Raw genomic sequence first — 58,872 nt, 5'->3', positions numbered from 1 at the left:
GCACAGCGCTCACATGTTCACAGACAAAGAAACACACACCATATTTCCTATCACAGATTGATCACTTGCTTGCTCCCTAACTCTCACTCACACACACACTGATTTCTTGCACACATGGGCCAGAATTTTGAGTAACAATCAGTTTTGCACCTAATGTACCTAACACAAAAACCCTTGGCTTGTGGTGATTAATTGTCCTTCGATGTGGTATGTATTTTTTTTTCGAGCTGTACGAATGTTCTAATAAGCAAGTGTGTGCATTAATTAGAGAAACTAAACTAGACCAGCTCCACATCTGAACCTGGGCTGTCAGTACTGCTGTAGTGTGTGAGTTAATTAGAGAAACTAAACTAGACCAGCTCCACATCTGAACCTGGGCTGTCAGTACTGCTGTAGTGTGTCCCAAATGGCACCCTATTCCCTGTATAGTGTGTTTCCATTGACCAGAGCCCTATGAGTGAATCAAATCAAATCAAATCAAATTTATTTATATAGCCCTTCTTACATCAGCTGATATCTCAAAGTGCTGTACAGAAACCCAGCCTAAAACCCCAAACAGCAAGCAATGCAGGTGTAGAAGCACGGTGGCTAGGAAAAACTCCCTAGAAAGGCCCAAACCTAGGAAGAAACCTAGAGAGGAACCAGGCTATGAGGGGTGGCCAGCCCTCCTCTGGCTGTGCCGGGTGGAGATTATAACTGCACATGGCCTAGATGTTCAAATGTTCATAAATGACCAGCATGGTCAAATAATAATAATCATAGTAGTTGTCGAGGGTGCAACAAGTCAGTAACACAAGAGTAAGTGTCAGTTGGATTTTTCATAGCCGATCTTTGAGAGTATCTCTACCACTCCTGCTGTCTCTAGAGAGTTGAAAACAGCAGGTCTGGGACAGGTAGCACGTCCGGTGAATAGGTCAGGGTTCCAGCAGGTCTGGGACAGCAGGTCTGGGACAGGTAGCACGTCAGGTGAACAGGTCAGGGTTCCATAGCTGCAGGCAGAACAGTTGGAACTGGAGCAGCAGCACGGCCAGGTGAACTGGGGACAGCAAGGAGTCATCAAGCCAGGTAGTTCTGAGGCATGGTCCTAGGGCTCAGGTCCTCAGAGAGAGAGAAAGAAAGAAAGAGAGAAAGAAAGAGAAAATTAGAGAGAGCATATTTAAATTCACACAGGACACCGGAAAAGACAAGAGAAATACTCCAGATGTGACAGACTGACCCTAGCCCCCCGACACATAAACTACTGCAGCATAAATACTGGAGGCTGAGACAGGAGGGGTCAGGAGACACTGTGGACCCATCCGATGAAACCCCCGGACAGGGCCAAACAGGTAGGATAAAACCCCACCCACTTTGCCAAAGCACAGCCTCCACACCACTGTATAAGGTCCCAATTTCCAATGTGTTATGTTGTGTCGACTATCTAAAAGCACAACTCATTAAAGTCCCGTAGATCAGTTCATTATTCCCTTTTTGTTTACAAAGCTCTACTACACAAGCTTCCAACTTACCTAACTCCGCTGTTAAAATATAAAAACATAAGACACAAAACCTATTCACAAGGATGGTTAACTCTTGAGGTTCCTCGGGTCTCCACCGAACTAGATAAATCCACTTTTAGTTTTAAACCACCTCATTACTGGAACCATCTACAAAATACATTATAATTTTATGTTCTGTTGCCGCTCAGGCAGTTAAAAATATTGATTGGGGACCTTCTTATTGAGGAATGTAACAGTTTTTCTTGAAAATTTGTGTTGTGCTGTATTTTACATTTGATTTTGATGTCTATGAAATTGTATATCTTGGGCTCCCTTGTGAAAGAGACCCTGGTCTCAATGATGACTCCCTGCTTAAATATTGGTAAAAAAGATAAATATAATAATCCAATGGAAAAACTATTTTTTGTTTAGTTTTCACCCAAATGTCTATCACTGTGCTTCAACCATTGTAAAGCACAGTAAAATTCAACAGGATTACAATGTCAGATATTTTGTTTAATTATACAACAGATTGATGTGTTATCAGTGTTCTTCATCTATTAGCAGAACCAAATGACTTGGATTACAGTTGAGATTACATTCAAAATTCAAAAGGCACTCGCACATCTGAGCTATCTTTTTTGCAGGTGCATGGGTTGAATAAATGAGAAAAAAGTTAGAAACACTGGTCTTGCTAGTATCACTGCTCTTTAATAAGCTTTACGTATCGGCCTCATGGGCTTCGCCAGAGCTTTTGAGACATTAAAAGTACTTGGTACAAGTTACAAATGTCGTTCGAGATTCTGCACATATTATTACAGCAATTGTGAAGATCTCCACTGACCTATTTTGAACATGTTAGATTTACACTGGGGGAAAAAAGTATTTGATCCCCTGCTGATTTTGTACGTTTGCCCACTTACAAAAAAATGATCAGTCTATAATTTTAATGGTAGGTTTATTTGAACAGTGAGAGACAGAATAACAAAAAAAATCCAGAAAAACACATGTCAAAAATGTTATAAAATTATTTGCATTTTAATGAGGGAAATAAGTATTTGACCCCTCTGTAAAACATGACTTAGTACTTGGTGGCAAAACCCTTGTTGGCAATCACAGAGGTCAGATGTTTCTTGTAGTTGGCCGTCAGGTTTGCACACATCTCAGGAGGGATTTTGTCCCACTCCTCTTTGCAGATCTTCTCCAAGTCATTAAGGTTTTGAGGCTGACGTTTGCCAACTCAAACCTTCAGCTCCATCCACAGATTTTCAATGGGATTAAGGTCTGGAGGCTGGCTAGGCCACTCCAGGACCTTAATGTGCTTCTTCTTTAGCCACTCCTTTGTTGCCTTGGCCGTGTGTTTTGGGTCATTGTCATGCTGGAATACCCATCCACAACCCATTTTCAATGCCCTGGCTGTGGGAAGGAGGTTCTCACCCAAGATTTGACGGTACATGGCCCCGTCCATCGTCCCTTTGATGCGGTGAAGTTGTCCTCTCCCCTTAGCAGAAAAACACCCCCAAAGCATAATGTTTCCACCTCCATGTTTTGACGGTGGAGATGGTGTTCTTGGGGTCATAGGCAGCATTCCTCCTCCTCCAAACACGGCGAGTTGAGTTGATGTCAAAGAGCTCCATTTTGGTCTCATCTGACCACAACACTTTCACCAGTTGTCCTCTGAGTCATTCAGATGTTCATTGGCAGACTTCAGACGGGCCTGTATATGTATTCTTGAGCAGGGGGACCTTGCGGGCGCTGCAGGATTTCAGTCCTTCACTGCATAGTGTGTTATCAATTGTTTTCTTGGTGACTATGGTCCCAGCTGCCTTGAGATCATTGACAAGATCCTCCCGTGTAGTTCTGGGCTGATTCCTCACCGTTCTCATGATCATTGCAACTCCACGAGGTGAGATCTTGCATGGAGCCCCAGGCCGAGAGATATTGACAGTTCTTTTGTGTTTCTTCCATTTGCGAATAATCGCACCAAATGTTGTCACCTTGTCACCAAGCTGCTTGGCGATGGTCTTGTAGCCCATTCCAGCCTTGTGTAGGTCTACAATCTTGTCCCTGACATCCTTGGAGAGCTCTTTGGTCTTGGCCATGGTGGAGAGTTTTTAATCTGATTGATTCATTGCTTCTGTGGACAGGTGTCTTTTTTACAGGTAACAAGCTGTGGTTAGGAGCACTCCCTTTAAGAGTGTGCTCCTAATCTCAGCTCGTTACCTGTATAAAAGACACCTGGGAGCCAGAAATCGTTCTGATTGAGAGGGGGTCAAATACTTATTTCCCTCATTAAAATGCAAATCAATTTATAAAATCTTTGACATGCGTTTTTCTGGATTTTTTTGTTGTTATTCTGTCTCTCACTGTTCAAATAAACCTACCATTAAAATTATAGACGGATCCTTTCTTTGTCAGTGGGCAAACGTACAAAATCAGCAGGGGATCAAATACTTTTTCCCCCACTGTATATGATTACTTAACAATACATTTACAGTCCAAGTAACCTCACAATGTGGACATATATGTGCTACTAATTTTAAGGTTGAATGTTACATTAGTTTGTAAGATAGCTTTAGGCTACCTACTGTATTACTAAAGCAGTATGTGGGGTGGCAGCGTAGCCTAGTGGTTAGACTAGTGGTTGGACTAGTAACCGAAAGGTTGCAAGATCGAATCCCTGAGCTGACAAGGTACAAATCTGTTGTTCTTCCCCTGAACAAGGCCTTTCTGAGGCCGTCATTGAAAATAAGAATTTGTTCTTAACTGACTTGCCTAGTTAAATAAATATTGAATTGTGTTTGGTTGACAACACAACCAAATGTCAACATTTAATGGAGATGTATCTACTGCTTGGATAGTTCCATCTCGTCTTTAACTGAGTTGGAGACGTGAATCCATCATATCATTTGTTAACTTGTTGATAAGTTAATAGGCTATTTATTTATTTCAAAAGTGATATTGATATATGCCATTTAGCAGATGCTTTTAAAGTGGATATCTCTCTCAACAATCATTCTCATGATAGCACATTGGTAGTGGTCAGTGACAAATATCATAGCTTAGCAGGGCTTGGTTAAAACCCTGGATGGGAGACCAAAAGCTACTATAGTTGTAGATAGATCAAGTCTCCAGGAGGAGGTGTTGCCCATCTTTTGCTGATCGTGGAAGATCTGACGTTGTTTTAAATGTACAAATTCAACATATTTTACTCAAGGTTCGTCTATGTTGAAATGTGGTTACCATGATGACATCCTGTGGCTGAAATTTCTCCCTCAAAACAAAAGTTTAGACTTTTTTCAAATCCAATGTATTTTCCACATAGATTGCACTTCACAATATGTTGACAAATTACGTTGAAACAATGGTAATTCAACCAGTTTATGCCGTTTACAGTTTAGCCAAGTAACTATGACAGCAATGCTCTCTCTATGGGCTGGCTGGCCAGCTAGGTAGCTAACTAGCAAATGTAGCAACACACAATAATACCAAAGTCAATATCAGCATGTGAAGTAGCCTAGATAGCTGTAAAATCAATTTACCATTAATTTAGGAGTCTACAATCTCACCATGTTCAACCTGCAGAATGATGTGTCTCGCAGAGTGGAGTCTGACATTCGCAATGGCCCCATGCAATGCACCCTGGACTGAAGAGGCAGACAAATTGAAGAAATGTGGTGGCCCCTCTGTTAAATTACACATTTCCCGAGGTCGGAATATAACCAAAATATGATCAATGTCTCATTCGAGAGAAGACAACCTCCAACGTTATGACATTGTCCAGTATTGAAAACTGACATTGATAGATGTTTTTGCGATCTAAAAGTCATATTCCTAGTAACTTCCAGTGTAGTGAGAGCGGCTTTTCACAATGATACGTCATACCTGCCGAATTTCTACCTGCTTGAATAGCAATAGCTCAGATGCACATGAAAACATGAAATGAACCTGGGAATCGATAGAAAATCACTCAGAGATATACAAAAACAATATAACACTCAAAACGGGTAAATATGTCCTTTAAAATCCACAAAAAATCCAAGTAAACTGCCACTTCCGGTCCTGGAGGTCTGAAGTTTGTGCAGGCTTTTGTTCCAGCCCAACAGTTACACACTTGATTAAACTAATCATGATCTAAATAGAAAACAAAGTTTAGTTGACTAGTTTAATCAGGTGTGTTAGTGCTATGCTTGGAGAACAGACTATACACATCGTATACAGCTCTCCAGGCCCAGCGTTGCCATGCCAATCCCTGAATTAGGCCAATAGTAATTATAATGGCAAACTACGGCAGTTTCTCAAATGGCACCCTATTCCCCATATAGTGCACTACTTTTGACCATTTTGTTAAAAGACACTAACCATGCTGCCCCTGGCCATCACAGGCTTATCCATATGATGAATGTCATCAGAGTGTGACGGTTACAGCAGGCAGGCAGGTGGCACAAGGTCTGTGTCTGACACTATACAATATATAGTCTCATTCATTTATCCTTCACTCAACAATCTGCCTTTACACAGCCAAGATCACACACTGTACTCTGCCACATACTTTACATGCATGTCATTCATAGCTACATTGAGCTCCAAAAGTATTGGGACAGTGACAAATGTGTTGTTATTTTGGCTCTGTATTCAAGCAATTTGGATTTGAAATGAAACAATGACTATGACGTTAAAGTGCAGACTGTCAGCTTTAATTTGAGAGAATTTTCATCCATATCAGGTGAACCATTTTGAAATTACAACACTTTTTGTACATAGTTCCACCATTTTAGGGGACCAAAAGTACTGGGACAAATTCACTTGTGTATTAAAGTATTAAAAAGTTAAATCTTTGGTCCCATATTCCTAGCACGCAATGACTACATTAAGCTTTTGACTGTACAAAGTTGTGACTGTACAAACTTTTTCTATAAATGTACTGTTTGTGTTGGTTGTGTTTCAGGTTATTTTGTGCCCAAGAGAAATGAATGGTAAATTGTGTCATTGTGTCCCCATGCATATTGTGTCATTGCTGTGACTGGTTCAGGCCGTTAACGTGTGTGTGTGTGTGTGTGTGTGTGTGTGTGTGTGTGTGTGTGTGTGTGTGTGTGTGTGTGTGTGTGTGTGTGTGTGTGTGTGTGTGTGTGTCAGCGTGTGTGTGTGTGTGTGTCAGCGTGTGTGTCAGCGTGTGTGTGTGCGTCAGCGTGCAGGACACCAGTGAGCTGTGCGATGACTACACGTGAATACGTCTGTAACCATGGTGATGCATGGCGCCCACCGCGTTTGGAAGAAGAGAGAAAGAGAAGGGCGGTTGTTGTGTTTTCCTAAGTGTCTGGGCAGATGAGGAGAGGACGGGCGCTCCTGAGAACGAAGGATAAACAGACATACGAATGGATGACAAAAACAACAGGAGGACACTGCCCATTAAGCGTTTGACATCAGGCAACGTCTTTTGGCAGTCTTTTTTTGCCTTGATTTCAACGTCCACGTACGTTGACTTTTGGTGTGGTCCTGAACAAATCTGAACCAATCATAGATGTCTACAGATGTCCGGATCGGCCTATATTTGACCCAAACATAGACGTTCAGATTTTGTCCGATCTTAGACGTATATAAGTCCGGACCGAACCAAATCTTAACAAGTTAAAGACATCTATTTTTCACAAGTTTGGACAGTACAGTAGAGCACAGCAGAGTACAGTATATTACAGTACAGTAAAGAAAAGTAGAGTATAGTAGAGTACAATACAATACAGTCGAGCACGCTAGAGTACAGCAAAGAAAAGTAATGTATAGTGTACTGTATTGTACCCTACTTTACTCTACTGAATTAAACTCTAATATACTGTACTGTACTCTACTGAATTAAACTGTACTGTACTCTACTGTACTCTACTCTAATGAATTAAACTGTACTGTCTCTACTGAATTAAACTCTAATATACTGTACTGTACTCTACTGAATTAAACTATACTGTACTGTACTCTACTGTACTCTACTCTAATGAATTAAACTGTACTGTACTCTATTGAATTAAACTCTAATATACTGTACTGTACTCTACTGAATTAAACTATACTGTACTGTACTCTACTGTACTCTACTCTAATGAATTCAACTGTACCATACTGTAATGTACTGTACTTTACCAAATAAAACTCTACTGTCCTGTACCGTACCATACCTTACCGTATTGTACTGTATTTGTATTTGTATTTATTATGGATCCCCATTAGCTGCTGCACTGGAATCCAGCAAAATGAAGGCAGTTAATACAATTTTAACAACATTACAATACATTGACAGATTTCACAACACACTGTGTGCCCTCAGGCCGCTACTCCACCACTACCACATATTTACAGTACAAAATCCATTTGTACGTGTGTGTATAGTGCGTATGTTATCATGTGTGTGCCTACTGTATGTTTGTGTTGGTTCACAGTCCCCGCTGTTCCATAAAGTGTATTTTTATCTGTTTTTTTAAATCTAATTTTACTGCTTGCATCAATTACTTGATGTGGAATAGAGTTCCATGTAGTCATGGCTCTATCTAGTATTGTCTGCCTCCCCATAGTCTGTTCTGGACTTGGGGATTGGGAAGAGACCTCTGGTGGCATGTCTTGTGGGGTATGCATGGATGTCCGAGCTGTGTGCCAGTAGTTCAAACAGACAGCTCGGTGCATTCAACATGTCATTACCTCTCATAAATACAATTAGTGATGAAGTCAATCTTCCTCCACTTTGAGCAAGGAGAGATAGACATGCATATTATTAATGTTAGCTCTCTGTGTACATCCAAGGGTCAGCCATGCTGCCCTGTTCTGCTGCAATTTCCTAAGTCCCTTTTTGTGGCACCTGACCACATGACTGAACAGCAGTCCAGGTGTGACAAAACCAGGGCCTGTAGGACCTGCCTTGTTGATAGTGTTGTTAAGAAGGTAGAGTGCTTTATTATAGATAGACTTCTCCCCACCTTAGCTACTACTGTATCAATTCTCTCTGCTACCGCACGGCAAGCGGTACCGGAGCGGCAAGTCTAGGTCCAAGAGGCTTCCAAACAGTTTCTACCCCCAAGCCATAAGACTCCTGCATATAATAGCTACCCAGACTATTTGCATTGCCCCCCACACCTTTACGCTCCTGCTACTCTCTATTATTATCTATGCATAGTCACTTCAACTCTACCTACATGTACATATTACCTTAATTACCTCCACTAACCACTGCCCCTGCACATTGACATTGTACCGGTACATAGTACAGCCTCGCTATTGTATAGCCTCGCTATTGTTATTTTACTGCTGCTCTTTAATTATTTGTCACTTCTACTTCTTATTTTTTACTTATCTATTTTTTTACTTAACACCTTTTTTCTTAAAACTGCATTGTTGGTTAAGGGCTTGTAAGTAAGCATTTCACTGTAAGTCTACAACTGTTGTGTTCGGCGCATGTGAAATAACATTTGATTTGGCTTACAGTCATCCAGTGCATTCAACTAAGGTAGAATAACAACAAAATGCCACATTCATAGCAACAACATAAAAATCTGTAACCATTACTCAGAATGTTATTGTAGTTGAAGTCATCTGTTGGTTTATTCTTTATGTTGGACTACTTATAACATCATTGCTGCCAGTTTTAAAGCTTTTGAAAAAGCTAACATAAGTGCACGTGATATTTGGTTGCAATTTTAAGTTGACTCCTCTTTCCTATTAAGAGACGTGAACAATTATTATTGTATATGATGCTTACTTAATTTAGAATGTCTAGCAGTTGAAATTAGGCCATAGAATCAATGACTGAAAAAAAGTATTTTCAATGTCTGTAAATTATATATTTTCAATGTATTTTTAACTTTCATTCATCACCTAAAATGTCCGTATAAGAAGTATTTTCAACGTTCATATAAGACGTATTTCTGACATCCAGAAAAGAGGTCTTCTAACCTGAAATGCACGTGATTTCAACATCATTTTGCTTACTGGGTGCATGTTTATGTTGACTGGCACAGCCATGGAAAAGTAGGAAAAGTCTCTCTGGTGTCCACCCAAAGTCACAGCATAATGGTGTAAGTTATGAACTCACAGTGTTTCATATAGGCCTACTTTGTATTTATAAATGAGGGCCATGCTTGCTTAAAAGATAAACAACATGCTCAACTCCACATTAAATCAACTTAAACCGGGACCTGAATCCTCGTATATAATCCAAAGAACAAAAATAGGACAGCACTCCGGTGAATAAACTTAAATGAAAAATCAAATAAAAACAACCAGGCTCTCAGGATGGAAGTGTGCAGACTTTGAGAGGAACTGTCCAGCACAGACAACACCAGCCACATACAGGACATGCAGAAGGAGCTACAGTACATGAGCTAAGGCAGGAATTTCTCAGCTGCAACCATCCACTCTAAAAGAGACCCACAAAAATCCAGGACCAAGCCAACAGCTGAATCATTACCCACCAACCAACCAACCCAACCAACTAACCAACCAACCAATGCACCAACCCAGTTGACCCCCTTCATCCCCATCTCACAGGAGAGGTGGCCACATCACTGAGTGATAGAGAGGGCCTCCACCATCTTCCCCCTTCAAAGATTGTAATATCTACCCTACACCAGAGGAGAGATTTCCACCCCGCCACCATCCAGAGGGTAAATGTCAGCCTCTCTCGGGACTGTGTGCTATGGCCCAACATACACCTGGCCCACCATCCCATCTTCAGCCTGGACTTGTCTTTATGATAATGTACACATGTACAAAGAGACAGTTTCCACCTTTGCCAGGGCATTAAAAGATGTTGCTCTGTGTGGCCAGTCCGCCTCACCCCACAGGAGCTGTAGACCAGCCACCAACTCCCCTAGACAATTCAGACACTCCTTTAGACATGTATCTGGTGGCGCTTCACAGAGACTGGAGAACAGCCAGCAGACACTGCCCCCCACACCACTTTCCACCACTTATCTCTCAGGAACAGTATGCAGATACACTGAGCTATGCCCAAGCTATACGCAGTAAAAGAGACCCCACACAGAGTTCGGAGTATCGCCTTCCCTCCACACCACCCTCTTCAATTCCCTCTAAAACCTCCCTCCCATGCTACCAGACCAGGCCCATCACAGCACAGCTCTACCAGAGCCGGCCCACCTCAGCACAGCTCTACCAGACCCGGCCCACCTCAGCACAGCTCTACCAGAGCTGGCCCACCTCAGCACAGCTCTACCAGAGCCGGCCCATCACAGCTCTACTAGACCGGGCCCACCTCAACTCAGCCCAGCTCTACCCTAGGGTCTGGCAAAACACTGTCAATGGGAGTGCACCACATGATGCAGTCCACACCATGTATCATACTCATCATCAACCTACATATAATGAGAGTTTTGAGCTTTGCCAGCCACACTGCCCTCCACACCAACCTCATCAATTTCCGCCACAACCTCCCTCCCAGGCTAGTTTTGGTTACCCTCCCTACTCCCATCCCCAGGACAGGTCTAGGACATCTGGGTGCACTGAGCTCTGCAAACACTGCTCTCCCAGTTCTTGAGGGAGGTCTGTCAAATGCTCATTCTGCTCAGGGACCAGGGACCTTGACAAAGTCTCAGCTCTATCAACAAATAGCTGCAGATGACCCTATGGCTGTTAGCTCTTATGGGAATGAGCTTAATACCCCCTCTGACTTTAAATCTCATAGGGGACTTGGACTAATGCACCTAAATGTGCAAAGTATGATTGAAAAAATTGACACAATTTACATTTTGACTGATATTCTGGAAACATGATTATATGGAAACATGGTTAAATGGTTTTGTCTCTTATTATAATGTATTTAGATGTGACAGATTACAGAAAAGGGAAGGAGTGGCCATATATGTACAATTTAATTTCATGGCGTCCCAATCTTTAAATATGTATGTTCCTAAGAAATTTGAGCTCTTGATTGTAGATGTGTTCATAAACCAGAATAAATATGTATTTGTTGCTGGGATTTATCGCCTCCATTGCTGCCATGGTGGATGCTATTGGTGCTATATCTGAGTGTTTAACACCTTTTCTGTCCTCGGCATTGGTCATTTTACGGGATTTTAATCTGGATTGGCTATCCCTGGCCTCAGATCAATTTAAGAGTATATGCATTGATTTTAATCTTTCTCAATTGATGTCAAAACCCACACAGCTAAATGTGAAAAAACCTGTTAACTCTCCATTGATTGATTTAATTACTAATAACCCCCATAAATATGTGTCTAGTGGAGTATCTGCACATGATCTCAGTGACCGTTATCCCATAGTATGTATTAGTGATACGAAACAGCAAAATACTAATCCTTGTTTAATTAAGAAGATACATTTTTTTCTGCTCAAGGATTTTTACATGACATGCTCTACTCTGATTTAGCCACTGTCTCCTGTATTCCTGAACCTGAGTTGGCTCTAGAAAATGTATCCTCCATATTTATTCCTCTGGCAGAAAAACCTTCCCCTTTTAAACAATTCAGAGTCAAAGATAGATCGAACCCTTGTGTTTCTTCAGAGTTATCTGAGCTCATTCAGATGAGAAATCAGGCCTGGGCCAATGCAAGGAAAACTGACTCTGTAGTGGACTGGCAATCTTTCAAAGAATTGAGAAACAGATGTACTTTCTCAATTAAGAAAGCTAAATCAAGCTACTTTTTTAACCATCTCTGACTCTGCTGGTGATCATTCAAAATATTGGAAAACAGTAAAAGCCCTGAAGCGTACAACTTCCTCTTCTTCCCTGCCTAAGCAAGTTCTGTCTGACTCTGGCATCATAACTGAGATGAACGGGATAAGTGATGCTTTTAATCATCCTTTTATTTCGGCAGGCTTTTTATTTGAGAGAAACCGTGGTGTAGTTGACCCTGGTCACTAAATCGACTGCTCTTCCCTTTACCAGCCAACTCGACGGTTAACCTGTCAACTTCTGGTGAATCTTTGTTTTCATTTCAACAATTTACTATCTGTGATGTTCTAACCCCTTTTTTGGGTAGGCACTTTTGGGTAGGCACTATAAACTTCCATTCGATTTTTAAAACCGGTACAGGTTACTTACAGACGAGTCCCGTGACACTTGTAGATCAAGAGAACACCATTGTATTAGTGACAATCTCCCCTTTCCACAGTGGGGTACCACTAGTTTGTAGCTCAAACGGTTCGGACGCTACCAAACAGAAGTTGGCACATCGAAGGTACCAACTTCAGATGAGTCTCCTGACACGAGTCTCCTGCCGTTTCCATAGAATGGTCATGATAGTTTTTAGGTCAAACCGTTCAGGTGCTACAGACTTTTTAGTGAGAAGACCGATTTTGGCTCACCTCTCTAGCTCTGCCACATTTCACCGCAGATGTGGAAGTGTGACACTGGCGGATGCAGTCGATTTGAGAACCATCCAATACAAAAAAACGGATATCTCTAGCTTTAACTGACTGATTTTGATAGGGGATTTTTTCGTTATGTAATTTAGATTGACACACCAGTGTGTCAATCACCAGTGTGTCAATCGACTTTAGGGTGTTAAAAGGCATATTTATGAGTTAGTTAAAAAGCTGACAATAAAAATATGCTTCTTCTATAGAAATAGGTAATGCCTCTCACTAAATAGTAGAAAGCAGATTATTCAGTCAATGTTCCTATCGGGTGCTAGACTATGGCGGCATCATCTATATGAACGCAGCTGCCACTTCATTAAAGCCGTTAGATGCAGTATATCATAGCGCAGTGCGGTTTATTACGGGCAACAATTTTATGTACTCATCACTGCATTCTATACCAGAAATATTGCTTGGCCTTACGGAGGTTGATGTCACAATCTCAGAGATGGCTAACTCTGGAAATTCATTTGGTCTCTACTGAGTTCAGTAAATCAGCTTTTCTTGCACCTTATTTTGTGGAAAAATCTTCAAAATATTCTTAAAGTTGATGTTCTCGTGCCTCTAGGGCAATTCAGAAAGGTGATTGAGGACCTTATTACAGATGGATGTGATTTTCTGGTGCCTCGAGGGCAATTCAGAAAGGTGATTGTGGACCTTATTTTTGATGAATGTGATGTTTTGGTGCCTCCAGGGCAATACAGAAAGGTGATTGATGACCTTATTACAGATGAATGTGATTTTCTGATTCCTCCAGGGCTATTCAGAAAGGTGACTGTGGACCTTATCTTTGATGAATGTGATGTTTTGGTGCCTCCAGGGTTATTCAGAAAGGTGATTGTGAACCTTATTACTGATTAATATAATGTTCTGATGCCTCTAGGGCAATTCAGAAAGGTGATTGAGGACCTTATTACTGATGAATGTGATGTTTTGGTGACTCTAGGGCAATTCAGAAAGGTGATTGAGACCTTATTTTTAAGGAATGTGATGTTTTCCTGCCTCCAGGGCAATTCAGAAAGCTGATTGAGGACCTTATTACGAGGGTGTGATGTTTTGGTGCCTCTAGGGCAATTCAGAAAGGTGATTGAGGACCTCATTACTGATTAATGTGATGTTCTGATGCCTCCAGGGCAATTCAGAAAGATGATTGAGGACCTCATTACTGATTAATGTGATGTTCTGGTGCCTATAGGGTTATTCAGAAAGGTGATTTAGGACCTTATTACTGATTAATGTAATTTTCTGATTCCTCCAGGGTTATTCAGAAAGGTGATTTTGGACCTTATTACTGATGAATGTGATGTTTTGGTCCCTCTACGGCAATTCAAAAAGGTGATTGTGGACCTTATTTTTGATGAATGTGATGTTCTGGTGCCTGCAGGACAATTCAGAAAGGTGATTGAGGACCTCATTACTGATTAATGTGACTTTCTGGTGCCTCTAGGGCAATAAGGGAAGGTGATTGTGGACTTTATTTTTGATGAATGTGATGTTTTGGTGCCTCCAGGGCAATTCAGAAAGGTGATTGAGGACCTCATTACTGACTCATGTGATGTTCTGGTGCCTCCAGGGCAATTCAGAAAGGTGATTGAGGACCAGATTGCTGATGAATGTAATTTTCTGATTCCTCCAGGGCAATTCAGAAAGGTGATGAGGACCTTTTTACTGATTAATGTGATGTTCTGGTGCCTCTACGGCAATTCAGAAGGTGATTGAGACCTTATTTTTGAGGAATGTGATGTTTTCTTGCCTCTGGGGTTATTCAAAAAGGTGATTGTGGACCTTATTTTTGATGAATGTGATGTTCTGATGCCTCTGGGGTTATTCAGAAAGGGGATAGAGGACCTTATTACTGATTAATGTGATGTTCTGGTGCCTCAAGGGCAATTCAGAAAGGTGATTGAGTACCTTATTACTGATTAATGTGATGTTCTGATGCCTATAGGGTTATTCAGAAAGGTGATTGAGGACCAGATTACTGATGAATGTAATTTTCTGATTCCTCCAGGTGAATGTGATGTTTTGGTGCCTCTAGGGCAATTCAGAAAGGTGATTGAGGACCTTATTACTGGTGAATGTGATGTTTTGGTGCCTCTAGGGCAATTCAGAAAGGTGATTGAGGACCTTATTACTGATGAATGTGATGTTTTGGTGCCTCCAGGGCAATTCAGAAAGGTGATTGAGGACCAGATTACTGGTGAAATTTTTTTATGACCATGTTTTTCTTTCTGCTTTCATTTTCTGTTATTCATGTAAATTGGTAAAAGAGACCTTGGTCTCAGTATGACTCCCTGATAAACTAAAGGTTAAATAAAATAAAAATACACAAACACAAAATAAAGATACATTAGTATGTCATAACCTAAATGTAAGGAGGGTATTTTCAGCCTACATATTTATTGAAACTTGCTGGGCAAGGGTGCCCAAGCGCTCTGTCCAATGTCTCTCTGGAGAAGTCATTTATCCCTATCTCTTCCCCTATGTTGCTCCTTCACCAATTCAATGCCCATATAACGTAAGGCACTTAGGTCATGATTATGGCTATTGAAATGCCTGGCAACAGGTAATTCTTCATTGTTTTGTGAATGGAGCTCTTATGCTCACAAATCAATGCTTGTTTGGATATTAATGGAGGACTTATTCAATGTTGCACTCAGACATGCAAAGTCATTGGATGGTGCAGTGATGCCAGAAAACATCCAATAATTCAATAAAACCAGAACAAATCGGCATAAAAGTGAAAATGCCAAAACTAACCACTTCTAATGTCTGCTGGTCTATGCGTGTGTCAAGACACTCTCCCAGTGTAGTGTGTGCTCTTGCAAGTGTGAGTGCACATGTTCTTACAAGTGTGTATGTCTTCTCTCGCGGGTGTGTGTGTGTGTGTTCTTGCAAGTGCATGTGTGTGTGTGTGTGTGTGTGTGTGTGTGTGTGTGTGTGTGTGTGTGTGTGTGTGTGTGTGTGTGTGTGTGTGTGTGTGTGTGTGTGTGTGTGTGTGTGTGTGTGTAGCAAATATATCAGTGCATGCCACAGTTATGAGCACACAATGTCTGATTCAGACCTCTGAATCACTGCACAAACAGAACACAGCAATGTAATCACTCCAAGCAGAGAGCAGAAGAGGGAGAGAGAGAGAAAGGGAGAGATAGACAGAGAGAGAGAGAGAGAGAGAGAGAGAGAGAGAGAGATTGGGCCAGCCTGTCAGTCAAAGTCCTGGCAGCAGCAACCAGCAGCCCACTCCACTAGTGACCACATACCTGCATTCTTCCCTTCTGACCATACATAGAATCAGCCCCTATCACAGACTGCCAAGCTGAGACGAGCTATAAATATTGATTTTAGATGCTTTGGCAAGTCCAAACTGTGAGGTAAACCCTGAAACTATGAACAGTTCGGGGTTTTTTTATAAATAAAAGGAAAGAAAGTATTACTGTAGTCTTTTTCTAGTCTGTGTGCTGTGCTGGCTGTGATGTGATGTGACTTACAGTACCATTCATTATATAGCGAGTGGACTGAATGACTTCACTCATTAACGTTAGACCATTGCTAAACCACACCTCTGACATATGAGACTGATGTGGCTGTCACTCAGCCTGTCATACAGACTTTCATTAATCAAAGGCTCTTACCCAGAGAGACCAACCGACCAACAACAGACATGAATTGCGGTATAGTACTCAGAATAATAATTGATTCAAGTAACTAACTAACTAACTAATACAGTCAGACATGACTGTTTGGCTGTCTTATCCCATCTGCATACAACACATTGATGCTGATGACTCATTAATCTATGGTATCTGTTCCTAATAAATACATTTATTGAATAACAAAATAATAATTGTTCAGAGACAGGGACATCCCTTGAGTCCATCTAAACTCTCTCCAGAGATGTTTTCTGTTTCCCAGTCAATCAGACTCTATATTACAGTGCATACCCTAAAATAAAACTGTGATGTGATGATTTCATCCAATGACAAATCAGAAGAATAGCCCAATGTGATTAAACCATTTTGGCCACAGTTCCCTCACAGATTGCCATAATTACTCTTACAAATCCTATGTAGGACTATGCGTCCCAAATTGCACTCTATTCCCTATTTAGTGTACTTTTGACTAGAGCTCTATGGGGTGATTTCACACCAGGACTGCCCGAAAATATTTTGGGTATCTCAAATTGTTCTGCCAATTCTCACATAGGATCTTCATTGGGAGGAAGGATGTTGACCTGCTTTTTACATTTGTATCACAACATTTTGGGGGGAAAATCATGATGACAGTGGCCATCTTAGGCCCTTTTTATACCTATAGATGCCTCCTGTAAGACCTATCTTGGTGTCATTATCCTCCTTATAGTGTGCTCTAACATATGGAGTATGTCTAGATTCTAAAATACAATTTAGTTTGTTTGGAAAGCAAATGCCTACTGATGGTAAGAGAAGACTAATCCATCTGTAGAAGCTACCAAATGTTTTTTCAACTCTCAATTTTGAGGGGACAGCACTGTTTTTCAAAGTAGCCTAGCTTGAGGTAAGCTATTGGTGCAAGAGCATCGGCCAATCAACGGTGAGTAGCCTATGCATATTCATGCTATCTTTCTCAGTGGGTGTCAGTGCCACTCGAAAGCTTATTTAGTAGCCTATACTGTAGCCTATTATATTTCCTCCTAATATTGTACAATCTGTGTCTCTTTTCATTGGCCTGGGCTATTAGTTGCATTCACGATGAGGTCATTTTTATTGATCTCAGTTTTTCAATGTCTGAGTAGCTACTCATTTCGGTCAATTGTGTGGTATTAAAAAATATTCTGCTAATGACTCCAGCAGGGGTTGGAACTGGTTCAGGGAACAAAACAGAAAACTGGGAAAGAACAACATTTTAAAAGATCAGAAACGGATCCTGGAACGAAAGTGATCCATACTGTTCCGAAAAATAACCGTTATTTTAAAAGCCTGGGAACTGGTTTGTAATGTTTTTTTTAATGTTTCAGGCATTTTTTTCAAGAACCACAACAAAACGCAACAAGCGCCTCGGCAAAGCACTCTGTCTGTTATTCAGAAATGTAATCCAGTGTCTGCACGCAAGCTGAAAATCTTTGCCTGTGCTTGTGCGTGTTTAGGTTACCTGCCCCTCCCTCCTCTGAAGCATAGGAACTAGTTTGATTCAGAAGATAAGGAGAGAGATGTTTTATTAGCTAGAAAATAATGGATTCACTTTTTCAATGCCTATTTATTCACTACAAAAAGGTAAGAAATGTTTTTAATTCTGGTGCCGCTCTACATACACAAGCTTGTTTGCTAGCTAGCTCAAGGTTGTTAGCTAGTTAGCTCAAAGGACAGTTGATGCAGATAATACATGTCATAACAAGATGCCCAGCAGTTCAAGCCCTCTCCTCAACCCTCTCTCACTCTCTCCCCACCCAAAAACTCTCAGTCGCGTCTTGTGCCATTGGCTACACTTGTCTGTCCATCACGCATGTAAACAATTAGCTTTCCTGCTATCTCCGCACTGACTGGTGAAGTCATTTAATGAGCTAAATGTAAACAACAGTTGATTTCACAGGTTGAAAAAGGAACAGAAAGGAACGATATAAACCAGTAATATTTCGGGGTTGGAACCAGTTCAGAATTTTTTTTTGCTGGTCGGAACAGTGGAACCAATTGAAAAAAAGTGTTTCTGTTCAGAACGTAACGATTGGAAAATAATTTTGGTTCCAACCCCTGGTCTCTAGTCATGTGAATAACGGAGAATTGCATGAAATATGTTTATGAAAGGCCCCCCAAAAATGTGGGTGTGCAAATCCTGAGGTACGGTGTGTGTTCTGTTGGTTTGGCTGGGATTTGTGGAGTAGGACAATGCCTATCTATGCACACATGCACAAGCACACGTACACACACGCATGCATGTGCATACACACGCAAGCGTTAACAGCTCTGTGAGATAGGACTGAGCCCGTAGTTGCCTTATCTGTGGAAGGCCCAGGCTTCAGTCATGACCTCAGTGCACTGGGGTGGAAAAGGTCTCTGGTATTCTACCTCCATCATTGTTTTAATTGTGACATCACAATGTGTGTGATACGCTTTCACACAATCAGCACTGGAGTTCCCATTACTGGGAACTCATCAATCTTCTACACACAGTGAGAGATGATGGGAATCACACGCATACCAATGCACGAAGACACACGCAGACACACACATACCTACATGAAGACATACAGCCATACAAACATACACACACAAACACAGACACATACATATCTTCTGTATCATGGTCTTCGTGAAGCGTATACTAAATACTACGAGAGTCTATAAATATCAGTGCTGCCCAATGAGAAGAGTTGTCGTGGAGAGGTTGTGGTATCTGTGGATTCAGAGCGAGAGAGAGGTCATGATTAAGTGACACTCATCCTTCATGCATGACAGATTTGGTGGTCAGGTCTGGAGAAGACCCTACAATAACTGACAACATCATTAAGGGACAATTATCCTTCTAAAAAGATTAGAAAAACATAAGATTGGCTAGCTACCTCACTGGGGCCAAGCTCCCTGACAAAAATGTAATTAATTATATGTTTTATGTTATATTTCACATGTATCCTAAAAAATGTTTCAAAAAATATATTTGTGTATTTTTTTCCGTATGGGAATTCTCTCTGTCCTATTACATCACCTTTACCCCCTCCTATCTCTCTTTCTCTATTCCTGCTCCTCTTCCCGCTCATTCTCTTTTTCTACAATATCATTCTCCTCTCTGGTGTCATCAGACCGGAGAATCTTTTTTTAGGTGCCTTTTGGCAAACTCCAAGCGGGCTGTCATGTGCCTTTTACTGAGGAGTGACTTCCATCTGGCCACTCTACCATAATGGCCTGATTGGTGGAGTGCTGCAGAGATGGTTGTCCTTCTGGAAGGATCTCCCATCTCCACAGAGGAACTCTAGAGCTCGGTCAGAGTGACTATAAGGTTCTTGGTCAGCTCCCTGACCAAAGCCCTTCTCACTCGATTGCTCAGTTTGGACAGGCGGCCAGCTCTAGAAAGAGTCTTGGTGGATCCAAACTTCTTCCATTTAAGAATGATGGAGGCCTTTGTGTTCCTGGGGACCTTAAATTCCGCAGAAATGTCTTGGTACCCTTCGCCAGATCTGTGCCTCAACACAATCCTGTCTCGGAGCTTTACGGACAACTCCTTCAACCTCATGCCTTCGTTTTTGCCCTGACATGCACTGTCAACATTCCCTCAAAAATCCAAGATGGCGTAGCAGTCAGCCGTCTTTGTCTTCGTCTTGTCGTGTCCCGTGTATAAATCTTTTAATCTTTTTTCTTCGCATATATTTTATATTTTTCTTAACCCCAACTTCAACATACTCTCCTGCAACCTGCCTCACCCAATGTGGTATGGATCTGCTATTTTCTTTACTTTAGAACCGGAACCCCCAACAGAAGCTAGCCAGCTAACAAGCTACTAGTCAGCTAGCCACTACCAGTGGTCATCAGCTAACCTTTAGCCCGGACAACTCCTGCCAGTCTGCACAGCGCAATTCAACCCAGAGCTTATCGGACTTCTTTTTCTCCATATCCCGGATTCCTACCGCAAGCTCTGAACCTCTTCACCTGGATCATCGCAGCTAGCTAGCTGCTTTCCAATTGGCTTCTCCTGGCTAACGGCTCTGTCCTGAAGCAAGCACCAATTAGCCTGGAGCTAGCCGATGCTAGGCCCATTTCCCGGCTAGCTGAAGAGGTCCATCAGCCACTCCTTGGGCTACAATACCTATTTTGCCAATTGACCTGGACCTCTTTTATTGCCAATACGGAGCCCTGCCGATCCATCACGACTGGACTACCAACGTAATCCGCCCGAGGGTTTTTTTAAACAGGCTCCTCCGTCGTGATGTCCCCTGAATGCCCATCTGCTAACCTGCTAGCCGCGGCCCGCTACCTGTCTAGAGTGTTAGCTGAAGAGGTCCATCAGCCAATTTACTACACGGACCCCCGAGGATCCATCACGACTGGTCTGCCGACATAACCGCACAAGGTGGCTACAACAGACTTCTTCCGTGGCGACGTCCCTCTATGGCCCATCTGCTAGCCTGCTAGCCCCGGCCCGCTAGCTGTCTGAATCGCCATGTCTCCAGCCCGCCCAGCTACTCACTGGACCCTATGATCACTCGGCTACGCATGCCTCTCCCTAATGTCAATATGCCTTGTCCATTGCTGTTTTGGTTAGTGATTGTCTTATTTCACTGGCTAATCTAACAATGTAATGATATCATAAGGTGAATCCACCAATTTGTAAGTCGCTCTGGATAAGAGCGTCTGCTAAATGACTTAAATGTAAAAATGTAAATGTTATTCACTGCACATACAGTATGTGTGTGTGTGGATGCCTGAGGTCCATAGCATACTATTAGTGATTCTGTATTTTAGTCTCTTACAGTATGCATAATAAATTCTGTTGAAGTGCTTGACTTTTGACTCAACCTTCGTGCATGACTTAGCAGAAAGAGCTCTCTTTGTAGCAATATCATGAAACTATTAACTCATAACTGTATAATTGTCCAGTTGTAACCTTGTTCCACAGTCTCATTTGCTCGCTGTGACCTCATCTGAAGAACTGTCGCAGGTGCAATATCTGATTGGTGTGTGGTGACCTTGCCCACCTCACATAGCGTCTCATTGGCCGGAGGTGAGTTAGTTCAACAACCACCATGTCCCATTAGTCAACGATGACATCGGCACAAACATGACATCCCGGCTTTTCCTTGGCCTTCAAGCATCACTTCCTTCATATGGAGCATTTCAAAGTACTAGTACTTACTCCAACACTTCTAATGCTGTTGCTACAGCTAATACTAATAATGAATGGTGTCTGTTTAAACCTTTATTTATCTGTGAATGTGTCACTGTGTCCTGTTAGTGTCAGTAGTGTACACAGGTGCTGTTTGACACAGGCTGGGGTCTGTGTTGTCTGTCTGGCTCATACTTATGATATCACCTGTTGGAGAGAAGGTCGTAAATTATCTAACAATTATCACAATAATATTCCACTCGTATAGGTCACATACTGTAAGTAGAATCATAAAACACACACACACAAACACACTGAAACCAGAGCTCCATGGGATGTCATTTCAGTGATGCATGCAGGTTTACGTTCCCCTCCATGTGTTCTTCCCATGCAGTCCTTCTTTATTCATCCCTCATTCTATCCCTGACCCCCTTTCCTATTTCTCTCACTCCCATTTCTGTGTTTGTTTGGTCTGAGTAGTACAGACCTGTCCTGTTCATGATGATTACACAGACACAGCCATATAGACAAAAAATACATTTTAAATATTTTTTTTAGGATATATGTGAAATATAAAAACTTGGCCAAATAATGTATGTAAAAAAAAAAGTATATAATATGTTTTAAATACATTCAAACATATATAAATGATTTTTTTTAAGTGTATATATATATATATATATATCACAGGAGGTTGGTGGCACCTTAATTGGGAAGGATGGGCTCGTGGTAATGGTTGGAGCGGAAGAGATGGAATGGCATTAAATACATCAAACACATGGTTTGATGCCATTCCATTCAGCTGTTCCAGCCATTATTATGAGCTGTCTTCCCCTCAGCAGCCTCCACTGATATAAATGTATGTCAAATGTACATCACAATATACACTCAACGGGACAGTTTATTAGCTACACCCATCTAGTATCGGGTCGAATCCCCCTTTGCCTCCAGAACAGCCTGATCAGGGACAGCCTCATCAGGGATTGTACAAGGTGTTGGAAACTTTCCACAAGGATGTTGGTCAATGCTGACTGGATGGCATCAGGCAGATGCTGCAGTTTGGATGCCGGCACATTCATGCTGCGAACAGCCCGTTCCATCTCATCCCAAAATGATCTCATGGATAGAGGTATGGGGACTGAGCAGGCCACTCAAGTAAAATTAAATCACTGTCATGTTCCAGGCAATGTTTTTCCACTCCTCAATTGTCCAGTGTTGGTGATCACGTGCCCAATGAAGCCACTTCTTGTTATTTTTAACTGATAGGAGTGGAACCCGGGGTGGTCGTCTGATGCAATAGCCCATCCCTGACAATGATCAACGAGTTGTACGTTCCGCAATGCCGTTAACACCACTGTTGTACTGCGCCGTTATTCGTCTGTTTGTGGCCCGCCTGTTAGGACTGCCGTTTTTACAGCTGTTTGAAACTGGTGGACCAAAACAAAAGTTATTTCGGTTTTACTTTCGTTTTGGTCCACCAGTTTCAAACAGCTGTAAAAACGGCAGTCCTTCGGTTTTGGTCCACCAGTTTCAAACAGCTGTAAAAACTGCAGTCCTAACAGGCGGGCCACAAACAGACGAATAACGGCGCAGTTATAACGCCACATACAAAAGTAGGTGGACACCCCTTCAAATGAGTGGATTCTGCTATTTCAACCACAACCGTTGCTGACAGGTATATCAAATCGAGCACACAGCTTCACCATCTGGCTGTCTGACAGACGATTCTGGGTTTGGTGCGCTACCTGTTTGGTGGAGGAGGAATAATGGTCTGGGGCAGTTTTTCATTGTTCAGGCTAGGCCCCTTAGCTCCAGTGAAGGGAAATATTAACGCTACAACATACAATGACATCCTATACGACTCTAGCCTTTCCAGAAGAGTGGATGTTGTTATAGCAGCAAAGGGGGGACCAACTCCATATTAATGCCCATGATATTGGAATGAAATGTTCGATGAGCAGGTGTCCACATACTTTTTGTCATGTAGTGTTTATTTCACAGCAATTTAAATGGTACAATGATTCCCTATACTACAATGAACAAAAATATAAACGGAGCATGTAAAGTGTTGGTCTCATGTTTCATGAGCTGAAAAACAATTACCCACAGAAAGCTTATTTTTCTCGAATGTTGTGCTGAAATGTGTTTATATCCCTGTTAGTGAGCATTTGTCCTTTGTCAAGATAATCCATCCATCTGACAGGTGTGACATATCAAGAAGCTGATTAAACAGCATAACCATTACACAGGTGCATCTTGTGCTAGGGACAATAAAAGGTCAATTTAAAATGTGCAGCTTTGTCACACAATGCCACAGATGTCTCAAGTTTTGAGGGAGCATGCAATTGGCATGCTGACTGCAGGAATATCCACCAGAATGTCCATTTCTCTACCTTAAGCCGCCTCCAAGGTCTTTTTAGAGTATTTGGCAGCATGTCCAACCGGCCTCAGCGGCTGAAGCTACTAACCTGGAAGCTAAGCTCTCTCACTTCTCCCAGTCTTTTGGGAGGGAGGGTGGACAATGAGCCTGTCGTAGCGGATGTATGCAATGTACCCATGCTCTCTGGCAGCATTCATGGCCAGGATAAGTTTTTCCCATCTCTGGCGCACAGCTTCCGAGTAGTTAAGGAAGATGTTGGTTCCTCTTAAGTTCTTGGCTCTCTCCAGAGCAGCCATCTTGTCCTTAAACCTTAAAAACTTGACTACTATCAGTCTGGGTCTGTCACCTTGGCTGGTTACAGGTTTTCTAGACCTGTGGGGGCACGCTCCACCCATTTTCCTATGATCCATCTGCAGCTTTTCAGTGATCATTTTTCCTCCTTTCTCCTCTGACTCGGCCCAGTTCTCATGTGAAGACTCTGGTATGCCACCGACAACAATGTTATTCCTCCTGGATTGTCCCTATAGATAGTCTGTTTTCCAGTCATTGTTAATAATGATTCACAGACAGTGAAGTCGCATGGACTTACAGTTTGTGGTCATATCATCTCCAATCCAAAGTTAAATCTAGAATTGGCTTCCTATTTCGCAACAAAGCATCCTTCACTCATGCTGCCAAACATACCCTCGTAAAACTGACCATCCTACCAATCCTCGACTTCGGCTATGTCATTTACAAAATAGCCTCCAATACCCTACTCAACAAGCTGGATGCAGTCTATCACAATGCCATCCGTTTTGTCACCAAAGCCCCATATACTACCCACCACTGCGACCTGTACGCTCTCATTGGCTGGCCTTCGCTTCATAATCGTCGCCAAACACATTGGCTCCTGGTCATCTACAAGACCCTGCTAGGTAAAGTCCCCCCTTATCTCCGCTCACTGGTCACCATAGCAGCACCCACCTGTAGCACGCGCTCCAGCAGGTATATCTCTCTGGTCACCCCTAAAGCCAACTCCTCCTTTGGTCGTCTCTCCTTCCAGTTCTCTGCTGCCAATGACTGGAACGAACTACAAAAATCTCTGAAACTGGAAACACTTATCTCCCTCACTAGCTTTAAGCACCAGCTGTCAGAGCAGCTCCCAGATCACTGCACCTGTACATAGCCCATCTATAATTTAGCCCAAACTACTACCTCTTCCCCTGCTGTATTTATTTATTTTATTTATTTTGCTCCTTTGCACCATATTATTTATATTTTAACTTTTAACTTTCTTCAAATAACAAATCTACCAATCCAGTGTTTTACTTGCTATACTGTATTTACTCTGCCACCATGGCCTTTTTTTTGCCTTTACCTCCCTTATCTCACATCATTTGCTCACATTGTATATAGTCTTATTTTTTCTACTGTATCATTGATTGTATGTTGTTTTACTCCATGTGTAACTCTGTGTTTTTGTATGTTGTCGAACTGCTTTGCTTTATCTTGGCCAGGTCGCAATTGTAAATGAGAACTTGTTCTCAACTTGCCTACCTGGTTAAATAAAGGTGAAATAAAAATAAAAAATATAAAAAATATTGCTGCAAGTCTCTTTGAGGACATCCACCTCTCCTTGAGAGAACTGAAAATTGTTCTTAAGGTCCTGGACCTCTCTGGTCAGACCTCTCTGGTCAGATTTTGTTAGTTGAGTTTTGTATTTGTATTTAAGGATCCCCATTAGCTGCTACCAAGGCAACAGTTACTTTTCCTGGGGTCCAGCAACATTAAGTCAGGTACAATTTAAAATAGTACATGATATTATATTTCATAACACTTTACCCAATACATTTAGTGTCTTCCCCCAGGCCAATACTCCACTATCACATATGTGACCGACCGACTTGATTCCATCCACCTGACAGGTGTGGCATATCAAGAAGCTGATTAAACAGCATGATAATTACACAGGTGTACCTTGTGCTGGGAACAAAAGGCCACTCTAAAATGTACAGTTTCGTCACACAATGCCACAGATGTCTCAAGTTTTGAGGCAGCGTGCAATCGGCATGCAGACTGCGGGAATGTCCACCAGAGCTGTTGCCAGAGAATTGAATGTTCATTTCTCTACCATAAGTCACCTCCAACGTTGTTTTAGATAATTTCGCAGTACGTCCAACCGGCCTCACAACTACAGACCACGTGTAACTATGCCAGCACAGGACCTCCACATCCGGCTTCTTCAGCTGTGGGATCGTCTAAGACCAGCCACCTGGACAGCTGATGAAACAGTATTTCTGTCTGTAATAAAGGCCTTTGTGGGGGAAAAATCCTTCTGATTGGCTTGGGCTGGCTCCCCTGTGGGTGAATGAGAACATATACAGTAGGTGTTTCTGCAGCATATGGGATATGCTCTGTTTGTCATTACTTCATGCCCTTGTACCTTCCTCATTATTATTTGTGATTGTTCAACATGGAATTGTAACAGATGTGATTAAATGGTGTCTACAAAGATTCTTCCTGTATGGTAATTGATTGCATGTCAGCATCACTACAGCCTGCAGCGTGTTTCTTTAATTTTCAACCTTTATGTTGCTTTTGTCACTAAGCATGTAAAGAACAGAATTTGATTCAATCACATGAAGGACAAAACACTTAGTGTACAGAAAAGGATTAGACTATACATGTACATCAGGGTAAACAATATGCCAAGCGACATGCCAAGCAGTCAAATCCACTTGGTATTCAGTCCACAACTAGTGTCTTACTCATTAAGGGCCGGCTTCCAGGACACAGATTAAGCCTCTAAAATTGCCATAGTAGAAATCACCCACAATAACCCATGTGTAGCCTACAATATTTATTCAATTTTATTCACATTTAATAGACAATCAACAAAATTTTATTTGAATATTGAATATTACAGAATATTGAATATTACAGACAAAACAAATTGTAGGCTTTAACATGGGATGCAACATTACAGTAACAACTAGATAAATACATGAGCTATATTGTCGCAACTAGGATATTTCATTTATTTATGTTAGAAATTTGGATCACATAGGCCTATGTAATTAGATTGCAAGGATGTAAGGATAAAGATGTATTTAATATCTAAATAGTCATCCACCCAAAACAGTAAACATTCATTGATAATAACCAATGGTAGGTGGCAACATCAACCATTTCTCAGCATGTAGTGTCACACCCTGATCTGTTTCACCTGTCCTTGTCTCCATCCCCCTCCAGGTGTCGTCCATCTTCCTCATTATCCCCTGTGTATTCATACCTGTGCTCTCTGTTTGTCTGTTGCCAGTTCGTCTTGTTTGTCAAGTCAACCAGCGTTTTTTGTATGAGCTCCTGCTTTTCCCCAGTCTCTCTTTTCTCGTCCTCCTGGTTTTGACTCTTGCCTGTCCTGACCCTGAGCCCGCCCGCCCGCCTGACCACTCTGCCTGAGCCTGCCTGCCATCCTGTACCTTTGCCCCTGTTGCTGTAATAAACATTGTTACTTCAACACGGTCTGCATCTGGATCTTACCTTTATCCTGATAGTAGTGCCTTCTGCTTCAAAAAAACTGAACGTTGTCTCCCACAATGCTTTGGTTCCAACTTCAAGTTGCAGTTGGTGAGGAGCAACTGCAGAAATTTCCAGTCAACTGCAGTTGAAAGTTCATGACCTTTGATCACGTGGTTGTTGTAAAGGTCATGCAGTCGACATGTAGTCGCAAGTCTGACAATTGTTATACCCATAATGCAATAAAAACATGAGCTGGCGCACACCCAGAGAAAATGGTTTTATGTAGAGGTGCTGACTAACGACAAATAAACTATAAGCTATGAAAATAGAGTCGCACACTCCATATATAACTCCCAGTAATTGATTAGATAAATTACCCAATCAACCCAATCAATTACTGGGAGTTTATATATGGAGTGTGCGACTCTCGTTATTTTTTATACCAAAAATGCAACATGCCAAAAGTGATCTGCTCGAATGCGCCCAATGTTACTAAGAAAAGACGATAAGTTATTTACCTGCCTGACCATACTGAGGGCCAAAATGATGATAGTCTGGAGGAGGAAAGTCTAATCATTGTGGAAGAAATTAAAAAGAGAAGGAGAGATTCAACACTCATCAGTCAGAAGATGCACCTGACCTTTTCTCTGTGAAGGAAGGAGATTGTCAATATGGCTCCAATGGTATCTTAGGTCCAGGACCGATGGCCCGTCCTATTTTGTCCAGATGAGGTAAATTTAGTCGATTTTTTAAATTCTTTGATAGTTGCTGCAGACTGAGCATGTGTTTTTCATAGCTCGGTCGTAGGCTTAACTGTACTTTCATTGTCAGATAGGCTAGACAAAATGTTCACAATCTGGTGGTACTACTTTAACCGTGTGTGTTTTTCTCTGTCTAATGTTGTACATTCAAAGCCTATCAAGTAAGTAGGCAGTATGAGCTTTTAGCAAAGGCCTTTGATTTGTTTTCTTTTTGTTGCCATCAACAGATCTATGATGTGTTTAGGTGCATCACCAACGTGGACCTGCTGGAGACATTCAGAGCATCTTTTAACCAGCACTCGCCTCAATTCCTCAAAATGTACCGAGCCAGAAGGGGAGCTTCTGGAAGACGACCTAGACAAGCTCGATCAACAGGTAACCTCTTAATGACATTTAGATTAATTCATATTAACGCATGACTGTCCTTGCTTAGAACCTAGTCAAACCTTGCCATCTTGGAACACAGGTTTATCAGAGCCTGGTGAAAACCATACACAACCCTTTTTATAGGACAGGAAAGTCTTCCTGACATAATGTAAAAAAAGAAATCTACTGATCCATTTCACCTCCCATTGACGCTAGCTACCTACCTCTGTTTAGTTCTGGACTCAGTCGGACAATTTAAATGTGAGGGTGACGTATGTTAGCTCAAGGGAGCACCACAACATGTTTAATCTTTCAGCTATTAGCACTATCGGCATTTAAAGATGCACTACGCAGAAATCACTCCGCTATTTCTTGGTTGCTAAAATTATAATAGTATGCCTAATTTCAGTTTGTGACAAAACCTCACTGTACCATCTAAACTGCTCTGAAATATATATATATTTTCCATAACTGAAAATATTTTATTTTCAGTTGTTTGATCCTGGTCCCAAAAGTAAAAGCTACACTTAAGCAGGGGAAGCATAGAAATAGCACACATAGAACATTTCTACCGCTTCTTAGATTTGTATTCAATGAGAATGACAAATCACATTTATATGTGCATTATGTTGGGTCGCCCAAAAATTTACAAATTGCTTTAAGGTATCATAAATGCCACAAAGTACTCACAAATATGTAAAGTAAATCCTTTTGTTTTCTTGTATGTATTGTTTTTCAGAACTCCAACACTGTGGCACACCGGAAGACAACAGTCCTGGAAGGTCCCCTTGTTTGTTTGCGAAAATCGAGCAAGGCTACTGAAGACGTGTATGGAGTATGTTTCATGAAAGCACCTCTGCAGATTTGAAAAAGAACTACGATACAAAGTACAATTCATTAGTTGGGAGGTATAGATTTTAACCCTAAACCCTAATCCCTAATCCTAACCCCTAACCCCAACCCCTAATCCTAACCCTAAAATCCAGCAAGGCTACTGAAGACGTGTGTGGAGTAAGTTTAAAGAAAGCACCTGTCCAGAGTTGAAACAGAACTTCAATATAAAGTACAATTCATTAGTTGGGAGGTATAGATTTTTGACTCATCATGTATGTTTCACACCCTTTGTCTTTGTTTAACCAGGACACTACTCCAGACCTCTGCATCACGGTTGACAACTCCATGGTGTCCCCCTCCCAGAGTGCAAAGAACCTTGGCATGACCCTGGACAACACCCTATCGTTCTCGGCAAACATCAAAGTAGTGACTCACTCCTTCAGGTTCATGCTCTACAACACCTGTAGAGTACGACCCTACCTCATACAGGAAGCAACACAGGTCCTAATCCAGGCGCTTGTCATCTTTCGTCTGGATTTATGCAACTCGCTGTTGGCTGGGCTCCCTGTTTGTGCCATGAAACTCCTGCAACTTACCCAGAACCTAGATAGACCCTTTTTGTTTCCTAAGAGTGTACGTCCGATATAGAAAGTGCCAGTCTGTAAAGAGTTGTCTCCCACACTGTGCTATCATAGAAACCATGAGGCAGATAGTTCTGGTATCTCATATAGTATTTTATGTTTGAATGTAACTATGTATTTTTTACTATTAGTATTTATTAGCATCTACAATTAGCTGCTGCTGAGGCAGCGGCAACTCTTCCTAGGGTCTAAACAGGAAACAACACAACAAATAACATGCATAATATACATAAACATACATACATATGACAACATTTACATTACAATTTAGCCATTCAAAGCGACCCACAGCTACGACCCACAGCTAGTGCATTCTTCTTAAGATAGCCAGGCGAGACTACAAAATATCACAATCATATCCCAAACACTATACAGTGCAATCGGAAAGTATTCAGACCAATTTACTTTTTCCACATTTTGTTACGTACAGCCTTATTCTAAAATTGATCAAATAATTTTTTCCCCCCATCAATCTACACAAAATACCCCATAATGACAAAGCAAAAACAGGTTTTTAGAAATGTTTGCAAATGTATTAATAATAAAAAACATAAATACCTCATTTGCATAAGTATTCAGACCCTTTGCTATGGGACTCGAAATTGAGCTCAGGTGCATCCTGCTTCCATTGATCATCCTTGAGATGTTCTTACAACTTCTTTGGAGTCCAACTGAGGAAGTGGGGGAGAAGGGCCTTGGTCGGGGAGGTGACCAAGAACCTGATGGTTACTGACAGAGCTCCAGAGTTCCTCTGTGGAGATAGGAGAACCTTCCAGAAGGACAACTATCTCTGCAGCACTCCACCAATCAGACCTTTATGGTAGAGTGGCCAGACGGAAGCCACTCCTCAGTAAAAGGCACATGACAGCCCGCTTGGAGTTTGCCAAAAGGGACTCTCAGACCATGATAAACAAGATTCTCTGGTCTGATGAAACCCAGGTGTAATTATTTGGCCTGAATGCTAAGCGTCACGTCTGGAGGAAACCTGGCACCATCCCTATGGTGAAGCATAGTGGTGGCAGCATGCTGTGGGGATGTTTTTCAATGGCAGGGAATGGGAGACTAGTCAGGATCGAGTGAAAGATGAACGGAGTAAAGTACAAAGAGATCCTTGATGAAAACCTGCTCAAGAGCGCTCAGGACCTCAGACTGGAGTGAAGGTTCACCTTCCAACAGGACAATGAGCCTAAGTACACAGCCAAAACAACGCAGGAGTGGCTTTGGGAAAAGTCTCTGAATGTCCTTGAGTGGCCCAGCCAGAGCTCGGACTTGAACCCGATCGAACATCTCTGGAGAGACCTAAAATGAGTTGTGCAGCAACGCTTCCCATCCAACCTGACAGAGCTTGAGAGGATGTGCAGAGAAGAATGGAAGAAACTCCACAAATACAGGTGTGCCAAGCTTTTAGCTTCATACTCAAGAAGACTGGAAGCTGTAAACGCTGCCAAAGGTGCTTCAGCAAAGTACTGAGTAAAGGGTCTGAAGACTTACCTAAATGTAATACTTCAGTTTTAATTTTTTTAATCAAATTTCTAAAAACCAGTTTTTGCTTTGTGATTATGGGTTATTGTGCGTAGATTGATGAGAATAAAAACAATTTAATCCATTTGACTGTCCGACGGACGAATCTGGATTTGGCATATACCAGGAGAACGCTACCTGCCCCAATGCATAGAGCCAACTGTAAAGTTTTGTGGAGGAGGAATAATGGTCTGGGGCTGTTTTTCATAGTTCGGGCTAGGCCCCTTAGTTCAAGTGAAGGGAAATGTTATTGCTACAGCATACAAGGACATTCTAGATGGTTCTGTGCTTCCAACTTAATGGCAACAGTTTGGCGAAGGCCCTTTCCTGTTTCAGTATGACAATGCCCACGTGCACAAAGCGAGGTCCATACAGAAATGGTTTGTCGAGGTCGGTGTGGAAAAACTTGACTGGCCTGGACAGAGCCCTTACCTCAACCCCATAGAACACCTTTGGGATGAATTGGAACGCTGACTGCGAGCCAGGCCTAAATCACCCAGCATCAGTGCTTGACTTCACTAATGCATTTGCGGCTGATTGGAAGAAAGTCCCCGCAGCAACGTTCCAACATCTAGTGGAAAGCCTTCCCAGAAGAGTGGAGGCTGTTATAGCAGCAAAGGCGGACCAACTCCATGTTAATGCCCATGATTTTGGAATGAGATGTTCGAGCAGGTGTCCAGGTGTCCACATACTTTTAGTCATGTAGTGTACATAATACAATACATACTGTACATAATAAAATGTAAAGTACTGAAAATGCGAAATGCTGAATACAAAATGAATAAAAATGTCTGTGTGTCTCTTCACAGTCCCCGTCATGCCATAAGGTGTTCTTTTATATGGTTTTTAATCTGGTTTTATTGCTAGCTTGAGTTACCTGGGTGGCAGAAAGTTCCATTTAGTAATGACTTTATTTAATACTTTGTTTCCCAGCCTCTGTTCTGGATCTGGGGACTGTGAAGTGACCTCTGGTTGTATGGCTTGTGTGACTAGACATCCAGTCATTATGTCACAGCCCATGAGGGTCTTTCATGACACAATATGATACAGAGCTGACTAACCATGCCAGTAATCTTGTGAAAACATACATGTGCATGTAATTTTAAGGATGCTGTTATCCATATGCAAAAATAAAACAGTTATAACAGCATTTTATAAGCATGTAACCTTTGAGTTGATATCTCTTGACACAATGATGAAAATAATCATGGCCTCCAAACCCTCAAGCTGCATACTGGACCCTATTCCAACTAAACTACTGAAAGAGCTGCTTCCTGTGCTTGGCCCTCCTATGTTGAACATAATAAACGGCTCTCTATCCACCGGATGTGTACCAAGCTCACTAAAAGTGGCAGTAATAAAGCCTCTCTTGAAAAAGCCGAATCTTGATCCAGAAATGATAAAAAACTATCGGCCTATATCGAATCTTCCATTCCTCTCAAAAATTTTAGAAAAAGCTGTTGCACAGCAACTCACTGCCTTCCTGAAGGCAAACAATGTATACGAAACGCTTCAGTCTGGTTTTAGACCCCATCATAGCACTGAGACTGCACTTGTGAAGGTGGTAAATCACCTTTTAATGACGTCAGACCGAGGCTCTGCATCTGTCCTCGTGCTCCTAGATCTTAGTGTCGCTTTTGATACCATCGATCACCACATTCTTTTGGAGAGATTGGAAACCCAAATTGGTCTACATGGACAAGTTCTGGCCTGGTTTAGATCTTATCTGTCGGAAAGATATCAGTTTGTCTCTGTGAATGGTTTGTCCTCTGACAAATCAATTGTAAATTTCGGTGTTCCTCAAGGTTCCGTTTTAGGACCACTATTGTTTTCACTATATATTTTACCTCTTGGGGATGTCATTCGAAAACATAATGTTAAATTTCACTGCTATGCGGACGACACACAGTTGTACATTTCAATGAAACATGGTGAAGCCCCAAAATTGCCCTCGCTAGAAGCCTGTGTTTCAGACATAAAGAAGTGGATGGCTGCAAACTTTCTACTTTTAAACTCGGACAAAACAGAGATGCTTGTTCTAGGTCCCAAGAAACAAAGAGATCTTCTGTTGAATCTGACAATTAATCTGGATGGTTGTACAGTCGTCTCAAATAAAACTGTGAAGGACCTCGGCGTTACTCTGGACCCTGATCTCTCTTTTGAAGAACATATCAAGACTGTTTCAAGGACAGCTTTTTTCCATCTACATAACATTGCAAAAATCAGAAACTTTCTGTCCAAAAATGACGCAGAAAAATGAATCCATGCTTTTGTTACTTCTAGGCTGGACTACTGCAATGCTCTACTTTCCGGCTACCCGGATAAAGCACTAAACAAACTTCAGTTAGTGCTAAATACGGCTGCTAGAATCCTGACTAGAACCAAAAAATGTGATCATATTACTCCAGTGCTAGCCTCCCTACACTGGCTTCCTGTTAAGGCAAGGGCTGATTTCAAGGTTTTACTGCTAACCTACAAAGCATTACATGGGCTTGCTCCTACCTATCTTTCCGATTTGGTCCTGCCGTACATACCTACACGTACGCTACGGTCACAAGACGCAGGCCTCCTAATTGTCCCTAGAATTTCTAAGCAAACGGCTGGAGGTAGGGCTTTCTCCTATAGAGCTCCATTTTTATGGAATGGTCTGCCTACCAATGTGAGAGACGCAGACTCAGTCTCAACCTTTAAGTCTTTACTGAAGACTTATCTCTTCAGTAGGTCCTATGATTAAGTATAGTCTGGCCCAGGAGTGTGAAGGTGAACGGAAAGGCTGGAGCAACGAACCGCCCTTGCTGTCTCTGCCTTGCCGGTTCCCCTCTTTCCACTGGGATTCTCTGCCTCTAACCCTTTTACAGGGGCTGAGTCACTGGCTTACTGGTGTTCTTCCATGCCGTCCATGGGAGGGGTGCGTCACTTGAGTGGGTTGAGTCACTGACGTGGTCTTCCTGTCTGGGTTGGCGCCCCCCCTTGGGTTGTGCCATGGCGGAGATCGTTGTGGGCTATACTCGGCCTTGTCTTAGGACGGTAAGTTGGTGGTTGGAGACATCCCTCTAGTGGTGTGGGGGCTGTGCTTTGGCAAAGTGGGTGGGTTTATATCCTGCCTGTTTGGCCCTGTCCGGGGGTATCATCGGATGGGGCCACAGTGTCTTCTGATCCCTCCTGTCTCAGCCTCCAGTATTTATGCTGCAGTAGTTTATGTGTCGGGGGGCTAGGGTCAGTCTGTTACATTTACATTTACATTTAAGTCATTTAGCAGACGCTCTTATCCAGAGCGACTTACAAATTGGTGCATTCACCTTATAATATCCAGTGGAACAACCACTTTACAATAGTGCATCTAAATCTTTTAAGGGGGGGTTAGAAGGATTACTTTATCCTATCCTAGGTATTCCTTAAAGAGGTGGGGTTTCAGGTGTCTCCGGAAGGTGGTGATTGACTCCGCTGTCCTGGCGTCGTGAGGGAGCTTGTTCCACCATTGGGGTGCCAGAGCAGCGAACAATTTCTCTTGTCTTATCCGGTGTCCTGTGTGAATTTAAATATGCTCTCTCTAATTCTCTCTTTCTCTCTTTCTGTCTTTCTCTCGGAGGACCTGAGCCCTAGGACCATGCCTCAGGACTACCTGGTATGATGACTCCTTGCTGTCCCCAGTCCACCTGGCCGTGCTGCTGCTCCAGTTTCAACTGTTCTGCCTGGAACCCTGACCTGTTCACCGGACTTGCTTGTTGCACCCTCGACAACTACTATGATTATTATTATTTGAACATGCTGGTCATTTATGAACATTTTAACATCTTGACCATGTTCTGTTATAATATCCACCCTGCACAGCCAGAAGAGGACTGGCCACCCCTCATAGCCTGGTTCCTCTCTAGGTTTCTTCCTAGGTTTTTGGCCTTTCTAGGGAGTTTTTCCTAGGGAGTTTTTCCTAGCCACCGTGCTTCTTTCACATGCTTTGCTTGCTGTTTGGGGTTTTAGGCTGGGTTTCTGTACAGCACTTTGAGATATCAGCTGATGTACGAAGGGCTATATAAATACATTTGATTTGATTTGATTTGATTTGATATCCTCAAGTTACATTCATACATCGATACCACATTCACAACACTTGTACCAACTCAGGCTTATAATATTTTTAATTTACACAAAGATTATCGAAATTACATCTAGTCATTTGACCTTCCTGGCTACAGTAAATGTACAATATGTGACGCTGATATATTAGTGAGCGTTATGAGTGGTCCTGTTGTATGGGGTAGTCTATGTTCTGTTGGCTGTTATCTGTAAGTCAGTGCAGAGGCAGAGGTAGACCTGGGCTAGATACCCACAGTGTTTCCTTAAATGGGAAACTAACACGAGGAGAACCAGACCTATTGTGTTCTCTCCTCAGCATGCGCCTGATTAAGACCAGATTGGCCTGTGGTTGGTTGGTTCTGACACGCATCCAATTCCCACTCAGGGATGGAACGAGCTGTTTACTCTCTGCTATGCATACATTTGCGTATGATTTCTGACTTCACTTTCTTTTTTCTCTCTTCTCCAGTGGAAATCAAAGAGGGATGTGTTCCAATGCCAAACGATTGGTCTGATTAGAAGCTGCAGGCTGGGGGGTTATTGCTGTGTTACAATGACCAGACATACAGATAAGAAAACTTAAAAGTGAAGAGCCTGACAAAATCTATTTGTTCTGTTCTAATCTGACTAAGTTAAGACATTATGAAAAAAACAAGAGTTATGTTTTTTAAGAGATCGAGTGGTAACACTGGAGGGTGGCTGACAAAGTACATGTTCCTAGCTTCTATTCCACTATTGAACTAGGCTATACCAGCTCTCAAGAACCCAAGGGGGGTATATCCAGCCCTTGAATTCTCAACTGAAGGTATGGAACACATCTGGATCAATTAACTACTATCCAGACACTCTGTTTTAACATTTATGAACTATATTAATCCTCGCCAATGATACGGTTTTGGAAATCTTTGGAACTTGAATTGAATTTATTTTTGGGTAACAGACATATACAACAAAATGTACAATGTGGACCCAGAGGATATCACTTGAAAGTATTAATTAAAACGCTTGTTTCCAAAGTGGTCCTCAATGGTAAACATTTTCATATAAGCGAGAAAGAATCTTTCAAATACAAAAGATACACTTACTGTACGCCGTTTAGCAAGGTTGAACCCAGCTGTTTTCACACACCGCTTCGACTACAACACATCCTTTCACCTTGCGCTAGCTTTTCCATTGGACCATTCCATTCCAAATTTCTGGTTGGATTGTATGTGGTTCTGGAAATATAGCCGGGTGCACCTTTACTAAACTGCGTACAGTATGTGTATCTGTTGTAAATTATATCTCACTGGTATGAAAGTTAAATTCCAAATGTTTCCAAAACCGAGGAATATTCGCATTAAGATGGAGCATTTGGACAGCATCGGAGTGTCGGGGCATTTTCCTCACAAGGCAAAACGTGACGTGGAATATCTCCACTGTAATGGAATGGAATTAGAGTCATGAGAAGGGCTAGGCTATATTGAACTCTTGGGCTGATAGTCCCAACATGACCATGCTATCCAATCCCTGGAAAGGAAGGCCACGTATTATTGCATAGATGAAAACCTAAACATCCCTTGTCTGTCACAAATGTTGAATAAAATGATATTTTAACTTACTCTACCAATTGTTCATGGGGTTGGTTCTTATATAGGGTGGAATTTGAGACTAAAGTCCCCCACGAGTTATTGCTTGTTTGTGCATATTTGGCGCAAGTCCAGGACTTTTATTTTGACAGGAGGAAAGCTGCGAAGAAGTGGGTCTACAACAGACCCACGTTTGGAAAGTCTGTTTAATTTGATATTTTGTCTCAAATTCCACCCTATAGAAAAACCAACCCCACAGACAATTGGTAGAGTAAGTTCAAATATGTTGATAAACAATAAGAAAGAACGAAATGTGGTTGATTGATGTAAAGATATTACTGTGTATATCACTAAGTATTTACTGTGGAAAGAAATGCCCGTGCGATTTGGAGAAGGTAATCAACCAAGAACCAAACGGCAATGTATTGTTCCTTTTTAAACTCCGTAGCTACGTCATCATTACGCCGTGGGTACGTCATCAAAACAAGCCAGAGTCGGTCGGATCGCATTTCTAACCTTCACTTGAACAGTTAGTTACCCAATAAAGTAAGTGGATTTGCCTCTTTATATCTTGACATTAAAATAGCATTACTGTTAAGTTCAATGTTGAGGTTGCTGTTTTGCTTGTGTGCTTTTTTTCTTCATGCCAACGCGAAGTCAGATGATCAAGAAATGCTAACGTTAACTGGCAAGCTAACGTTCGTTTGCCGTCCGTCCAATCTATCTGGTGGTGTCATATCACAGTTTGTATTTAACTAGGCAAGTCACTTAAGAAACAATTATTAATTACAATGACGGCCTAACCCGGACGACGCTGGGCCAATTGTGCGCCGCCCTATGGGACTCCCAATCACGGTTGTGATACAGCCTGGAACCAGGGTCTGTAGTGACGCCTCTAGCACTGAGATGCAGTGCCTTGGACCATTTCGCCACCCAGCAGCCAAAGTCTTTGGTCATATACTTTAAATGGGTACAAGGCTTATCAGTTAAACAACCCTAGTACAACTTTGTCATCCTATTTAGCCTGTCTGTGTGTAATGTGTTCTAGGAATTTCTAAGCTTTAGCAGGATGTCTGTAAAACAGGCTTCAGTCCATGCTAAATGGATCATCGGCAGAGTGATCGGGACCAAGATGCAGAAGACCGCAAAAGTTAGAGTCACCAGACTGGTTCTGGATCCGTACCTGCTCAAGGTAAACACAGACAGGGTCAGCCCAGTGTCACAGGTGGGATCTCCCACAGGAGAAAAAAAAACATCTTGACCATTAGACCGAGAGGGTCACTGATTTTGAAGATGCTGGCAGGGCTACCTCATCACGAGACAATGAGCCTGACTCATGTCCACTACATTAGTACCCCTGGGCCAGTCCAGCACATTCACTTAATAGGTGCATCTCTAAGGAGGCAACCTCTCCTCGTCTGCACAGATGTAAAATAATAACTAGAGAGATTTGTATAGAAAATTCTCTTGCTTTGATTATTTCTCAGTCAATGTTATAGCTTATTTTTATTCAGGGCACTGTAACATCTACCATCCCTAGTTGTCCAACAACTGTACCAGTCCTCACTCCTCATTCTCTCTTACAGTACTACAACAAGAGAAAGACCTACTTCGCCCACGATGCCTTGCAGCAGTGCACCGTGGGAGATATAGTCCTTCTGAAGGCCCTTGCTGAGCGCAGGTCGAGACATGTGAAACATGAACTGGCAGAGATAGTCCACAAGGTGGGCAACGTGGTGGACCCCCTGACAGGGAAGAGGGTGGCGGGGAGCGAGTTTCTAGAGTGCCTCACTGACCCCCCACACAGTCTGGAGCAGGAGTGTACGACGCTAACAGAGAAATTACAGGAACTCAACATCTCTGCTGCTGCCTCTTCAGGTGCAACCTTGGTCTCGTCATCCACAACCACACCTTGACTTTGCATCATTATTTGATTGGGGTGATTTGTATTTTGTATATCTACGTTTTGTTTTTTTTCAAACTCAAAGTGCTTGATGTTGTATGGGGGTGTAACTAATCACCAATTCCACCTGCTGTTATTTGATGTTTTTGTTTGTCATTGATTATGTTGTCATGGTTTATATGCAATTCTGCAATCAAGTCTAAAATGTTTCCATATTTAAATCCAAGGTGAATTCAATAGATTTTTTTCGGGTGTTGCATAGTTCAGCTGTTTTGAATTCCGGTTGTGTAAATCTATCAACCACATCCAATGCCATACAATTATATTTTATCATCAAATAAAAAGACCTCAATGGAAAAATAGTAATTTCCCCCTGCATAAGCCTACATGAAGTTGTTGATACAAACTTTTGCTTCATTCATTTGGATTTATGTTGATCAGAGGCATGCATTTAATTCTTATTTTGATAAAAGATCATTCAGATGACTTCACGTTGACACATGCAATAATTTCTTGTCATAGCATCCTGTGGTCACTTTTTCAGATTTTTAGGTATTGATGAATGTGGCCTTACCGCCATCTAGTGGAAACAGTTGATATTCTATTTTGTATGACCTGGAGCGTTATAGCACAGAGTTTCTACATCCAGAAACGAAACTTCCGCGAACGCTTGCGACCGAACTGACCGTGGTTTGGAGTTCGAGAAGTCAATGGGAAGTCAATCATCTTCCTTAGTTGTTCATTTTGCACACTAGTTTTGCCGAAATCGAAAAGCACAACCAAGAGTCGAGGCAATATCTTAAGCAGTTGAACTTATTCATCCAACCTCGTGAAAGTGACAAACCGTTTTAATTTTCGTCAAAAACAACTTTATATCGAAGGAGTGCCGTTGACGGACTACACATGCGCAGTTCTGCGTAAGAGACCGTTAAACGCGATTAGGTGCTTCTACGCAAGAGTTTAGCTGGCATCGCCTACAAGCACTGGCGACCCATCATTCAGAGCCCCACCTGTTTTGAGTGCCACATTTTTAGCAATTTTTTAAATATTTTTTGGGGGGAGGGGCTTCCTGTTTTGCATGTCATTTTGGCATATCAGATTACACTATCCAAATAAAGTCGCACACTCCATGTATAATCTCAGCAATTTAATGGGTATTTACCAACGTTTCGTCATCACTGTGCCTTCCTCAGGGTAATGTCATAAATACTTGAACCAGGTTATGTAGACACACAGTGCAATTAGTGTAACCAATGACAGTGGTGAAGGGTGTGTCATAATAATTAAGTTAATTAAAATGAATTAGTGAAACTGTTAAAAAATAGTAATGGCATATTAAATATACTATGCTATTGTTATCATATAGAAACATAATGGAATATTGTACATCATATTAGCGTCAACATACATTATTGTTTCATTCAATTTCACATAATTTTGTATTTCATTTTTGTTACATGTAATATTGGTTCACCCTTAATATATAATGAACATCATCAACGGGGGGAACATATTAGGTGTACGCTAATAAGCTGTAAAAATATTTTTTACATTTATAAGACTTGTTCATAAAGGAAAAAGTGTTTATAAGAAGAGCCTGAGATCAAAGTCAATATTCAGACCACTAGGGATCAATGTTTTTAGATAGGATATCCAGTAAGCCTGCCTTTGTAGTAGTAGGATCTCTGTTTGTCCTACATAGGCTTCTCCACATGAACAGGTGATGAGATAGATTACTCCCTTGGTCTTGCATGAGATGATACCCCTCACAGGGATCTTTCGACCTGTATGTGGGTGTCTGAGTGGACTCAGGGGGCATGTCAGATCTAACCAAACTATCTCCAATATTGCGACCATTTATATAGACCACCAGTGGGGGTTCCTTGAAGAGGTGTGCAATTTTTTTTGTTTCATTTTCTCCGAATCCTTGGTGTACTTAGTACAATAGACGGTTGCGTTGTTTTTCTTCTTTGGTTGTTAGGAGTGTGTAACGGAGGCGAAGTCAGGTGCAGGAGAGCAGAGTGTAGTGAACAGGCGCACTTTTTATTCCGGTCAAATGACTGCACAAAAATAACAAAAATGTGGTCAAAACACGGAACATAGACAAAAAGTAATGCGCGTAACAATATCCACACTATCAAAATACACGTAACCCAAACAATCCTACACAAAGACATGATGGGGAACAGAGGAATAAATACATATGAATTGATTGGGGAATGAAAACCAGGTGTGCAGGGAACAAGACAAAATAAATGGATACATGAAAAATGGAGCAGCGATGGCTAGAAAGCCGGTGACGTCGACCGCTGAATGCCGCCCGAACAAGGAGAGGAGCCGACTTCGGCGGAAGTCGTGACATTGGTTGAGTTTTTAGTAATTCCGCTCTTGGTTTTTAGTTTGCCGTTAGTCAGCACCTCCACACAAGCTTTTTTTCTGGGTGTGCCCCAGCTCATGTTTTTTTATCTTGTTTTTTTACATATCAGATTACAAACAATGTAAAAAAAACATAACATTGAGTTAATAAAGCCGCATACAAACATGGTCTTTTTTTGTTTTCTAGAGTAAGGAAGCTCCAAAATGCAGGTGTTTCAGCCTAGCTCAGTGCTGCTTTCTGTGGTGGTGGGGCAAGCCAGCAGAAAATACGGAGCGTTGCGCCGTGATTGGCTCAGTGTTCTGTCACTCATGTGGACACTATGTCACGTCCAAGTCTAAGGGTAGAGCTAGAAAATTCAAGCCCTAGAGTTACATTAGCTGCCATAGAGTTACATTAGAAGTGTCCATCCAAGAAGGCTCAAGGTCATTGGCCACAGATAAAATTATGTCAAATCACGTATCTACAGTAGCATTATATCTACATACTTTCAAAATCTTAGCTAGCAGTCATCATCATGAATCAAGTCGACAATCTACTGGCAAATCCTTTTTAATCCCTGTCATATGAAGAGAAATAACGAAGAGAAATTATAAACAAAATGTATCGGTGCTCATTGGCCATTGGACATAAACATTACACAACAAGTTGGAAATCGCAAATTCAACAATGAGTGGTTTGGAAGGAATCAGTGGCTAACTGCAAGCATTGCAAAGCAATCATTAGCCTGCTATTCAGTGGAGTGGCTGTGTGTACCACGTCTAAGATTAAGGGTCTATTTTCCTAAGTTTAAAATTATAAACATTCAACATTGTCAATGAAGCATGATTTGTGCCACGCTCAAAAAAAGTGTTAACTCTGAACTTCAAAATCTGACATTAGTGAGTTCAAGACAACTGGGAACTCGGGAAAAACGAGCTACGACTGAGAAAATTCGTTTTGAACTTTCATCCAACTTGGAATTGTAAATTCAGAATTCGGACCTCTTTCTAGAGCTACGACCTGAAGATAACTAACGTCATCATGATTCAACCTTTTTTATTCGAGTTCCCGGTTGTCTTGAAAGCACCATACATCCAGAGAATGACAGACTTTGATAATAAAGTTTGATGATAAAATTTGCCCACAAGTCCAAAAATGTCTTGTATGCTGCTGCATAAATTATATGCCAGGAAGATATGTATACTGTAGCTAAGACAGTAATACTGAGTGTATGTTGTGTAGTAAGCTGTTAGTAACCCATGTGCCTCACCCTAATAATTTGGTCTTTTTTCACATCTTTATTTTCGCCTACTGTTCTGACTTGGTGGTGCACATGTAGCCTATAAACTGTTTTTGAGAAATGTAATCATCGAATATTGTAAGAGCTTTCATTGTCTGCTTACAGTGCCTTGCAAAAGTATTCATCCCCCTTGGCGTTTTTCCTATTTTGTTTTGTTTTCCTATGAACTTACATTTCATATAAAGAAATCATTCAATTGAAATAAATGCATTAGGCCCAGTCTATGGATTTCGCATGACTGGGAATACAATTATGCATCTGTTGGTCACAGATACCTTTAAAAAAAGTTAGGGACGTGGATCAGAAAACCAGTCAGTATCTGGTGTGACCTCAATTTGCCTCATGCAGCGCGACACATCTTCGCATAGAGTTGATTAGGCTGTTGATTGTGGCCTGTGGAATGTTGTCACACTCCTCTTCAATGCATAGCCACTGGAAGTAGCAGTGCTGAGGGTGCTGCAGCATCCCCTGAAAAATCAGAATAAGAAATATCTGAATAAAAAAATAAAAATAAAAAACTTTTTTTCTCTCACAAAAGTAATGCACTGGGCCTTTAACAGTCCTTTATTAGTGGACCGATATATCTGTCTGCAGCGCCAGAAAAAATATTTCTACAGCACCCCCACCCCCAAACTACTTTCCGCGGCTATGCTTCAATGGCTGTGCGAAGTTGCTGGATATTGGCGGGAACTGGAACACGCTGTCATACACACCGATCCAGAGCATCCAAAAAGTGCTCAGTGTGTGACATATCTAGTGACTATGCAAGCCATGGAAGACCTAGGACATTTTCAGCTTCCAGGAATTGTATACAGATCCCTGCAACATGGGGCCCTGCATTATCATGCTGAAACATGAGGTGATGGCGGCGGATGAATGGCACGACAATGGGCTAAAAATACAATTGTGTTCCTTGTCCGTAGCTTATGCCTGCCCATACCATAACCCCACTGCCACCATGGGTTACTCTGTTCACAATGTTGACATCAGAAAACCGCTCGCCCACACGACGCCATACCACGTGGTCTGCGGTTGTAAGGCCGGTTGGACATACTGACACATTCTCTAAAATGACGTTGGAGGCGGCTTATGGTAGAGAAATAAACATAAAATTCTTTGGCAACAGCTCTGGTGGTCCTTCCTGCAGTCAGCAATTCCAATTGCACGCTCCCTCAAAACTCTAGACATCTGTGGCAGGCATTGTCTTGTGTGGAAAAACTGCACATTTTAGAGTGGCCTTTTATTGTCCTCAGAACAAGGTACACCTGTGTTATAATCATGCTGTTTAATCAACTTCTTTATATGCCACACCTTGTCAGGTGGGTGGATTAGGTTGGCAAAGGAGAAATGCTCACCATCAGGGATGTAAACAAATTTGTGCACAAAATTTAAGAGAAATAAGCTTTTTGAGACAAAAACTTTACATGCTGCGTTTATATTTTTGTTCAGTACATGAAGACTATGCCTTTGTACATAGATGGAAACTGGTACAAAATACACAAAAAAACATTGCCCACGTTATCCGGTTTCCTGGTTTTTAGGCCTACTGTTGGTCAAGGTCTAAGGCTCCGTTTACACAGGCAGGCCAATCCCAATTATGGGCAAAAGAGCTAATCTGATTGGTCAAAAGATGGTCAAAAAATATCAAATTGGTCTGTCTGTGTAAACACAGCCTAATGCTGTACATAATAACAATACACATCTAACAAATGCCACATTATTTGATGTCTAGATTGAGGAAAGTACAGTGCACTCTAAAATAGAGACCTCCCAAGCTATGAAGTCAGCACTAAGTGAAAAACCCAGTTCAGTGAAGACAAAGGTTGTTTACGGCATCAGGTTTCCCGCTCTCTCTGGGTATAGCTCACATGCAGTTGACCAGGTAAATATACAGTACATAAAAATGCTGATTAAGATATCTCTTACCTACTTATGTGACCACGTACAGTGTGGGAAAAAAGTATTTGATCCCCTGCTGATTTTGTACTGTCACGTCCTGACCAGTATAGGGGTTATTTGTTATTGTAGTTTGGTCAGGACGTGGCAGGGGATGTTTGTTTTATATGGTTCAGGGTGTGTTTTGTGTATGTGTTTAGGTAGAGGGGTATTTTATTTATTAGTCCGGGGTTTGTTAGTCATTGTTCTATGTTAGTATATTTCTATGTTCTTTCTAGTCTTTTGTATTTCTATGTTTAGTTAATTGGGGTTGGACCTTCAATTGGAGGCAGCTGGTTATTGTTGCCTCTCATTGAGGGTCCTATAATTAGGAGTTTGTTTTTCATGGGTTTTTGTGGGAGATTGTTCTTGTTTAGCTGTTTGCCTGACGAGACTGTCAAGTTTGTTTTGTATTACGTTGTATGTGTTTCCCTTCTTCACCAAATAAAAAGAAGATGAGTGTACATTTTCCCGCTGCGTCTTGGACTCAACCTAGACTGGCTAGGCCACTCCAGGACCTTAATGTGCTTCTTCTTGAGCCACTCCATTGTTGCCTTGGCCGTGTGTTTTGGGTCATTGTCATGCTGGAATACCCATCCACAACCCATTTTCAATGCCCTGGCTGAGGGAAGGAGGTTCTCCCCCAAGATTTGACGGTACATGGCCCCGTCCATCGTCCCTTTGATTCGGTGAAGTTGTCCTGTTCCCTTAGCAGAAAAACACCCCCAAAGCATAATGTTTCCACCTCCATGTTTGACGGTGGGGATGGTATTCTTGGGGTCATAGGCAGCATTCCTCCTCCTCCTCCAAACACGGCGAGTTGAGTTGATGCCAAAGAGCTCCATTTTGGTCTCATCTGACCACAACACTTTCACCAGTTGTCCTCTGAATCATTCAGATGTTCATTGGCAGACTTTAGACGGGCATGTATATGTGCTTTCTTGAGCAGGGGGACCTTGCGGGCGCTGCAGGATTTCAGTCCTTCACGGCGTAGTGTGTTACCAATAGTTTTCTTGGTGACTATGGTCCCAGCTGCCTTGAGATCATTGACAAGATCCTCCCGTGTAGTTCTAGGCTGATTGCTCACCGTTCTCATGATCATTGCAACTCCACGAGGTGAGATCTTGCATTGAGCCCCAGGCCGAGGGAGATTGACAGTTCTTTTGTGTTTCTTCCGTTTGCGAATTATCGCACCAACTGTTGTCACCTTCTCACCAAGCTGCATGGCAATGGTCTTGTAGCCCATTCCAGCCTTGTGTAGGTCTACAATCTTGTCCCTGACATCCTTGGAGAGCTCTTTGGTCTTGGCCATGGTGGAGAGTTTGGAATCTGATTGATTGGTTGCTTCTGTGGACAGGTGTCTTTTATACAGGTAACAAGCTGCGGTTAGGAGCACTCCCTTTAAGAGTGTGCTCCTAATCTCAGCTCATTACCTGTATAAAAGACACCTGGGAGCCAGAAATCTTTCTGATTGAGAGGGGGTCAAATACTTATTTCCCTCATTAAAATGCAAAACAATTTATAACATTTTTGACATGCATCTTTCTGGATTTTTTGGTTATTCTGTCTCTCACTATTCAAATAAACCTAGCATTAAAATTATAGACTGATCATTTCTTTGTCAGTGGGCAAACTTACAAAATCAGCAGGGGATCAAATACTTTTTCCCTCACTGTATCCCTTTGTGATAAACCCATGTATTCTTTATCCAACAGGCAGCTGATGTTAGGGAAGCTGTCGATCAAATCAAATACAAAATCGAATTGTATTAGTCACATGCACCGAATACAACAAGTGTAGACCTTACAGTGAAATGCTTACTTACAAGTCCTTAACCAACAATGCAGTTTTAAGGAAAATAAGTGTTAAGAAATAACAAATAATTAAAGAGCAACAATAAAATAACAATACCGAGGCTATATGCAGTGGGTACCGTTACAGAGTCAATGTGCAGGGGCACAGGTTAGCCGAGGTAATTGAGGTAATATGTACATGTAGGTAAAGGTAAAGTGACTATGCATAGATAATAAACAGAGAATAGCAGCAGAGTAAAAATGGGGGTGGGGGGGTGAGTCAATGCAAATAGTCCAGGTAGACATTTAATTAGCTTATGGCTTGGGGGTGGAAGCTACGGTAGCAGAGAGAACAGTCTCTGACTAGGGTGGGTGGAGTCTTTGGCAATTTTTAGGGCCTCTGACACCGCCTGGTGTAGATGTTTTGGATGGAAGGAAGCTTGGCCCCAGTGATGTACTGGGCTGTATGCCCTACCCTCTGTAGTGCCTTGCGGTCGGAGGCTGAGCAGTTGCCATACCAGGCGGTGATGCAACCATTCAGGATGCTCTCGATGGTGCAGCTGTATAACTTTTTGAGAATCTGAGGACCCATGCCTCTCCTGAGGGGGAATAGCCGTTGTCGTGCCCTCTTTGGAACTTGAAGCTCTCAACCCGCCCCCATGTTGAGGATCAGCGTGGCAGATGTGTTGTTACCTACGCTTACCACCTGGGGGGCGGACCGTCTGGAAGTCCAGGACCCAGTTGCAGAGGGAGTTGTTTAGTCCCAGGGTCCTTAGCTTAGTGATGAGCTTTGAGGGCACAATGGTGTTTAACGCTGAGCTGTAGTCAATGAATAGCATTCTCAGGTAGGTGTTCCTTTTGTCCAGGTGGGAAAAGGCAGTGTGGAGTGCAATAGAGATTGCGTCATCTGTGGATCTGTTGGGGCAGTATGCAAATTGGAGTGGGCCTAGGGTTTCTGGGATAATGGTGTTGATGTGAGCCAGGTCAGTAGTAATTTCAAATCAAATCAAAATGTATTAGTCATATGCGCCGAATACAACAGGTGTAGACCTTACAGTGAAATGCTTACTTACGAGCCCCTAACCAACAATGCAGTGCAAATAAGAATAAGAAATTACAGTAACAAGTAATTAAAGACCAGCAGTAAAATAAACAATAGCAAGACTATATACAGGGGGGTACCGGTACAGAGTCAATGTGCGGGGGCACCAGTCAGTCGAGGTAATTGAGGTAATATGTACATGTAGGTAGAGTTATTAAAGTGACTATGCATAGATGATAACAACAGAGAGTAGAAGCAGTGTAAAAGGGGGGGACAATGCAAACAGTCTGGGTAGCCATTTGACTAAATGTTCAGGAGTCTTATGGCTTGGGAGTAGAAGTTGTTTAGAAGCCTCTTGGAACTAGACTTGTTGCTCCGGTACCGCTTGCCAAGCAGGAAGCAGTGAGAACAGTCTATGACTAGGGGGACTGGAGTCTTTGACAATTTTTAGGGCCTTCCTCTGACACTGCCTGGTATTGAGGTCCTGGATGGCAGGAAGCTTTGCCCCAGTGATGTACTGGGCCGTACGCACTACCCTCTGTATTGTTGCCATACTAGGCAGTGATGCAACCAGTCAGGAGGCTCTCGATGGTGCAGCTGTAGAACTTTTTGAGGATCTGAGGACCCGTGTCAAATATTTTCAGTCTCCTGGGGGAGAATAGGTTTTGTTGTGCCCTCTTCACAACAGGCAGGTTACCTTGGTGTTCTTGGGCACAGGGACTATGGTGGTCTGCTTGAAACATGTTGGTATTACAGACTCGGTCAGGGACAGGTTGAAAATGTCAGTGAAGACCGTTGCCAGTTGGTCAGTGCATGCTCGGAGTACACATCCTGGTAATCCTTCTTGCCCTGCGGCCTTCTGATTGTTGACCTGTTTAAAGGTCTTACTCACATTGGCTGCGGAGAGCGTGATCACACAGTTGTCCGGAACAGCTGGTGTGCTCATGCATGCTTCACTGTTGCTTGCCTCAAAGCGAGCAAAGAAGGCAAGAGCCGGTGCAGTACGATTCAATCTTAGTCCTGTATTGACGCTTTGCCTGTTTGATGGCTCGTCAGAGGGCATAGCGGGATTTCTTAGAAGCGTCCGGGTTAGAGTCCCGTTCCTTGAAAGCGGCAGCTCTACCCTTTAGCTCAGTGCGGATGTTGCCTGTAATCCATGGCTTCTGGTTGGGATATGTACGTACGGTCACTGTGGGGATGACGTCATCTATGCACTTTTTGATGAAGCCAGTGACTGATGTGGTATACTCCTCAATGCCATCGGAAGAATCCCGGAACATATTCCAGTCTGTGCCAACAAAGCAGTCCTGTTGCTTAGCATCTGCATCATCTGACCACTTCCGTATTGAGCGAGTCACTGGTACTTCCTGCTTTAGTTTTTGCTTTTAAGCAAAAATCAGGAGGATAGAGTTATGGTCAGATTTGCCAAATGGAGGGCGAGGGAGAGCTTTGTATGCGTCTCTGTGTGTGGAGTAAAGGTGGTCTAGAGTTTTTTTCCTCTTGTTGCAAATGTAACATGCTGGTAGAAATGAGTGAAAACGGAATAAAGTTTTCCTGCGTTAAAGTCCCCATTCACTAGGAGCGCCGCCTCTGGATGAGTATTTTCTTGTTTGCTTATGGCTTTATACAGCTCGATGAGTGCGGTCTTAGTGCCAGCATCGGTTTGTGGTGGTAAATTTACAGCTATGAAAAATATAGATGTTAATAGTGTGGTCTACAGCTTATCATAAGATTTGTATTTGTATTTATTATGGATCCCCATTAGCTGCTACTAAGGCAGCAGCTTCTCTTCCTGGGTTCCTGCAAAATTAAGGCAGTTATTGTCACGATAATTTTCAATCCCAATGATGATAACAAAACAATTATTTAAGCTTTGACCAATCCCCGAGGTTTGTAAGACCCTGGGTTTAATAATAATTAGGCAAAGACTCAGCTTATGCAAAAGGTCTGTAAAGTTTATTCAGAGAACATTCTAAAGTCAAAAAATGCAAAGACATGTCTTTTTATAACTCTCACCCCCACCTACTTTCACACACAGACACACAAACAGTAGGTGGGATGCATCTTTCCCCACAGTCCTCATTCCTCGTTTATCACTACCAGGCTGGCAGTTCTATCCTCCCGAGATTAGAGGGACCTTGACAGGATTCCCTTTCCTGTCGTAAGTTTCTTAGAGTTCCAACCAGGTCAGGTCATGAATAGTTTAATTGTCCTCTGTATTTTCTTAGACACACACACACATTTCTCTCCCTTACTGGTCTCGACTAAACCTTATTGGACTTAAGTTTATCACTTTAATTATTCATTATACATGTTACATCATCTAATAATTACGTTTCAGGGTGGAATTCTTTAGTCAATACCTTAAACATATAAATTCCCTTATCAGTTATACAATTTTAAAAACATTGCAATATTTACATTTTAGTCATTTAGCAGACGCTCTTATCCAGAGCGACTTACAGTAGTGAATGCATACATTTCATACATTTTTTTCCCGTACTGGTCCCCCGTGGGAATCGAACCCACAACCCTGGCATTGCAAACACCATGCTCTACCAACTGAGCAATTCACAACACATTAAGTGTATGCCCTCTGGCCCATACTCCACTACCACATATCTACAAAGCAAAATCCATGTGTACGTGAGTGTATATTGTGTATGTATGCATGTGTCTGTGCCTATGTTTGTATTCACAGTCCCCGCTGTTCCATAAGGTGTATTTTTACCTACTTTTTAAATCTGATTCTACTGCTTACATCAGTTACCTGATGTAGAATAGAGTTCTATGAAGTACTGTGTGCCTCCCATAGTCTGTTCTGGACTTGGGGACTGTGAAGAGCCCTCTGGTGGCATGTCTTGTCGGGTATGCATGGGTGTCCGAGCTGTGTGCCAGTATTTTAAACAGACAGCTCAGTACCTCTTACAAAAACAAGTAATGAGGAAGTCAATCTCTCTTCCACTTTGAGCCATGAGAGACTGACACGCATGTCATTAATGTTAGCTCTCCGTGTACCTGTAAGGGCCAGAAGTGCTGCCCTGTTCTGAGCCAATTGCAATTTTTCCAAGTCCCTCTGTGTGGCACCTGTCCACGCGACTGAATAGTAGTCCAGGTGTAACAAAACTATGGCCTGTTGGACCTACCTTGTTGATAGGGCTGTTAAGAAGGCAGAGCAGCGCTTTATTATGGACAGACTTCTCCCCATTTTAGCTACTGTTGCATCAATATGTTTTGACCATGACAGTTTACAATCCAGGGTTACTCCAAGCAGTTTAGTCACCTCAACTTGCTCAATTTCCACATTATTCATTACGAGATGTGGTTGAGGTTTGTCCTAAATACAATGCTTTGAGTTTTGGAAATATTTAGGACAAACCTATTCCTTGCTTCCCATTCCGAAACTAAATGCAGATCTTTGTTAAGTGTTTCAGTCATTTCAGTCGCTGTAGTAGCTAACGTGTATAGTGTTGAGTCATCCGCATACATAGACACTCTGGCCTTACTCATAGCCAGTGGCATGTCATTGGTAAAGATTGAAAAAAGCAAGGGGCCTAAACAGCTACCCTGGGGAATTCCTGCTTCTCCCTGGATTATGTTTGAGCGGCTACCATTAAAAAACACCCTCCAGTAACTTTTTATCTACAATATAGCAGGGGGTGTAAAGCCATAACACATACGTTTTTCCAGCAGCAGACAAAAGGGCACAGGGTGAGATCCAGATGCAGACACGGGAGGCAGATGGTCCAAGTCTCTGATATTTATTACTATCCAAGCGGCAGGCAAGAGAATGGTCGTGGACAGGCAAAAAGTTCAGAGTCCAGAAGGTACAGAGTGGCAGGCAGGCTCGAGGTCAGGGCAGGCAGAATGGTCAGGCAGGCAGGTTCAGAGTCAGGGCAGGCAAGGGTCAAAAACGGGAGGACTAGAAAAAAAGAGATAAGAAAAGCAGGAGCACGGGAAAAACACGCTGGTTGACTTGACAAGACAAGACGAACTGGCACAGAGAGACAGGAAACACAGGGATAAATATACCAGAGAAAATAAGCGACACCTGGAGGTGGTGGAGACAATCACAAGAACAGGTGAAACAGATCAGGGCGTGACAGTACCCCTTCCCTCTAGGGACGCCACCTGGCATCCTACCTGGGCGCATACCTGCCTGACTGGGGTGTTGGCGGTGAAAATCGGCGATGAGGGCCGTGTCCGGGATGTCTTTAGCAGGAACCCAGCACCTCTTTTCCGGGCCATAACCCTCCCAGTCAACCAGGTACTGAAAACCCCTGCCCCATGGTCGAACCCTCAGAAGGCGTCTCACCGTATAAGCTGGCTGGCCATCGATGACACGGGAGGAGGGATGGGCCTAGAAACAGAAGACAGAAGACTGTAAAACAAGGGCTATTCCTGGACACATGAAAAGTAGGGTGAACATGGTGGGTACGGGACAACAGCAGGCGGACAGCAGTGAGACTAAGGACTCTAAAAATGGGGAAAGGACCCATGAAATGGAGGGAAGGTTTGCAGGATTCTCCCCGGAGGGGTAGGTCCCGAGTGGACTACTATACCCTCTGCCCAATATGATAGCGTTGAGCCTGGAAGTCATCTTGAGAAGAGCCGCCCGAGCTCTTTTCCAGGTACGCCGACAGCGGCGGACGACCATCTGGGCTGATGGTATGTTGACCTCAACTTCTTGCTCTGGGAAGAGTGGAGGCTGATACCCCATGGAACATTCGAAGGGGGAGACAGTTAGGGTTAGGGTTAGGAGAGTGTTCCTGGCATATCCTACCCAGACCAGATGCTGACTCCAGGTGGTGGGTTACTGGCAGCGAGACACCGTCTCAATGTCCTGATTGGCTCGTTCCGACTGGCCGTTGGATTGGGAATGAAACCCGGAGGACAGGCTGGCCGACGACGCAATAAAGGTGCAGAACGCCTTGTTTATATTTTTTGTTTTTCCCTCGCTCAACTTTCTTTCATTCAATTTTGTCACTCCGGACGCTTTATCTGGACGTGGTTCATCAGGACCTCCACCAGCCGAAGCTAAGTAGTAACATTAACATGATGCCTTCTAATTGCAGTCGCTGTACTCATAATATACAGGAGAACGATCACCTTAAGGCGAGGATAGCTGAGCTGCAGGCCCAGCTTCAGACGCAATCGTTAGGCAAGGGCCATTTCAGTGTAGGAAAGGATGAAACAGCGTCTGTACCACCAGTAAGTATAGATAGTAGTATAAATCCCCTCGCACAGTCCCCGCAGCCGGACAAGTTTCTCATGGCTTCTTGATGGAAATGCTGTAGGAATGCTCAACCGGTGTCGCTCATTCAGCTGACAGAAACTTTCAACTGGTTCTCCCCATTAAGCAGTGAGTTGGAGTCAGAGGCCGAGCCTTCTCTGGTCTCTACTCCTCCCGTTACGGGGTCTGAGACGCCGAAGCCTCCCACCATTAGCTCTGACAAATTGAAAACCCTAGTCATTGGCGACTCCATTACCCGTAGTATTAGACTTAAAACGAATCATCCAGCGATCATACACTGTTTACCAGGGGGCAGGGCTACTGACGTTAAGGCTAATCTGAAGATGGTGCTGGCTAAAGCTAAAACTGGCGAGTGTAGAGAGTATAGGGATATTGTTATCCACGTCGGCACCAACGATGTTAGGATGAAACAGTCAGAGGTCACCAAGCGCAATATAGCTTCAGCGTGTAAATCAGCTAGAAAGATATGTCGGCATCGAGTAATTGTCTCTGGCCCCCTCCCAGTTAGGGGGAGTGATGAGCTCTACAGCAGAGTCTCACAACTCAATCGCTGGTTGAAAACTGTTTTCTGCCCCTCCCAAAAGATAGAATTTGAAGATAATTGGCCATCTTTCTGGGACACACCCACAAACAGGACCAAGCCTGGCCTGTTGAGGAGTGACGGACTCCATCCTAGCTGGAGGGGTGCTCTCATCTTTTCAATGAACATAGACAGGGCTCTAACTCCCCTAGCTCCACAATGAGATAGGGTGCAGGCCAGGCAGCAGGCTGTTAGCCAGCCTGCCAGCTTAGTGGAGTCTGCCACTAACACAGTCAGTGTAGTCAGCTCAGCTATCCCCATTGAGACCGTCTGTGCCTCGACCTAGGTTGGGCAAAACTAAACATGGCGGTGTTCGCCTTAGCAATCTCACTAGAATAAAAACCTCCTCCATTCCTGCCATTATTGAAAGAGATCGTGATACCTCACATCTCAAAATAGGGCTACTTAATGTTAGATCCTTCACTTCTAAGGCAGTTATAGTGAATGAACAAATCACTGATCATAATCTTGATGTGATTGGCCTGACTGAAACATGGCTTAAACCTGATGAATTTACTGTGTTAAATGAGGCTTCACCTCCTGGTTGCACTAATGACCATATCTCCCGCGCATCCTGCAAAGGCGGAGGTGTTGCTAACATTTACGATAGCAAATTTCAATTTCGTCTTTTGAGCTTCTAGTCATGAAATCTATGCAGCCTACTCAATCACTTTTTATAGCTACTGTTTACAGGCCTCCTGGGCCATATACAGCATTCCTCACTGAGTTCCCTGAATTCCTATCGAACCTTGTAGTCATGGCAGATAATATTCATATTTTTGGTGACTTTAAAATTCACATGGAAAAGTCCACAGACCCACTCCAAAAGGCTTTCGGAGCCATCCTCGACTCAGTGGGTTTTGTCCAACATGTCTCCGGACCTACTCACTGCCACAGTCATACTCTGGACCTAGTTTTGTCCCGTGGAATAAATGTTGTGGATGTTAATGTTTTTCCTCATAATCCTGGACTATTGGACCACCATTTTATTACGTTTGCAATCACAACAAATAATCTGCTCAGACCCCAACCAAGGAGCATCAAAAGTCGTGCCCTAAATTCTCGGACAACCCAAAGATTCCTAGATGCCCTCCCAGACTCCCTCCGCCTACCCAAGGACGTCAGAGTACAAAAATCAGCTAACAACCTAACTGAGGAACTCAATTTAACCTTGCGCAATACCCTAGATAAAGTCGCACACCTAAAAACATTTGTCATAAGAAACTAGCTCCCTGGTATACAGAAAATACCCGAGCTCTGAAGCAAGCTTTCAGAAAATTGGAACGGAAATGGCGCCACACCATACTGGAAGTCTTCCGATTAGCTTGGAAAGACAGTACCGTGCAGTATCGAAGAGCCCTCACTGCTGCTCAATCATCCTATTTTTCCACCTTAATTGAGGAAAATAAGAACAATCCAAAATTAATTTTTGATACTGTCACAAAGCTAACTAAAACGCAGTATTCCCCAAGAGAGGATGGCTTTCACTTCAGCAGTGATAAATTCATGAACTTCTTTGAGGAAAAGATCATGATCATTAAAAAGCAAATTACGGACTCCTCTTTAAATCTGCGTATTCCTCCAAAGCTCCGTTGTCCTGAGTCTGCACAACTCTGCTAGGACCCATGATCAAGGGAGACACTCAAGTGTTTTAGTATTATATCTCTTGACACAATGAATGAAAATAATCATGGCCTCTAAACCTTCAAGCTGCATACTGGACCCTATTCCAACTAAACAACTGAAAGAGCTGCTTCCTGTGCTTGGCCCTCCTATGTTGAACATAATAAACAGCTCTCTATCCACCGGATGTGTACCATAAAAGTGGCAGTAATAAAGCCTCTCTTGAAAAAGACAAACCTTGACCCAGAAAATGTTAAAAAACGATCGGCCTATATCGGATCTCCCATTCCTCTCAAAATGTTTAGAAAAAGCTATTGCGCAGCAACTCACTGCCTTCCTGAAGACAAACAATGTATACGAAACGCTTCAGTCTGGTTTTAGACCCCATCATAGCACGGAGGCTGCACTTGTGAAGGTGGTAAATGACCTTTTAATGGCGTCAGACTGAGGCTCTGCATCTGTCCTCATGCTCCTAGACCTTAGTGCTGCTTTTGATCACCACATTCTTTTGGAGAGATTGGAAACCCAAATTGGTCTACACGGACAAGTTCTGGCCTGGTTTAGATCTTATCTGTCAGAAAGATATCAGTTTGTCTCTGTGGATGGTTTGTACTCTGACAAATCAACTGTACATTTCGGTGTTCCTCAAGGTTCAGTTTTAGGACCACTATTGTTTTCACTATATATTTTACCTCTTGGTGATGTCATTCGGAAACATAATGTTAACTTTCATTGATATGCAGATGACACACAGCTGTACATTTCGATGAAACATGGTGAAAAAGAGAGACGAGATCGTTTAACGTCTTACATCTAGACGTTCCGCTAGCGGAACACCTGCTCCAATATCCAATGATAGGCGTGGCACGAATTACAAATTCCTCAAAAATACAAAAACTTCCATTTTTCAAACATATGACTATTTCACAGCATTTTAAAGACAAGACTCTCCTTTATCTAACCACACTGTCCGATTTCAAAAAGGCTTTACAGCGAAAGCAAAACATTAGATTATGTCAGCAGAGTACCCAGCCAGAAATAATCAGACACCCATTTCTACGAGCTCACAGAACAGGGCTCCGGGCAGCCGAGCGGAAATGGAGGAAAACTCGCCTCCCTGCGGACCTGGCATCCTTTCACTCCCTCCTCTCTACATTCTCCTCTTCTGTCTCTGCTGCTAAAGCCACTTTCTACCACTCTAAATTCCAAGCATCTGCCTCTAACCCTAGGAAGCTCTTTGCTACCTTCTCCTCCCTCCTGAATCCTCCTCCCCCCCCCCCCCCTCCTCCCTCTCTGCGGATGACTTCGTCAACCATTTTGAAAAGAAGGTTGACGATATCCGATCCTCGTTTGATAAGTCAAACGACACCGCTGGTCCTGCTCACACTGCCCTACCCTGTGCTTTGACCTCTTTCTCCCCTCTCTCTCCAGATGAAATCTCGCGTCTTGTGACGGCCGGCCGCCCAACAACCTGCCCACTTGACCCTATCCCCTCCTCTCTTCTCCAGACCATTTCCGGAGACCTTCTCCCCTTCCTCACCTCGCTCATCAACTCATCCTTGACCGCTGGCTACGTCCCTTCCGTCTTCAAGAGAGCGAGAGTTGCACCCCTTCTGAAAAAACCTACACTCGATCCCTCCGATGTCAACAACTACAGACCAGTATCCCGTCTTTCTTTTCTCTCCAAAACTCTTGAACGTGCCGTCCTTGGCCAGCTCTCCTGCTATCTCTCTCAGAATGACCTTCTTGATCCTAATCAGTCAGGTTTCAAGACTGGGCATTCAACTGAGACTGCTCTTCTCTGTGTCACGGAGGCTCTCCGCACTGCTAAAGCTAACTCTCTCTCCTCTGCTCTCATCCTTCTAGACCTATCTGCTGCCTTTGATACTGTGAACCATCAGATCCTCCTCTCCACCCTCTCCGAGTTGGGCATCTCCGGCGCGGCCCACGCTTGGATTGCGTCCTACCTGACAGGTCGCTCCTACCAGGTGGCGTGGCGAGAATCTGTCTCCGCACCATGCGCTCTCACCACTGGTGTCCCCCAGGGCTCTGTTCTAGGCCCTCTCCTATTCTCGCTATACACCAAGTCACTTGGCTCTGTCATATCCTCACATGGTCTCTCCTATCATTGCTATGCAGACGACACACAATTAATCTTCTCCTTTCCCCCTTCTGATAACCAGGCAGCGAATCGCATCTCTGCATGTCTGTCAGACATATCAGTGTGGATGACGGATCACCACCTCAAGCTGAACCTCGGCAAGACGGAGCTGCTCTTCCTCCCGGGGAAGGACTGCCCGTTCCATGATCTCGCCATCACGGTTGACAACTCCCTTGTGTCCTCCTCCCAGAGTGCTAAGAACCTTGGCGTGATCCTGGACAACACCCTGTCGTTCTCCACTAACATCTAGGCGGTGACCCGATCCTGTAGGTTCATGCTCTACAACATTCGCAGAGTACGACCCTGCCTCACACAGGAAGCGGCGCAGGTCCTAATCCAGGCACTTGTCATCTCCCGTCTGGATTACTGCAACTCGCTGTTGGCTGGGCTCCCTGCCTGTGCCATTAAACCCCTACAACTCATCCAGAACGCCGCAGCCCGTCTGGTGTTCAACCTTCCCAAGTTCTCTCACGTCACCCCGCTCCTCCGCTCTCTCCACTGGCTTCCAGTTGAAGCTCGCATCCGCTACAAGACCATGGTGATTGCCTACGGAGCTGTGAAGGGAACGGCACCTCCATACCTTCAAGCTCTGATCAGGCCCTACACCCAAACAAGGGCACTGCGTTCATCCACCTCTGGCCTGCTGGCCCCCCTACCTCTGAGGAAGCACAGTTCCCGCTCAGCCCAGTCAAAACTGTTCGCTGCTCTGGCACCCCAATGGTGGAACAAGCTCCCTCACGACGCCAGGACAGCGGAGTCAATCACCACCTTCCGGAGACACCTGAAACCCCACCTCTTTAAGGAATACCTAGGATAGGATAAAGTAATCCTTCTAACCCCCCCCGTAAAAGGTTTAGATGCACTATTGTAAAGTGGTTGTTCCACTGGATATCATTAGGTGAATGCACCAATTTGTAAGTCGCTAAGGATAAGAGCGTCTGCTAAATGACTTAAATGTAATGTAAATGTAAATGTAATTTTTCAAGCTAGCATATAATGTCACAAAAACCCAGAAGACAGCTAAATGCAGCACTAACCTTTGATGATCTTCATCAGATGACACACCTAGGACATTATGTTATACAATACATGCATGTTTTGTTCAATCAAGTTCATATTTATATCAAAAAACAGCTTTTTACATTAGCATGTGACGTTCAGAACTAGCATACCCCCCGCAAACTTCCGGGGAATTTACTAACAATTTACTAAATTACTCACGATAAACGTTCCCAAAAAGCATAACAATTATTTTAAGAATTATAGATACAGAACTCCTCTATGCACTCGATATGTCCGATTTTAAAATAGCTTTTTGGTGAAAGCACATTTTGCAATATTCTAAGTACATAGCCCAGCCATCACGGGCTAGCTATTTAGACACCCGGCAAGTTTAGCCTTCACCAAAATCAGATTTACTATTATAAAAGTTTGATTACCTTTTGTTGTCTTCGTCAGAATGCACTCCCAGGACTGCTACTTCAATAACAAATGTTGGTTTGGTCCCAAATAATCCATTGTTATATCCGAATAGCGGCGTTTTGTTCGTGCATTCCAGAAACTATCCGAAATGGTATATCAGGGTCGTGCGCATGGCGCAATTCGTGACAAAAAAAATCTAAATATTCCATTACC

At 42.8% G+C, this 58,872-nt stretch overlaps 1 protein-coding gene across 1 annotated transcript; it reads left to right on the top strand.

The window, feature by feature from the left end:
* The first annotated feature begins 37,689 nt into the window (after positions 1-37,689).
* mrps17 (mitochondrial ribosomal protein S17) lies at positions 37,690-39,555 on the top strand. Its single transcript, XM_014195738.2, has 3 exons — positions 37,690-37,836; positions 38,339-38,482; positions 38,877-39,555. Exons 2-3 carry the CDS (start codon positions 38,360-38,362, stop codon positions 39,204-39,206), a joined length of 453 nt encoding a protein of 150 aa, XP_014051213.1. The 5' UTR covers positions 37,690-37,836; positions 38,339-38,359; the 3' UTR covers positions 39,207-39,555.
* The last annotated feature ends 19,317 nt before the right edge of the window (positions 39,556-58,872 follow it).

The sequence above is a fragment of the Salmo salar genome, chromosome ssa04 (assembly GCF_905237065.1).
Source record: "Salmo salar chromosome ssa04, Ssal_v3.1, whole genome shotgun sequence".
NCBI lineage: Eukaryota > Metazoa > Chordata > Actinopteri > Salmoniformes > Salmonidae > Salmo > Salmo salar.
This window is presented reverse-complemented; position numbering and strand designations above follow the sequence as displayed.

Coding starts and splice junctions, on each gene's coding strand:
- mrps17 (XM_014195738.2), top strand. CDS start 38,360: ATGTCTGTAAAACAGGCTTCAGTCCATGCTAAATGGATCATCGGCAGA. Junction 38,483..38,876: donor TGGATCCGTACCTGCTCAAG/GTAAACACAGAC, acceptor TCTCTCTTACAG/TACTACAACAAGAGAAAGAC.